Source organism: Passer domesticus, chromosome 6 (genome assembly GCF_036417665.1).
Source record: "Passer domesticus isolate bPasDom1 chromosome 6, bPasDom1.hap1, whole genome shotgun sequence".
NCBI lineage: Eukaryota > Metazoa > Chordata > Aves > Passeriformes > Passeridae > Passer > Passer domesticus.
Window position 1 is genome coordinate 13,719,097 of NC_087479.1, and position 63,121 is coordinate 13,782,217.

Here is a 63,121-nt window from a genome sequence, read left to right on the forward strand (position 1 = left end):
TTTCTACCTCATCTTTTTTCACTTTAAAACATACATTTGTTTACTTTGAATTTCAACATAATATGTGCAGTTGTATATAACTTTCTTGTTACTATACTTAATTTACTTTAATTACAGTTAATATTGGCATATATTTTGACATTTAAATTAATAATTCTATTAATAATATTATTAATAATAACAATACACTTGATTTCTCTTCATTTTAAAACATGATCCAAAAGTTACAAAACATAGATGCATAAGGTTAGATAATTAACCCAAACTCATGTTCTGGAGCAGTGAAATCCAAGCTGCTTTTTATGAATTTCATCTAGGGATTTAAGGTTTAAATACTAGGAATCCATGTTTGGAAATCCTGGCTTTAATATATGAATGTGGGGATTTTAATATTGGTGGGAATGAGAGAGAAGAAATGGTTGGCCTTTCTCCATCTCTCTTCGTGCCTTTAACACAAGGGGCGGGTAGGCATCCCCAGGGTGGAGAAAGCTACTTACTTCCTGAGCAGGAGCTCAGGCTGCTCATGCCAGAGGACTGGAATGGGGGTTTAATACTTTAAGGCCTGACGTGACCTATCTTGCTGCAGGTGTTCAAATTACCATCTCTTTATACACCCCCAGTTAACAGTCAGTGGAGAGAAACAGGCACCTGTGGGGATGACTCAGCCCACCTAAATTCTGAGTCACCCTGTGGAGGCACCTTTCTCCCTCTCCCCTTCAATTAGAGTGGGTGCCACCACTCAGCAGTCAGGTATTTCCCTTCAACACCCATGCTGAAATGTGGGGGATGTAGTCCTGGATGCATTTAGTTTCTTACATCTCATCTTGAGCCCTCAGAAAGATGAGACCAACGTTTACACAAAGAAATAAAAAACAGCAATGCCAGAGGTGGTTAATCTTTGTGCTATTTATCCAGCTACCTATGTATTTGCAATACTTATGGGTACTGTCTGGCTTTGATGTGCAGGGATTTACAGATGAGGTTCCATTAACATTAGTGGGAATTGGGTGCATAGATCCAGTACATCAAGATGAGAATATTTGGTAATAAATCTTTTAATATGCATGTAGCATTGACTGAGTAATTTGAAACATTTTTAAAATCCAAATAAAAATTGAGTTTTCTCCTACAAGAGAAGCTACCCCTAGAGAGAGATAAGTGGAATCTATCTGCACATAGTCAGACACTGTGATTTCATATTGTACATAGAATGATCTTTTTTTATCTTTATTGATTACTAGAAGAGTAATACAATTAAAGGTAGGAAAATGCTTTAAGGTTTTTGTTCTCTGGCAAAGAATCAAGAGTTCAAAGTAGGGCTTCTTTCTTATTATTAGAGAACACCCTAAGAGACAATCATTTCAAGCAATTCTCCCTTTCTCCTCCCCTTCTTTTCATTTCCCATTTTGTGATTTTAGGGATACAGAAGAAAACCTGTGTGTGTGTGTTAGTACTAGTCAGTGATGCACAAATACAAGAATAAAAACTCTGCTTTCTTTTCACAACCACATGTATAAAAGAAGTACCTATCATTATATCATTAATGATCTGTAGCAGTATTTTCTTGCCTTCTTGGTCACATGTGTTCATGTACGTATGACAACACACACACAGTCTCATGCTTGAGTTTTCTGATGTAACACCCCTTGACAAGCACTGTTTATGTCAGGATTATGAATACAAGAAAATAGAAAAGACATTTAGAAACCATAGGAAAACAACTCTTTTGGTGTTTGAACTGCAGTGTTATTCAGATGTATATAACTACTGCTGGGTGGGGAAACTGCAGGAAATATGCCAAGGAAGAGAGACAAGGGGAGGCCATCAACAAGACAGAGAGAAAAAGACAGAAAATGCTTTTGTTTGCAGACTTGGCTGGTTGACTTGACTTGAAAATAATAATAGGCCCCCATTCTTTCTCACCAACCCCCTCCCCTGATTCATCAGATATAACATAATTGATTCTCACTGGAGATGGATTTGGAATACGTGTCTTGTTTGTTGCTATTGTTTATGTTTACACAGTACATTTACTGCTAGAGGAGTTTTGTTCCCTGTTTACTCACTGCCCTGTTGCAAACCCCTACTGCTTTTCCAGCTGGCACCAGTGCTCTTCTCACCTCACACATGGAGGTGAAGAAAGAGGGAACTGCACTGTCTTGAGGACCATGAGAGGCTGGGAGTTATGCAGGTTATGAAATTCTGCATGATGCAGAAAACTGACTCCTCACTTTTGTCTGAAAATTCCTTGCAGAGAGTGTGGTTTGTGTTCCTTCCTTGTCGTTTCTGCCTCCATAGTGTGCTGAAACTCAAAGGCAGTAGGACACATTTTCACACCTGGCACAGGACTCCCAATAGAATGTCATAAATGTTGCTGACTAGCCATTTAAATGGGGCATCTTTGGACAAAATGGTGGTCACTGGTGAGGGCAAATAATTTCTTCAGGTCTGAGCACTACAAGGGAGGACACTGCATCACAGATCACCCAGCTGGGCTGATTATGGATTGCCAGACCCCGGGTGCTAACAAAGACTCATGGGGGACATCTGGCAGGCATCAGGAAGCAGCTTTAAGAAGAGTGACAGCCTATCTGTTTTCTTCACAATCACACACAGTCATGAGGTAGGAACAGATAGCTATGGGAAAAGAAGGAATGGGAAAGAGAAGAAAAAAGTGTATAGAAAGAATAGAGAGAGGAGTCTATTTGGGGTCTAAGGAAGAAAGATCAACAAAGACTAAAGCAGTGTGGCTAAGATGATATGTTTTAACAGAGGAGCATGATTTTTAAAGTACTCCTGAAGTTTTTATGGCTCTGGGCCCCTATTTCATCTTAATTCATCCTTGGGGATAAAGACTCAGCTGGATGGATCTCAATCACTCCCTTCCCTTTCTCACCCCTTGTCATCATGTTCTCTTCCTTCAGTACATTTTCACCATGGTTAGAAATTCTGACTCTCACTCCCCTTCCCAAGCGACTACCGTGGCGCCCTTTGGAAGGTGCGCAGTGCCCTGACTCCCACGGAGTCGAGTTCCATTGGAACTGCTGGTAGTGCATTCATCAGCCATCTGTCATTGCAGCTGCTTGTTGAAGAAATCAACTTCTTTCCACCCCCCCCCTTTTTTTTTTTTTTTATAGTTTGACTAGGAGGGGGGGGAAACCCTCAACCACCAAAAATTAAACAACAACAATAATGGCCCGACTGTTTCCTTGACAATCCAAACACAATCTGCTGCCCACAGCCTCAGAAAGTATCATTGAGGCAAAGCAAAATTCTCACGGTGTGTTGGATTTGAGTGTGTTTACAGGCTTTGTTTTGTGCTCCTTTTCTGTAGTAATTTTGATACCCTCTTCCAATGAGAGAATAACTTCTGTGGAGTCTCTCTGACTCAAAAAGACTGGAGCTATGGCTTGTCAAAATTTATCAGCCAGTTGTCAATGCAACTTTTAGCTGAGAGTCTCAAAAAAAGGGAATGCTTTTTAAGACCCCAACATGCGTTTTTTATTTTATTGTATTTTCCATGATTGAACAAAAACATTGCAGAGAGGTGATAAAAACCATGCAAACATAGGGTAATATTTAATAGTGTCAGGAATCTAGGCTACAGGCCTCCCAGCTTTCCAGTCTTCCTGCAATATAATTTCTTTTTGGTAACTGTCTTATAGTGAAGATAAATCTATCTTCACTTTATTTTTGTCCAGAGATCTTTATACATTCACATTTCTGGGTCCCAGGTTGTCCTGTCTAGCCTTGTTCATGGCCATTTCAGTGGTGACACCCATAAAATGATAGACCACTGCAACTGTCAAACCAGAGCCAGGCAGCCTAAGCAAAACTATTTTGTACAAGTGTGAACAACATTTGAAACAGAGTTCAGAGATCCTGGCAAAGCTGAGTGGTGTCCATACTATGGCACATCAATTTTTTTTCTTTTCTTTTTTTTTTTTTTTTGCATTTGAACAGAGGGAAAAGGAAAGGTTATCTCTCCAAGTCTCCACTGTAGGCAGCTAGGAGAGAAGCAGGATATAATGAGAAAGCTAAGTGACTAGTAAAATTAAAATACACAAACCATTAAAAAGTTTAAAAGGTAGGAAAAAGAGTGCTCATGGCATCTGTTTTAGGTCAGCACCTAAGGAGTTTCTTACAGGCAATATGGGAACTCTTAAGAAACATAAATGTTGTTACACACAATACTATCTTTATCAAAAACTAAAAGCTCACAGAGGGAGGCCATGGCACTTGCAGTGTGGGAACATGAGTCTATCAAATGAAAAATCTGTGAGAGCAGAGGAAAGCCCTGACATGGCCTCTTGGGCTGGTGGCACAGACTGGTATGTTTGGGCTCCTGGACAGTGCATCTGGCACTCCTGGCAATAAAACCCAAACTGACAGGTTTATGTCTCCATCTATACAATATCACTGCAAACCAATATGTAACATCACACATATTTTATATTTGTGTGTACCTCTATGAAATTGTCTCTGGAGCCACAGAGATACAAAGAGCTTTTCTTTCCTTAATTTTAAATTTTTTTGTTAATGAAAGAGAACAGTTTTCTTCCAGTCTTTCTGAACAATTCCTGGCAAAGATGGGGAGACAGACAGACTTCAAACACAGCACAACAGCTGACTTTTTACATTTTATCAATTTCTTTTTCAGTTTCCCATATAGAAATTCTCAGCCTTTTGATTCAACACAAGTAGTATCGGGGTCTTTGAATGAAATGGAAAGTAAACAGACCCCATTAATCTCACAAGGCTTCAGATCTTTATATAAAGCTATCTTATTAAAATAGATAGGTATTTCCAGGTAGGAATTCTTCAATGTTTTCTTTATTAGGTGACGTTTCATTAAAATCACCTGCCAATAACTGAGTTGAGCTTAAACACCTGCTGGAATCCCATGTATGTAGAAGAACATAAAGCTTCCTCCAGGAAGAAATTGGCTTGTAAACAGGAGAAAACATTTCACGTTGTGATTTTTCTGATTGTTGTTTTGGAATAACTAAATGTGCATTCTTTGGAGGCCTCTGTCATGCAAAAATCCAGAAGCTCCATTCAGGTTGACTAATAGTCATTTCTCCTGATTGTGACAAAGGATTTATATCATTCCATCTCTACAAATCAAAACCAGTCTTCCCACCTGTGCTTATGGAGATCCTGCTGAGAAACAGAAGGGATGCATTTGTTGAATGCAAGTGACAAACTTAAGCAGAAGTTTTAACTTTTGAACATGAAAGACCTTTTTTTAACCCAAAACCTTTGCTAACTTGCATGTTTATCACATTTCCCTGGAAAGCATTTCTATTTGCCCATGGAAGTCAAAACCTTTCCTTCTAAATTTCGGAATTATGAATTTTTGCTTTTTTTTTATTTTTAGATTTCAGGTGGGAGGTGGGGGTTTGCCAAATTTTATTTTAAGGTCTTCTAAATTAACAGTACAACCCATGCATCAACTTTCAATCCTTTTGTTCAAGGACAGTCCATGTGCTAGGCCGAGTTTCAGACAATGTTTATCTTTCTGAATTTATAGGTAAATGCATCTTAGATCACTATTTATTCAATCCTATCCTGTTATTTGTCAACTAAAGGTTTATACAACTTGCAATTTCTTCTGTACAGAATTTATCACCATCTATATGTGTCAGGATATATGTTCTTATACAGATATATGGACTAAAAGACAGTGTAGAAGAGTAGCTCAGAACTGAACTACCCAGAGAGCACAACCTCCAAACCAGAACAAATAAAGAACCTAGTCCAAGCTGGAAATGGCCCTCTCCTTGCCCGTGAAGTGGGTAAACTTCCAAGTGGTTATAATTCCAGGTACTGGGTGTGAATGATTTCCACAGGAAAATAATTTTTTTTCCCTAACTTTTGTACATTCCTCTTTAGGGATAAGAGAGAGTTCATACTCAAGAGAAACTTTATATATGAGAAGACATAATCCAAAGAGCTGTCTGTCTAAAGAGGAACTTCTAAGTGCAGGAATGACAGTCTGGGACCTCAAAATTTCTGTTAGCAGAAAAGGGAATGTACTACAAAAACAGTCTAACCCCAGAAAGAAATGAACTCTAATGAAAGTAAAGATATGCAGGATTTCAGCCAGAATTCTTGTCCATCTCCTTCCGTGATCTACCTTTGTTTCCATATTGCTAATATTCTTCAGCATGCCAGTCAAAGTCAGTTGGGAAGGAAACATTTGAGTCAGCCAAAGCCATTAGTGCAGATTATCAGCCTTTTGTCAAAGAAATGAGCAAAGTCACTACATGCTGATGAAGAGCTTTATAACTGCAGCCTAAAAGCCACATGGAGGAAAAGATGTTTAATTGCTGAAGCGGCCCCAGCTTTTAGAAGAGCTAAAGTAAAAAAGAATCTCAACCCAAGCTGTGACTATTACTCATGTTTTATTTGAATAATCTAAGCAAATAAGACCAAGGATTCTGTGTCCACAACTTCACAGCTACAGAGCTATTAAATTAAAGACCAAAGAAATAGTCTATCCTAGTACTTACACCATAATTCTTTGTCTTGCAATATGAAGTACTGGAGTCTGCACTTAATGCGCAGGTATAACATCAATGAATGCTGGAGAAGCAAAGTACCTGGTTTTTTATTTTTACATTAAAGAATCGTATGCATAAAGTAATGACTTGGCCTTTTGGTCTCCCACAATAATTTATAGAAGTCTGTTCTGTTGATTTAACATAGCTTCAGTTTCTGGAGCACTACTCAGCATATATCCATGATCAGGAATAGATTGCAAAGTAGTGCTTAACAATGTTAATCAGCTCACATTGTGGCAGCCTTAGAGCCACTCTTACTACCAGGATTCTACTAGTGAGAGTGGAAACAGCTACATAAACTTCTTATCAAGCCAATGCACTTAGCAGGGAGGATCAAGAGGGACTGGTGTAATGAGGGATGTAGAGTGGTGCCCATCTATTGCTAACTGCCTTCTCCGTTGAGGACAAGCTCTTCTTTAACCCCCTCTTTACTACAAACTTGGTGCTACAGGAGGTTAGTGCTGGTTTAAAATCACCTGAATGACCACATATTGTTTGACTTAACATGAATGAACTTTGTTGTTTTGGCCTGGGAGGCTGTTTTGTCATTGGCATTAGGGTTTCATGTCATCATAAAGTTCAACTCAGAGTGCACTCAAAATGCAAATTTTCAATTGAATTTCCTACATTCATGACAATATAAGCTGGTAAAATTTTCAATTTTTTTTCTTGTGCACCAATATGAAAACTTCATAGCACTGAAATTAGGAGCTAAAGACCTTTTCCAAGTGTTCACAATTATTTTATCCATATTTTTAATATTCATAAAAGTGGCAAGAACAAAGTGAGTCAAATTTGCATTTCATATCGCACTAAAGCTACTCCACATATACACGATAACACATCCTGAGAACAATGAGATATCCTGTCACATGTATGCATTTTCTAAAACTGCACAAAAGGAGGATTTCAGTGATGCATAAATTAACTTCCTACCTTTAAATTATTAACCCAGGCTGTTCCCTGAATATGAACCAAAATCAAAGGACAGCTCTCCCCCACTCTTTTGCTCCCCACATGAAGAGCACACATATTGCCAGTCTTTCCTCACTTGAAATTGATGACTTAAGAAACTGAGTTTCTTGGATAAGAAAAAATTGTTTTAAGAGGTTTTTTTACAGTTCTTCTATTCATGGCATTTTTTGAGTGGGAGGCTACATATTGTGGCTATTGGTAAGAAGCCACTTCAGCTGCCCTAACATCTTTCTTGTTGGAAGTGAGGAAATGAGCACTTCATGCTTTGATATGTGGGGAGAAACAAAGTTTAAATCAAGGGGTTCTTGAAGATATGCAGGAACTTTTTTGTCCAGAATCCTGTCAGTGTCCAGGATGTTCCAAAAGCACTTCCTCACAGGTTATGCAGAAATAGATGGACCTGTAAACTTATTCCCCTGAACTGCCCTTGATAAACCTAGCCCACCCTAGAGCTGAAGTAGCCAGTTGTTATGGATGGGCACATTTGAGACATCTATTGAAATTGCTTTCCAAATGTCAGAAATAGGCAAAATAATCTGCTAAACCATTTCCTCTGTTTTTTACAAAACCTGCAATCTGACTGCAGACTTTTTGAGGAGACAAAAAAAAGGTTAAATTTGAAGACAAATTACTATGAAGTATTAACTCCCTTCCAGTAACAGGTGAAATTATAAATACTATCTTAATCAATACCTTTAGGGTCACATCTATAAATTAGAACTACATGTGCAAAACTTTCTGTGGGAGAACAAATTGGATTGATTAAAGTAGCAACCAAAGAAGAAACACTCACAACTGCAGCCACACTGGACAGTCAGTGTATGAACAATTTTTATTTGGTCAGCTAGTACCTTTACAGATACTCTAGCTCTTAATTTTTAAGCCTTGTTTACAGGTTGCCCTGAAGTGATCTACAATTGTTTTTACAGTTGAAAAATTAGTGCTATGAACAAGTTAGTAGTACTATTGCTATATAATCTTGTGAAAAATCTAGGAAGCCAATAGCTATCATAAAGCACAAATGTGTGTGTTTTCCATAATTACACAGAAATCATGGTTTAATAGCCCTAACTTTCTACTTTAATGACTTGAAACCATCACACTTAACATGATCTAGCAAGATGCTGTATAACAATGCAAGAATTGCTATTTTCCCATCTAATACAGACAAAGATCAGCAATAAACACATTCCAGACATTGTTCAGGGTTTCATACTTATCATCATACAAAAAAGTAATTGCCTTTTATTGACCTGAACTGACATGCATTTAAATCAAGTGAATTCTGCCAGTGATATGGCACCAGCTCTTAAATCCTTTATGCTAAATTTGCACTGCAGCCACCAGTTCTGTAGTCTATATTTTAAGTGATTTCTAAGAAAATATTTTTTGCTGTGTTCAATACTGCTTAGCTATGTCATTTTCATTAGCTTTGCATGTTCTATAGTCTCCTGTTCAGAAATTGAAGTCTTGCACTCTTCTCATATGAAATTGTTATAAATAATCTTGCCATGTCACCATCTCTCTTTGCTGGTTTGTAGGTCCGAGGATTGAAATAATGCATATAAAGACCCAAAGTCAAGGATGATTATTTGAAATAAAGTGAATCCAGATAAATTCAGTTAAAATTATCTACAATACTCAGATAGTTTGGGGCAGCATAATTAAATGCAGGGAAAAAAGGTATTTTTTTAGCATAGCTATAAGGTATTAACACGTAAACTGTACAGTTTGGGTGTGCTGATTACCCAAAGATATTTTCAGGGTAGCCTGAGACTCAACATAACAAAATGCAAAACCACATCTGTTTGCTCAGTTTAAATTGCTGCATGATGTTCACTCAGCCTCTGTACTCTGGCATGTGCCAAACCCATGGCTGAATAAAAAGAATGCCTGCCAAATATATCCACTTTCTAAAACTATGCAAATTGAGGACTTTGGGGATGCATAACTCAACCTCTCTTCTCAAAGTTTCACTAACAATATTCCTCTTTGTCACTGCAGCAATGTAAACAACTGCAGTTAAAAAAAAATAAAGAAAGGCAAATCCCTACCTACGTCATGATGCTTTCTCAGAGAATTTTGGTAAATTAGTTGTAGTCATAAAAAGGGGGCCTTTCTAAATTGCTTGCTGTGTCTACGTTACAGTAGAACGTGATATGGAGAGCTTGGCTCTGCCAAAACAGACTGAGCTGGTCTGAGCAAAGGCTGTGTTGTGGTTAAGAAACTGAACCAGGACTAAAGACCTCAGCTCAGCCATTAACCCTTCTGCAGACTTTCTGTATGATCTTGGGCTGCTCAGCATCAGTAGCCTTCAGATTCTGGGCTATAAAAAGGTAGTTGTTTTACTTCTTCTCTCCTATCCTTGGACAGTCTGATGTGCACGGACTGTCTTTTTCTTTTTTACCAAACCATACATAACATTATCATGAGCTCACACAACGCTCCTAAAATTTCAGTATCAATAAATAAATAAAGTTATCTATGGTAATTGTTCATTATGTTTTACCAGAAGGCTCCTCACACATAGACAACATAGGATTTCTCTAAATGTTTGCGTAAGCTCTGAAGTCAGAATTAATCATCGTGCACAAGGCTCCTGAGAATTCACAGACATCAGACCAGTAAATAAACAACACAGAAAATGAAGAAAGGACATGAGATGAAGGCTTGCAGTGTCTTTGCATGTAAGACTCTCAACACTCAAGAGCTGAATTTCAGGGATCCCCTTCCCAGCTTCCAAATCTCCACCACTTTCTGTGAATCTGATCTGAGAATGATGGTGCTCTCCCAAGCCCAGACTGGATGGACTTTGATCAGCCTGGTCTGGTGGAAGCTGTCCCTGCCCACGGCAGGAGTGTTGGAACTAGATGACCTGTAAGGTTCCTTGCAACCCAAACTTTCTAGTAATTCTATGATTCTATGGCTTATCATTTGCTATTATGCCACAATAACTAAATTACCATTCAGAAGTAGTTTAACATGGCCTTATACTTAATGGACTTATACTTAAAAGAACTGATTTTCAGAAGGATTCTGGCACAATGTGGTAAGGAATAGACATCTGGATAACTGGATTTTCAAAGCCAGTCTCATAGCACACACAAAACTATGCCTCATATGCCACATCATCACGCAGTAATCCGTAATCCTTCTTCCAGGTACCTCAGATGCTTGATGATCTATGACAGTATTAGGATATTTAATAGGAAACCTACAGTGTAGTGTCCAGGAGAGGTGAGGAAGATCCCTGAAATAGTACGTGGTAGAAATTATCTGCAACTCAAAGTGGGCCATAGCTCAACCCAAGCCTCTGTATAGTCCCTAATTTTGGTGTTGGACTTCCCCAGAGTAGTCATTGTTTATTATCTACATCTGAATTTGAAAATGGATCAGGTTCAGACTCAACTGCCACTGATTGTACAAGAGGGACTTGGCAGAGTTAGCAAGATAGCACAGGTCTTTTTGAAGCGTATTGAAATAATTCCATCATTAATTTCTCTTTTAATGCCACCTGAATGGAGAAAATCTGGCATTTTAAAAGTACTTATTGGTCTTACTAGAAAGAACAACTCTTTAGGAAAAATCTGAAGAATAAAGAGAAAGTGAACTGCCTAGCACTGAGGCTGTTCATGAGTTTTCCAGAAAGAAATCTCTAGCCTTTCCAGCAGAACAGAGCAGAGTAATCCCCTTGACATGCTAAGCTCTTCCATTCTCCTGAAAGCAGAGAGAGCTCAGCATCATTCGTAGCTCCTCTCAAGATGCTCACCATGTTGATGGATGAATCCATCAGGAAACAACCTCCAAGAGCAGGTTCACAGAAATAGACCTATTCTTTTCCCCTAAGGCAAGCCTTCATCCAGTAGTTAATTTATACTGAATTCAACTTTCAGTTAGGATAGTGATCAAGCACAATCCTTTTTGGAAACAAACAAGTTAATTACAAAAAAGGAACTCTATTCATGAAACACTGTGATTGCAGCAAATGCCCCAAATGTTAGCCCTGAATAACAATAGCATGGCTATGATGCACGCAAAGAATATTTTTCACTCCCCTATCTTCCTTATAAAAAAATAAAATAAAACCTAAGAGAAATAATGATCATGTAGAGGAAATTTTGCCCCAGAAAACGAGACAGTCACAGTAGAGTCAGCATCACTGCAGGAGCTCTTGGGCTCATATTGCCAGTCATGTTTCTGTGTGAGACCTGACATGCACGAGGTAGCAGGGAGATGGTTATTTTTTAACATTCATTTTGAATCAAGCTGCTCTAACTTTATACCCAGTTCTCAATTTCAGTATGCACTGATATCAGACAAATCTCTACTAACTGCAGAGTAATTAAGCAGCAAAACAAGTGGTTTTACATGTATGTTCAAATGCACAAAGCCTCCGTGTGTGTGGTGTGTGTCCATGTGCATATGTGCAAGGTCTGCTCTGCATACATATTTTTATTTTTTCCCCTCAGTGGGCCATAGTGGGTACATAATAACACCCTCCTTCCCCACCCCCCATGCTCACAGACACACACCAAATCACATCCAAGGGACCTTGCAGGAGTCAAGGCCGAGGCTTTAATGCCTTGCTACCATTTTTGACAAGACAGCCTCCTTCTCTGAAAAGGACGAGCTGGAGCCATCTTTCAGGAGTTTTCTTTCCCTGACAGAAATCAGCAGGGTTAGAATAAACTGCATAAGTTATCAGCTCCTCAGGAAAGAACATGAAAAAAGCCCTTCTATCACTTAATGAAAAATAGCTTCTTTTTTGGACAGAACTTCATAGGCTTGCAATCAAGCCGTGGCTCCCCCCTCCCTTCCTTCCTTGACGTGCCATAGAGGCAAATCAAGTCGGCATCTATTAATAATATTTTCCCCTGCTCCTTTCATTTCTCTGCATGTCCTACCACTGTCAGGCCCCGTGATGGAGCAGCGCCTTTATCTCGTCCGAGTCTGGTCTGTCAGGGTGATAAACAATTCTAACAAGAATCAGAATAAAGATCTTCCCAGTAGACTCGGCGGAGAGATAGAGGCTTTTCTCATTTTCTCGATGGAAAAAAAAAAAATTTAATCTAGCAGCTCCGGCTTTTTTCAAGCGTCACATTCAAAGAGATGCAAATTTGTCAGAGCTGAGACCCCGGCTGACTCTCAGCACTGCGTGAATGTCAAAGGGGGGACTCGAAGCCTTTGACATCCCTGCCTTTTTTGGGGGCTATCTGCTGAAATAAAAAAAAAAAAAAAAAGGAGAGGAAAAAAAAAGCAAATGCTTTGTAGTATGTGTTTCAACAATTTTCATAAGTTTTCTTCTGAAATAAAATAGTGCCGTTGGGAAGGTAAAGTGAGAGAGAGGGAGAGGCAGAGTGAGGGAGTGAGAAAGAGGAAGAAAGGGGCAGAAGGGAACATAAACTTGTCCATTTAGATTTAAACATGTCGTGTTAATAGCAAGATTTTTACTATTCGGAAAGAGTTTCTTTATGATTGAGGGTATTGTTGTACCTCACACACACACGCACGCACATGATTTGCATAACCCTGAGATGGGTGCTATGAGGAAAGCATTACATGTGCATGTGTCTATCCTCATTTGTTTACATGTGTGATTTTAAATGTGTGAGCAACCATGTATGCCTTCAGATTTGTAGTGATTTGAGTAGTGCACATGGTGTGTATATCTGCACCCATCAATAAATTGTGCATTATGTGTTCTTTTGCTATATGATGGCCATGTACCCTCAGCTGAATGAATCAGAAATTAAGCCAGTACTCTGAAGATCATGCCATCTGAAGGACAAATGCAGAAAATATATAACATGGTTAAGAGCTCAAGTATGACGAGGATCTGGGGGATTTTTGTTGTTGTTGTTGTTGTTGTTTAATTGGATTACAAATTTATTACTTTATTAATTATTTACTTAGAGTTTTTATTATTCTTTTTGACCTGTGCTGTAGGGATTATAGAAGAAATTAATCTTTAAAAGAGACTTGGATAAGGAAAGACAGCTGTATAACTGTCAGAGGGTAGATGAAATGTGTCCTAAATGTGTGTGTCCCTTTAGAATATATTCTTGTGGGAAAAAGGAGCATTTCCTAAATGTTGAAGTCCTGGAATCATGTGAATTTTCAATTGTCTCTGGTTTCTTTAAAATAAATAAAGCTGCCTAGTGCTTTAAGCATGAAAATATGCCAAGTAAATCCATAGGCTTTAGAATTTAACCTATCACTTCAAAGAAAAGTGCATTGAAGAGCAGTTTCCAAGCCAGACTTCTCCACCCTGGACATCTATATATGTTCAGTGTTATTGGTTTAACACCAAGCCTGACCACTTCTGACCACAGCTTTGTGCTAGGATGGACAAAAAGTTGGCCTTTCCCAGGCACATCTGTCTATTTGCTCCAGACTCTGGCTATCAGAGACACTTCTTCAACCTCTTAGTATGACTTATGACCACTCACTGTAATTCCTAGGGGGCTTTTGTTTGGAATTTGGAGTTTGCTTTCCTCTTTAAAATGTTCTACTGGTGATAAGCAGCATATAAGGGTTGAAAACTACTTTGTCAACCCAGACCAAAAGGTTACATTTAATCCACATGCATTTAAAAATACTTGTGGTGTGTGGGCATTGGCAATGTGTTATGGGAACGTCCTGGTTTTTATTGCCTTTGTCTTCAGGCTTGTTCCGAATTCAGTTAACACCTCCTCAGTCATACCTATTCAGGCACATTGCACACTCTCCTCAAGACTGTTGCTGAAAACTCTGTTCATTAATTGCTTGACTTTTAGTTACAATCAATGCAAGTGCTAATACTCTCCAGTCTCCACTCAGCCTGAATTGGTTAAATAATAAACTGGCTTTTACTGCTGTAATGATCCATTTATAAGTGAGTTGTCCTAGAAACTCCAATACGTCGCATAAGGGTGTACTCAAATTAGGTATTGAAGAGCTTTCCTCAGAGACTCACAGATCACTCACTTCCTTCTTTCTCTGCAAAAAGGCATCTAAGTCATTATCCTAGCTGGAAAGTAGACTTGCTGGGAGTTAGGGGCCTAATTCAGAACAAAAATATCTAGGCTGTGCTCAATCTGCTAGGGTGTATTAAGTCACCATCCCACAACAGCTGGCTTTGGGCTTGGGCAAGGAGTCTGCTGCACCCCGAACCATGCCTGCTCTGTGGAGCTGTGCACCTGAGTGGGCTGATACACTTTTCTCCCTTCAGCAAGGATGCATTTGGATCCACTGCTACTCATATACTGCAGTCCTGGAGGTGATTGCAGTCTCCAGACAGGAAAAAAGTGTCGCATATAAGGGAGGTCTTTGAAAGTAGGGAGTTGCATGAATGAATCGGCAGGTTCAATGTGCAGAGCAACAGAGGGAGCATGGGAAGGAGCTGGTCTGAGACTGCTGAGAGAACAGCTGGGTTTGGAGGGGAACACACAACTAGCAAAAGTAACAGACACTGAAAGGTGTGAGAATGTTTGAGTGTGCAAATGAATGTTATATAAAAGCTTCAAATCATTTAGTTACTGGAAAGGATTGCTTTCTCTGAAAAGACAATACTTCTGTGTCTAAATACTAAAATGCCACAGTGACATCTGAAGAAAACAGACCTGAATGAGAGCTTGAAATGACAGTGAGATTCTGAGGTTAACATCCTCAGGATCAGTTTACAGCAGCTGGACTTTCAAGTCCAGTTAAAGTAATTTTAAAAATGCTCTGTATATCTCACCATTCAGATCAATACCAAAAGAAGCTTTGTTGGGTTCCCAAATATTTCCTTTATTTCCCAGAAAGTTTTATTTTTTCTTCAGATGCTTAGATATGTTTAATAACTGAATTGTTTAGTACTGCATTCTCCAACGCTGTTATTCCTCTGCTAAGTATATCATCAATCTGCTCTCCTGAGTTATTTCAAGAGACACATGTTGAGCTAAACTGGAACCCAAGTGACTGAATTAAAGCTGCAGGATGCATTGCTAAGTCCTAACTACAGATCACATTTCATTCTAATGTAATGTGATCTGCCAGAAAATTATAACAACTCAGCAAGGAAATAAAAATAAAAAGGGAAAACTAGCTATATGTGATTTTTCATAGCTTTTGCTGTGCACAGAACTTGCAAACAATTTTTGTGTAGAGGGGAAAAAAAACCCTTCATGCACAATATCTCCTACTGGCTCTGAGCACGATACTATTATATACACATTTCACATACACTGAGGAAACAAAGACAGAGTAAAGTAAAGCTTTGAGGGAGTGTCTCTTGGCTTACAAAAAAATGTTTATTTTTCTTTAGAAATTCCAAAAATAATGAGTATCCTGTAGTAGCAAATGTAGATAAAACGAAGGTGTATTAAATTTTTTTTGTAAAATCTGGTATGATTTCAAGCCCTACACTTATTTAATAATGTAAGGATAGCAGCAGCGTACTTGGGATTTCACCAATGAATATTAAAACACTGTTTACATTTAACATCTGTGAAAAGTTTTTTGCTGACATGGTTATAAATTCAGGAGTTGCCATAAATGTTTAGCAAATAAATAGAGTCCATGTTATAAGCTTCTATAAACCTTGAAACATTTGCCTTGCATACACCTTTTTATTTGTCATTAGCTGAAACAGTTATACACTTAAATGAGTGTCAAACTTGCCCTCACCCTCCCCACAGCAGGTCCACAGGAGTCTGTGGTGTCATTGCTATCTTAAATGCAGGATAAGTCAGTCTGAAGCACAGCAGCAGCTCATCAGATAATTCATACTTTAGTGGATTTTATTTAATGGGTGATCAGTTTAATATTTTTAGGGGTTCCCTATAATCATTATTCTGCCTGTTGTCCTCTGTCATAAGGTTTCAGCTACATAGTGGGGCTCTCTCCTGCAAACCTGCAGCCCTTCTGCATACAAATGGCACTGGGAGGGTTTGTAGGATTTAGCCTATGGTTTATAAATGGTGTAAATTATTTTAGAAGTCATGTCAGGTATAGTTTATTCCAAGGTTTGCTTGCAAATTTTAATCAGAAAACACAGAAGGGGTATGCAGTATAGATTGAAATATTCTTTCACCTTGTGCTCTGCCCAGGTTGACTTACTGTGGGCTGATATAACTGGCAGAAGTTACAGCATGCATGATAGAGGAAGGCTGGACACAAACTAGAGAAAACACATAAAGAAACATTTATTTAAAAAAAGTAAATCAACCATAAAGATCCTCCCAGTAGACCTGGGAGATGGAAGCCTTTCTCATTTTCTCCATGGCAAAATTTAATCTAGCGGCTTGGCTTTTCAAGCGTCATATTCAAAGAGATGCAAATTTGTCAGAGCAGAGACCCCAGCTGACTTTTAGCACTTCGTGAATGTCAAAGGGGCTTAAAGGTTGAAGTGTCTTTACCTCCCTCCATCCTTAGGAATTCAAAATCAGACTGAAAATACAAAGCACCCACCCCTACCTGTTTGTTCAGGTCTCTCTATTTCATGTGTACCTGCCAGCTATAAAAGTGTTTGTTTCAGGTGTTTTTATCAGTTTTAACTAAAAGAACATATAGAAATGAGCATGCAATTGAAAAATGTTACACAAGAGAATCCATCAACAGAAGAAAAACCCTCCCCTTTGGTAAGCTACCCTGTCCCCCACCACATATATTCACATTTTAGAGGTTCTTGCAACATAGCCTATTTCCAATTGACTGATTTCAGAACTGCTATTAACTGAGTAGTAATCTCACCCAGTGACATGGTTCACTTCATACAGTCTCAAGAGGTAATATATCTAATAAAAATAAAGGTAATAAAAATAAAAACATCCCTAATGAATACTCCATACCATGTAAGGTATACACTATATCACGTAGCAAGGGCCACCTGAAAGCAATGCCAATGGATTTTTGCTTTTCCTGCCTCCTCTATGATGTAAATATCAATCTACAAATGGAGTTCCCATTGATGAAGGATAAGGCAAAGAAAAAAAAAAAAAAAAAAGAAAAAATGGCATTGAACAGATTGAGGCAGACTAATCTTGTTTGTCTAAAAATGGAAAAAAAAAGTATAAGTAAGCAAAAGCAAGAGGATTTAAACTCAGTTCCATGTGTAAGATGTTTATTAAATTAAATTACATTAACATATACACAATCAGTGTGAAGGGAAGCCCCCAACAGCCTTTACTGAATGACAGATTCAGTGAGTGAACCTGAGCTCTGAGGCTGGACCTAGAGTAACAGTTTCCAAGATGTGTTTCTTCTCATTTAACAATTTATCTGTCCTCTTGATGATGAATTTACTGGAAAAGAATGACTGTCTCTTTAAAAAAGTAGTTTGGGCAGTGCTTTTTGGTTTTAAAGTCTGGAGACAGTGGCATTAGATTGATTAGGTGTGTACATGCTGGCTGAGAAAGCTGTAGAAAGGGGAATGGAAGTGTTTGACAAGATGAAAGACTATTCAACATGTTAGACAGCTGGTTGAGTGAAAAGATCTATAACAGCACAGTAAAATATACTCAACAGTAAATGATACCTTCACTGCAAAAGCTACTACAAGTTAGGTCACACAATTTTAGCCTAGGATGACAAGTTCAACCAAACAAAGTTTTAAAACACACAATTAATGTGTGTGTGCCTTGTTAGTGACAGATAGCACTTGGGAAATTGAGACAGACAGGGGTTCCCTTTTCCAAGTTTAATAGTGAGTATGCAAAGTTCCTGAGCCAGACTCTGATCTCTGTTGCTTATTCAGTGCTACTGCACTGATCTCAGAGGAGCTGCTCCTAATTTACACCAAGGTTAGGGAGATGAGGATCTGTGCATCATTCAGTCCATTACCTTGCTATAGGAAAGGAATGCCTTTGAGAAATAATGTTGCAAGGGGAATTGTAAGCGTTCTTCCTGAGATCCTGCAGTTACTGATGAGTGTGGTAAATGGCTATGTGCAACTGTGTGCATCATGTTTTCTGATTTGCACATGAAGGCTTTGTAATCACCATGTGATTTTCATAATTAACGAAGCACAAAATGCACCAGGATGACAGGGATAGGGAACACTCATTCATGCCACAGACAGCCAGCAGATAAAGAAAAACAGATAAAGAACTTTTAATATTTTAAGGGAAAAAAAAAAAGAAAAACAAAAAGAAGGAATTTAGGTGGTTTTCTGGTGATAGGCTATCAGGCATTATGGTGGTGGACTATAAAGTAGTCTAAAACCAAAGGATGCTTTTTCTGTAGACAATAAGAGGACAATTGGACCTGGACACAGTTGGCTAATCTCATTTGATTATTCATGATGCAGTGATCATTCCAGTTAGCAGAGGTTGCAACAAAAAGTCTTTTATTCAGATGTAAATATAGTGTATGAAACTAAAAACACTATTACTTCACCAAGAACTCATATCACTTCATTTTTCCTATTGAGTTAAATTAACAGCAAATATAGAAAGCAACACTGAAGAGAAATATATTTTTTTCAGACTCTAAATCTCCATAGATGATCAAAGATGAGTACATTAACATATATCCACACCTCCAGGTGCTTTTGCGTTACCAGAAAAGTGCAGAGGTCATGGTGCAGATGTCAATTAGGCCTGACATGATTGTACTTTCAAAATGAATTTTGAAAAAGACTTTTTAAAGCATGGGTTCTTATTCAACCCTGCTTGTTGAGTGATGATCAGTATATGTTCCAAAGTCTTTTTAACATTGCATTTAGAAGAGTTAAAAGAAATAATCTTTTTTATGTGAGATCAGCCCTTTTATTCCACATCTCATATGAGCTGTTTCCCTCACTAGTTTTCAGGGACAGTAAGGCAAGCATTTGTTAACTTGATTCCAGTGAATATTTGACAAAAAAGTTTTGATACCAATGTTAACACATATTTCCTTAATTATAAAGCCCTAAAGGTACGTCAAACTAAGTAAACCATTAGATTGCCAAAACATTAATAATCTATTAGCATACATAGATTTTTTCATTCAGCATGGTGGGCCAGAGGGATTGGTTTCAGGATTCTTAGTCAACACACTAGAGTATCCATTTCTAGCTCCACCAGGAACATTACAGAGTGACCCTGCAAACGCCGCCTAGTTGTTATCTGCCTCAGTTTGCCCACTTGCAAAAATCTGGAGATGCTTTGAGGTTTTTGGATGAAAGGCACTATTAAATGTACGAAGTATTTATTAATTAATATTATGCTGAGAAAATGACATTTCTTCTTCTAAAATGTAAATAATGTATTAACCCACTGCCACCCCTCTATAATACCAGAAGTGTTTCTTCATAAGTAGATATTTATAAATTAGATGGTATACTGTGAAATTATTTAAGTAATCCAAATGATTAAAGACAAGACATGGCTTCTGTGGGAGTGCCTCAAGCATACAAAACATTTCACCTACTCAGCTGTATCCACTGTTTTGGGGTTTTTTTTTCCTTTTTCAGGGATAGGAGAATGCAGGTTGTGGGTATGTCTTTATAGGAATCTCAGTGACCAAACAGAGTTTTATTCTGGGAATTTAGAAGCAAAATTTCAGTACTAACATTTTAATGTACTTATCAATATAGTCAACTCCTTCTACATTCATTATTTTCAGGAAATTCCTTTCGCATACACAGTTATGACTTTAATTGCTTTGAAGCTTTGACTTGGCTGAAATTCTAGGATGTCTCAAGTCATGGTTTCCTCTGGCAGTTCAGCAATTATATGTATAGATACTGTATAGCTGAAATGAAAGGTACAATGCAAAGCATAAGAACTTCAAAGACAGAAATTGTTGAGCAGAGATAGAAAATCTTGTATTTCTAAGGAAAACCATTCTAGGCCATAAGCACTTTGGGGGAAAAAAAAAAAAAAAAAAGGAAAAGACAGGCTGAACTTAACCATTCAGTTCATTACTGCAATAATAAAGGTTATCTCTATGACATGTCCCAAGTGTGAATGGGGTGACATCAGGCTGGCAGCAGGTCACTAGTGGGGTTCTGCAAGGCTCCATTTTAGGACCAATTCTCTTCAAGTTCTTAATCAACAACTCGGACACAGGACTCAAAGGTACACTAGGTGAGTTTGTCAATGATACAAAACTGGGAGGAGCTGTGGACTCCCTTGAAGGGAGAGCAGCCCTGCAGAGAGACCTCAACAAATTAGAGGAGTGGGCAGTCATGAATTGTATGAAGTTTAACAGAGACAAGTGCCAGATTCTGCACCTGGGATGGAGTAATCCTGGACATACAGACAGACTGAGGTTCGTTCAGCACTTCCCACAGGCAGGCAGGAGTTCAGCCATTGCTGGGAAGCCTGAGCTCCATTATGCATGGCTGTGGCTTGGGAAAACACACACCATCCTTACAATGGTCCCCTCCTTCCTTCTTCTCTCCCCAACTTTATATGCTGAGTACCATGTCATGTGGCAGAGTCCCTGTGGCACAGAGTCCCTTTGGCACAGGTTGGGGTTATCTCTCCCAGCTGTGTCCTATTCTAATCCTTTGTGCCATACCACTGGTGGAGTGGCATGTGGAGCAGAAAAGGCATTGATGTTGTGCAGGCAGTGCTCAGCAATAACACAAACATTTTGGTGTTACAAACCCTGTTTTCAGTACAAATCTAAAATAAAGCCCCATTAAAATAAAGCCTCATGTTAGCTGCTGTGAAAAAAATTAACTCTGTCCCAGCAAACACAGCACACTAGGCCAATGTGCAGAATGCCAAGGAGAACTACAGGTAATGTTTGAGTAGCAGAAATAAAAATAAGTACTAACAGAAAATTGATAAAAAAATAGACTTTGAATTTATAGTTTATATATAGATGGTATATAGATATTACCTACATAGTTTAGAGGGACACACAAGGGGCTTCAGCATTTATTGGCTGTTCACATTCAAATAAACATTTGTGGGTTTTTTACTAAATAGTACATTTAATTATATTTTATGAGATTCTACTTTATGAGATGAAGTATCAGATTTCAATTAGATTTTGTTAACCTTATTGTACGTCTCAATTAAAGTCTACCAATTTATCACTTCATGGAGGTAAAATCATCCATCATAAAGTTTCCTGGTTACAGATCACTAATTAATTGGTAGCTGGGATAGAATTTAATCGTTGTTAAAGACCCAGAATTTCTCACATCACTGTTGCAGAACTGCATAGTCAATGAAGCAAAAAGAACCTGCCTATTTTACTTGGTTTATTATACTAATGCCTTGGAATGTTTGCATGAAATACATAAATTCTCTTGTATCATAGTTAATTAGATCTAAAATCATGGTCTGTAAAAGTCACCTTTCTGACCTCTGGAGAATGAGTGTGAATGAATGCCAAAAGACCACACCAAGACAGCAACTACTTAAACTAACAAAGTGATTTATGTCCTTCAAAGAGCAGAAACAGAGAGAATGCAATATTTTTTTAGTTCCTTTAAGTTTTATTATGACTTTATGATACCATTCTTGATGGCAGAGAAAAGGTTGGTGTCAGGGGACTGGTGCTGCTTCCAAGTGTAACTGCCTCAACCAAGTCAGACAAGAATGACAAAAAATACTTCTTTTTGTCATTCTTTGTGAAAATGAAAGAAACTTGTCATTCCAACTTCACAAAACAGCACTAGAGATGAAATGCTCAACTCCACTGGGACAACCATTTTTTTTTGCTGTTATTACAGAAGAAAATTATAACCATAAAAATGTCCAATTTAGAAAAAAGGTGCCACTTTAGCATCATTTGCATAAAAGCTGTTACATACAAATTGTTATAAAGACAAATGTGTAGTACTCTTGTTGAAAATTGCTTATATCTTAGGTGCTTTGCCTGAAACGACATAAAGGCCTCTTCAAACTGAAATTCATTCTCAGGTAAATAAAGCTGAAAAAGAATTTTCACCTATTTGTATGTACGTGAGCAGTTTTTCATATTGTCTTAAACAGATTTTTAACACACATTTCTCACAAACTTTTAAATTCCTTCCCTCCTTAGCCTGTTGGTGGCTTCCATCATAATAACTTGGTTCTACAGATATAGGCAGATGAAAAGCTTGTCCTGAGTGCAAGCTAATGATCAGCTTGAAAAGATAACTTTCTGCAAATAAGGGCAGCTTTTACTTTCTTCTCATCTTTACTTCCTCCTGCAATGAGATGATCACTGTCTGGATGCCACTGTTGTCTCTGTCACCAGCATTGTTACCCATTGACACAAGGAAATTTATTTATCCTCTCTCAGAAAATCAGCCGGATGTGCTGTGCCTGCTGAAGGTGGGATATTTTGCAGCAATTAAGTAATAAACTTTGGTACCTAATAATTGTTCTACAAAACAGTCTGATTAACTTTATTTTTTATCTCTGGCAAAAAAGAAATCAGAGGAATTTATTAATATTTTGTGTTAAACACTGGCCAATGTGAATTAACAAGAAATCGAAATTAAGTTTTGCAGTAAAGTGAATCATCAGACATATATTACTCTAATTGAGAACGGTACACTAATATAAATGAGAATGCTAGTAGGGGATTTTCAAGTGGTCTGGTAATCTTTTTATGTAATTGCAGAATCATTATGTTAATGTAACTTGTTTGTAAACAGGAGAAACAGCTATCTGTAGAATGCTAAGTTAAGATGCCTGTAAACAGTTCGTTGTGTCTGAGACGAAGTATCAAAGAGAATAATATTATGGTATAGAATCTGTAAGTTTGCTACTCTGACTGTGAGACTATGAGACCTATAAGCATATGGATATGTTGAGACATTGTGCACTGCAGCTCGAGTAACACTCTACATTGTATAGAAACATATTCAGTGAAATTGAAAATAAAATGTTCTCTAGAGCTTTAGACAGTAGAGGACCAACAATAACAATATACTTTATATATACTTTATCCACTTTTCCAACAGATCAGTTGCTTTCTCAAGCAAAATAAAGTAATAAAATCAAGAGTATATTCTTGCTGATATGAAATCAGCAGTGTTTAATTGTTTAAATATACTGCAAGCACTAAACTGAAAAAGCTCTGTTTTGCCATGTCAAAAAGCACCCACAGTTCCAGGTGAGGACAGAAGCTTCTATATGTACTTCAACTATCTGACCAGAAACTGTGAATGTATAACTTTAAAAGTTGAAAGCAAAGAAGAAAAATCTGACTAGTTCTCCTCCTCTTTTTTTTGTTTTAGCATGAAAAAATACTAACTCCCTACTTAGTCTTTCTCAGACCAAGATCTTGATGCTTCTGGATGGAGGGCTCTGCACAGCTGTGTGGCCATGACCAGTTCATGTGAACTGGAATGTCACCTTAGCTGGCACCTTTCCCTACCATCTGCACATCTTTCTGCACTATAACACAAAGATCTTTACTGCCTATCAAGGAAGTTACATGTTTTTCAAACAAAACCTGAAAAACACAGTTAAATAAGAAGTATGTTCAGCTCTTATTTATAATCTCATTAATTTTTTAGAAAGAAACAGTACTTGGCACAAATGGTGTCCTCCCAGGATAGTCAGTCTATGATGAATATTTATTTTTGTTTCTTCCTGAGATGACCAAGTTACATGTACTTGTAACTGTTTTGAAAATTTCTAGCAGAAAAAACCACCATTTCTGGCTTCAGAAAGACATAATCTAGTCAGCAAAGATTTGATGTCAATCCACTTTCAATACTTAGACACATTAAATTTTGCTACACAAAATGAAAAAAAATTAAATATTTTTGCACTAGTCTCTTAACAAGAATTAGACCCTTAACAGATTCAGCCTTGTCTCAGATCTTGGTCCAAAATGGGGCATTTCTACCTGGAGTTACCCAAAAATCTTATCCTGAAAACTAGTCCATAAGAGAGAACACCTCCTTTATATAATTAGCCCCATTACAATCCACTAAAGTAATCATGAAACTCAAGCAATTTGCATGAACGAAGTTACAAGAATTTTTTATGTGTTTTTTATGTACTGTTGGACTGGTAAATGGAAGAAAATGGAGAATGATTTATTCATTTTTCAAGTTTTAAATGTGGGAAATAACTGCAAACAAAATCTGTATATTAAAAGCTCTGATGGAGAAATGACCAGTGGAAAACCAACCACAGAAGCTCTGTGATGCTCCTTTGTTCATAGTGCACAATAACAGCTACCATGATGATTATTCTTTGCCCTTCTGAGGTACAAAGAAAAAGCAGAATTATTCTTCATTCTGTTATCAGAAATGCAGTAAATTTCAAGACACGATGTAATTTAAGCTCCTTGATGCCTCACACAAAAATCTTCTAAATGACAGAACTGGTCAGAGGGCATGACATGAATGTGTTTCTCAGAGGAGAAACCATGTGGAGGAAGGTATCAAGATGTGTTCCCTTAAAATCTTCTTAACCAGTTTTCTTGATGCATTGATCCACGATTGGTGTTGATGATGTGGACCACCTCATAGAATTTTATGGTTCAGATTACTTGATTATTTTTAATTTACTTATTTAAAATCTTCACGGGCTCTGGGAAAAAAGAGGGTAAGATTTACTACTGTGTCCCACTATTTTGTCCTGAGTCTTTGTCCTTGGACTGGAATCACAATGATTGCTATATGCAGCACAAACAAAAAACTTCTGGAAAACATCTGTTTTCAGCTACTTAATTTACTTGTTTTCTCTTTGTCTTCCAAATTTCTAGTCTGCTCCTAAAATCTGACTGTAAACGAGATGAATCCATAGGAAACCCATGGTTAGCTTTTCCTCAACCATCCTCTCCATTTCAGATATCTTTTTTTGCACTATTTCTTCAATGTTTAAGTCATTGCATTAGCAATACACAACAGCGTTTTGTGCAGATTTCCTTCCAGTTACAGATGTTATTGCCCAGTTTGTGGCATTCAGATAGAGAGGAGAAAGTTACACTTAAACTCAGCTATTTTGTGTTTCTCCAAATAAAATACAGAAAGAAAGGGAGAACAAAAATATGCTGATATTAATGAAGACTTCTTGAAAATCTAGGATGACAATGAACTGAAAGGGGGAATATACAAATGTAACTGTAAATTTGAACTGAAAGCTGGATGAAAATTTTTGAAGACAACCAATAAAACTTTTCTACTAATGCTATTATGAAGCTCATTGCAATAACTCTTTGATCTGAAACCACTTCACCGTTAAAATGAAATTTAAAAAATTGTACTGCCCTTTGTTGTGGTCTTTCCCCAAACTGCAGATATCAGAAATGCATGCAACTTTTCTCAAATATGATAAAAATGTTTAAATTGGAAATTAACTTTTTTTCCCTCAAGATCCTCAGTGGAATTGTAAAATATTAGCTATCATTCCCACTGTTTAGTAGAATTCACCCTTTGCACAATATCTGCAGGCAAGCATTGATAATTGGAGGTGTTCTTGATTGTTTAAGCACAGCTAAATCTTGTATTTTTGTCACTGTATCTCTCTTTCCCTGTCTCCAAGATCCTACTTGTTTGCTTCTTTTATTTGTTGTGTCACATGCTATATTTTCTGACAAAGATAAATTCAATAGAATATAACCTGTAGCAGCCTAAACACAAAATGAATGCAAGAGATAGGAAATTTTGGAGAATAGCTTGCTAAACACTTTTTTTTTTCCTAATGCTTCAGAAGCAGCAATCCTTCCAGGGAGTCAACCAGGCCTGCAGGTGTAGAGAAGAACACTCCAGGTGTAAGAAGAACATTCCTTTGTCAGAAATGTTGAATGGATTCTTTGCATCAGTGTTTGCTGCAGAGGAGCGTTGAGAGATTTCTACACTGGAACTATTCTTTATGGAGGGACAAATCTGAGGAACAGCCTTAATATGATGTGTCACTAAAAGAGGTTTAAGAACAAGTCTATACAATGAATAGTGACAAATCATCAGGACCAGATCATGCAAGAGCTCTAAAGAAACTCAAATAGGAAATTACCAAACTACTCACTGTTGTGTAACCTAGTGCTTAAACTGACCTCAGTACTGAAAGAGTGGAGGTGGGAAATACAATAGAAATTATTTAAAGCATTTTGTAGTGGGGAGGGAGACCCAGGAAAGCATAAATCAATGTCTAATTTTTCTACCGGGTAAATTGGTTGGAAATATCATAAAAAGAAGCACAGAATTAGAAGGCTTATAGAGGAATGAATTAAAGGAGATATTATAAAACACTGAGGGAAGCAACAGTGTTTCCAGCCAGTGACTGATTCTGCTTCTCTTAGATGCCTATCATAGGGCAGAATGAGTTCAGACTAGGTATCTGATTTTAGAGCGTTAAGTTTAGATGAGAACACAATGTTGAGTAGCTGAATGATGAAAGGACAAGTGACATAAAATGCAAATCTACACAAAGGAAAACCCCTGAAATTAAGATAACTAATCATAAGTCATACTAGGTACTATAATTAAAAAAACCTCAAAAATTAATTTGGATTAACTGTCCAAAGTGAAATATCAAATATCAGATTTAGAACAAACTAAAGGAAGTATCTTTAGATATAACAGCGGAGGTCCTTGGAGAATATGTTTTGGGTGCTACTAACTTAAATAGATTCAGAGAACAGCCGGAAATAATGAAAGAAAAATTTGTCTCTCAACATCAGCTGCCCCATTCAGCTAAGAATCCCCTTACACATCACATTACCATAAACTGGAATACTATACTAGGAAAGAGTCTGTATTTGACTTTTTCTGAAATTTTTTCTTTAAATATCCATTACAAACTATTTCTAAAAGACAGTATACTAGATGGACCTACAATTTTCCCTGGTAATCTACTGCTGCATTAGATTTTATGTAATTTGTTGTGATACAATCAAGGGAAATTTTCAAATAAAATCCACATTGTACATGGTTTCCCTGGATCAAATATTTGCTCCATTTAACCTGTGCTGTGGTAAGCACTTCTGTTAAAGCAGAGAGTTTTTCCATAAGTTGAGGTACTTATTAGCAATCTTGCTAAATGTAGCTAGAACAGCCAGTGAGTCTCTTAGCAGTTCTGATTCAAGCCACCCTTGCTGCTCACCTCCTTGCAGTGGGCTTTCACCCAATTTTAGCCATGTTAATCACCTACAAGTTCATCTCTGCGTGCTTTGAAATAATGAAAAGAAAGGAGCCTTTCTCAGGACTACCAATAATTCATCATCCCCAGAGAGAAATTGTAAAGTATGTAACCACAGACTGTATTTTCTCCTAAAGGATAATTCTTTAATGATTATCAATTTCTCTAATGTGTAGCTGTAAATACTGTTGAAAAAAAATGTCTTCCTATTAGGATCACTTAGCTCTGAGTATCCCACAGGTCCAGTTATCCATGTCTTTCTAGGTAGCTTACTGATTTCTCAAGCTAGATGGCCTAGCACACATCCATCTGTCCTCTCAAAACTTATAACTACTCATCCCATTTGGAAGGGTGGATGAATATTTTTGCAATTACATTAGAGGTTTTATTTTAATTGTTTGATATTCCCATTAATAATGTCTCCTTAAGTCATCTGTTGAAATTTTGTAATTTTAAATTTTCTCTGAAACTTAGAACAAATGCAAATTAAAAAAAAAAAAGTCTATCTACCTCTCACCTGGTTTATGATGAAATGTGTCTGTATGTTAATGGTTTGGTTATTAAAATGTATAAGGGCAATGAAAAAAGCCTGGAACAGACAGCATCAGTGACTGCCTTGAGAGTATCCTTCCATAGAGGAGCAGCACTTTGGATCTCTGCAACAGCAGTGACTGATATTTGTGGCTCAGATGGCCCAGGTCACTCTAAGCCCAGAAGAGAACAAAGACAATATGGTGTACCTGTACAGAAAGTAAAGGGCAATGAAATATGTACCCAAAGCAAGACAGAGAAAATGGCAAATTGGCCACTGTGAAGCTGACACAGTACACAAGCAGAAGGGGGCAGCTGCTGAAGACAGGAGGTGGTTTGTTCCCAATGCACTTCCATAAGTTTCCCCAGAGAAATGTAAAACTTAAGCAAAATTAGTTTCACAAAACAGAGAAGGAGCAAAGGAGAAACAAGTTGTGGTTCCTGCCTCTGAAAATAAGAAGCTGACAAATGAGGAGTCCAAGCAACCTTCACCAATTTAGGTAGGAGCTGAAAACTGAATCTAAGATTCCTGTTTCCCAGATTGCTAAATGCCTCAACATAGAGAGAAGTTTGCTGATGTTTGCATCATCAAAAGGAAGATTTTTTTTTTGTCTGTGTTTTTTAGTAATGCCATCAAATGTCATCACAACCATAAATGGGAAAAATCTGTTGGGTGATGGAAATGTGAAAAGCCATGCATGTCAGGGTTCCAAGTTTTTGAGAATTCTTGTTGGATCTCTTGGCAGATAAGGTCCAGACAAATACATATGACAATATAAATTTGCTGTTTCTATAGGTTTTGATAGTCTGTTTTCAAGGCCACACATTTTTGGTTTTAGGTACCTTTGGAAAGATGTAGAGATATCTGAAGAAATGAGGGCAAAGCAGACCTAAAATTCAGAAAGGTTTAAGGAGGATTCAGAGAAACAGAAAAAAAATAGAGAGCAAAGTCAGATGGAATAGGAAGGAGAGCAGACAAACAAAGTAAAGATTGCAACTAAGTGCCTGTGAATAAATAGAAGTTTATATATGTAAATGCTTAGGTGTGTGCCAGTGTGTGTATGTAAATATATATATATATATGTTTATATACATATAAAAAGGATGTATCAAACTCACTTCTATTATTAAATAACTCAAAACTTATATTGAAGCCTTTTTCATGGAGATATGCACCAATGATACAGACAGACTTGATACTATCAAGAGGGAATTCCTAATTTGGAGGCTCAGAGTCTGAGGCCACACCAAAGCCCCTCTCACAAAGCAAGATCCTGCAAGAGCAGGATTAGACCCTGGAAGATTGGACCCTTGCTGTGCTCACAGAACTGACTCTTTAATTTTTTTTTTCTAAAATAAGAAATTAAACCAGCTGAGGAAAATTCATCTCAATGAAGTGAAGTATCTTGCCCAAATGTGAAAACCAACCCAACAAACCAAGAGGAAGAGAGTGTCCTGGAGGTTCACTGTTTTGATTTTTTTGGAATTTTTTGGGGAGTTTGGGGTTTTTTGTGTTTTTGTTTTTTGGGGGGGTTTTTTTGTTGTTTTTTTTTGGTTTTTTTTTTTTTGTTGTTGTTGTTTTTGGGGGGTTTTTTTGTTTTTTGAGAAATATTCACTCCTTATGTTCAGAATAACTGAGAGCTGAAAGCCTAGAATATTGCTGTGCTGCCACTTTAAACACAGTACCCTTTCCCCTTTTTTTCATTTAGTTATCTCCTTCTCTGCTCTGTGGCTCAATCTGCATATGTTATTGGCCTCGATTCCCAGGGCTGCCACCTTAATCTGTAGTAGCTAATAGTACAACCTCACACATGGCCTGGGACCAGGCTCAGGTTAACAAGAAATCCAAAAGCAAATGGCTGGGGGAGGTTGCTATAAAATAACCACTTGAAAATTCAGGCTGTGATTTTTTTTCACATTTGCATGGAGGAAGCAAAGCTCTTAGTCTCAGAGGTTCAGTCAAATGCATTAAAAAGATGAACATTTTAGTTAATGTTCTAAGAAGATTTCTAAAAGCAGTTTTGATTGTGTACTATTAGCATTAATTAATTTTTATACTGAGACCAGCCGTTATATTAGTAGAATGCATATTTTAATCAATTTCCTCTTGCTGTTTTGTGCAAGTTAAAGGTAGCTTTGTGGTTTGTGCCTAGTTTATATAGTACATTTAACTCAATGTGCCTTAGGTAATGCTCATCTGAGGTTCAATGTATACTCTAATCAGAGCATGATACAAGAATTATGAATGAAACCCCGACAAGTAATGGGGTTGTTTTAATTTTGGACCATAGTGGAATATACCTTCTCTAAACAGGTGCTTGAATACATTATTAAATAACACAATACTCAACTGCACTATCATCAAACGCAGGCATAAACAGTTAGGATTTTATCTCTGTTCAGTAGCTGCTTACCTGCATCTGAAAGCAGCTGTTTTATATACATTTGCAATCATTCTGTCACTGGTAAATTTAAAAGGATCCTGTCAAGGGATTTTTTTAAAACAGTGTTGAGGTTATTATTTTAGAAATATTTCATCATTTGTATGAGCAATTAAAAGATAGTCAAAGTTAATTAATTTCCCAATTTGGTTTTTTTTATACTTTTTTGACAAACAGTAAGACTTTCTGCTCAGGATTGATAAAACGAGTTTGAAATTGGGACTGTATTGAAGTTTATTTCTTTAGTCATAAACACTACTGATTATTCAGGTAGATGCTTAGGCTGGGAAGTGCTCAGAGGAACAACTACCCTACACTGTCCAGCTCCAACAATCTCTCTTCTCCCTTACCCCTCAGCACTTCTCTCCCAGTCTTTCTTCACAATCTGAAAGAAAACTGATTTTGTGTCTCCACAGCAGTGAAAGAGGAGGCAAGCAGGACATCAGATTTGTTTAGATCAGGAGCTAAAACCTTTATAAAAAGTTTTTTTTGCTTTCACAAAAATTTCCTCAGGACTCTCTGATCCTAAACAGAGCAGCCTTTCTAAACTATTGATTCAAGGAAATCGTTAAGAGAAAGAGAGCGTGAGTGAAGACAACAGTGGCTGAAAAGACATAACAAGAGAAAGTGTAGTGGGACTAAGAAATATTTGGAGATACTTTGATACAGGTAAACAGCTGAAAACCAATCTCTCAAAACATATTTATTTCACTGTATATCAGTTCTGCCTTGTCATCACAGCTCTCCACTCATTCCTGCAGTGCCCAGGGCCTGCCATCCCATGCCACCAAACAAGAGCTTGGTTCATCCCAATTAAGTACAGCGACACCAGAAGGAATTGTCCCCACCCTGTCCTTCTCAATGGACTTGCCATTGAGGTCATTCTCCTCACTCAACAGGAAGGTGCTGTGCCTCTCTCCCCACACTGCCCTCAAGGTTTTTCTCCTCTTGTTGCCGTGTCAGGACTTTTTGCTGTTGAGCAATTCTTTGGGGTCCAAAGGAAGGTCCAGTTCACTGTGTCAGAAGCTGTGTGTACACACTGTAAGGACAAATGTCTGCCCCAAGATGCTTCCAGGATAAACAGACTAGAAAAACAAATGTTGGAGGGGAAAAAGAAGGCACAACTTCACAAAGTGACAGCCCTACTACAGGATGATCTCTTGCCTTCCAGATCAGAGGTGCTTAGTCAGAGGAATCATTGTGCCAAAAGCCTGCCCTAAAAATTAACCCTCCCACTGCCCCCACCCCCATGAATGCCAGAGTGCAGGGGCTTCTCTTCTGGAGGCACAGACATAACAAATGGGTGAAGGAAAGAAGGGCTGCAAGCATATGCCACAGGTGGACTGGAACAAAGTTTCAGATCAAATGAGTGTATAAGCAATATCAACACAGTTCCCTGGTAGGTCACCTTGAAGCCCATCTGACCAACAAATAATAGGCTTCTCCTGCCACATTGTCTCCAGCAGCACTGTCCTGGCAGGAGCATAGTCAGTGTGCTGCAGTTTACATCAGCACAGTCATGATTCAGGCTTCAAAGCACTAACCTATTTAAAAGTTTCTGATAAGAAGAAGAGATTACTTCAGTTTTCCCTATTGCTGAACAGGGCTTTCAGTCCCTGTCATTCTGTTGGTCAGTAGATCTCAAAAACTAGGCATCTCTAATTATGCTTTTCTTATATTAATAACTCATAATACTGATTACTGATAAAATAAGCATACATATGCTGAGGTATTTGGCATAAACAAGCACCAGTGGACTGCACATTGGCAAGCCTCCAGTGATGTTAAGTATTTAGAAGACACGAGGGGAAAGAAATCACTGTAAGTGATGCCAGAAAAAGTTGCCACTTCAAAGGACTCTGAGATTTAAAACTCAGGAAAAATTCATTGACTATATGAGAAACTTACCCATTACCATTCCAGAAAATTCAGACTCCACAGATATGGCATGTCTGTCCTTGCTAACATCTGCCCATTCACTCCTGGAGGCCTGGCTGAGGGTATGACCTGGCTTTGATAGCAGAGCCACTGCTCTACACAGACTTGCAGGAACGACTTTCTTGCCTTTCCTGGATGCAATTGTAATTAATCACCTAGAAATGAAGACTTCACTAGCTCATTACTAGTTCCCTGAGCCATTCAGCCTCCCCAAATGCTTCATAAAACTTCCAGTTTTCTAATATTTAAATTAAATATTTCAATTACCTAATACTTAGCAATGTTGCTGATGTTTTTCTTGATTTTTCTTTCCTCACATGGACCTGGCTGGAAAAACTTCCATATCAAATGTATATCTTAATTAAATATAAGCTGTTTTAAGTGCAGGAAAATTAAAAAATTTCAAAGTTATCATTTTTCTCTCTGTTTCAAAGATGCAAATACCAGAAAGAGAGCAGTTAGACTTTAAAAGAAAAATTTATGAGTATTTCCCTCTTGGTACTCCTTCCAGTGCTTCCTAATTAAGGACAAGCCAATACAGTATCATGTACCAATCTGGTATTTATTAACAAAGCTAGTCATGATTTTTAACTGATTATTGCTCAGAGGATCCTCCCCTCATTAATATAAATGAATTAGGAGGAATAGTGCCAAATGTTGCAAATGGGAATTAACATGAGACTGCAAGGTATAATTAGTTGAAGATGCTAAATACATCAAAGTATTAATTTCTGTATGCATATATATATGCCTATATATGTATCACATTTATATATTATCTAAAAATACTATGTATATGTACACAGAGTGCACATATCAGCTTAAGAGCAACTTACAGATGGATGCGTACCATTTTTACTATATTATACCCTGCAGCTACAGAAAACAATGTATCCAACTGAAAGAGGATTGCAAAATCTAGTGAACAAAAAAAAAAAAAAGAGATATCCACACAGGATAACATTGATGGTAAAAGTCATTTAAGGCAAAGAGTCTCTGAATCAGACACCACTGTATGTAAAATATCACAACTGCATTATTTGGTCTCTGTTATTCTCATAATTATGTAATTTCCCTCCTTTCCCCCCACCATTTCTGTGCCTGTGTGTCTGTCTGTGTGTGTCTGTGTCCATGTGCATCTGCCAGTGTGGAAGTGCAAAAACAGCAAGGCTGAATCACCACAGCCCAGACAAAAATTATACCCTGCATTTTGATTATTTAGATGAATATCAAACAGGATAGCAGCAAATCAGGACTCATAACAGAAATATACTCACCTTTGTTTCTCTGCTGTACTCTCCACTCAGCTGGAAAAACAGCCTCTCTTTTCATCACCTTCTGAAACAAGAATGAGCTAGTTGGTAACATACAATAAATACAGTCCAAAAAAGCCACAAGATGATCTACTACCAATCTTGGACCTGTTGGACCTGTTAATTCTACACAAAGGTATAAGATTGGTCTTATACAGATTGTAGCCAAATGTTGCTTCAAGGAAATGCTTTGTCCAGTTTCCTGGATTAATTGCCATGTTTCAGAAGGAAGTCACGTTCACTCTGAACCAGAGATGGTATGTGTGGATATAGAAAAAATTTAAACGGGACTGTTTGCTGTGCCTCATAGTTCCAATGAAGGGTTAGCACTTCTATTCTCAGACCACTCCTCTAAAATGTCTCTAAAATGCATCCAGAGTGCACAAAAGGGCAAAACTTTATTACAATTATTCACATGTTAGCAACAATACTGGAGATCAGCATCTTGTGTTTATCTTGTATTTAAGAGCTACTAAACTGGACCAAACAAAAGGCCTATGTATCCTGCCTTTGACTATTGATGTTTAGGATTAAATTTAATAGAATGTTTAGGGATGAAATGTAATAGTATGGTTGTTCCCTGAATTTCTTTCCCTGCATCCATTTGGCAGCTTACAGATTCTTTTTAGGCCATTACACAGGTCAGCTTCTCTGATAATCCTAAAAAAGAGGACACAGTAACTTCATCTCAACTTAGACTTTGTCTAATCTTTTTTGAAGCTATTTTTCCTATTGGTGCCCACAATATTCTCTAGCACTCAGTGAAAATTTTTTGAGGAAGGACAAGCTGTCCTCTCTCTATTTTTAAAATTCTCCCCACTCCTTTCATTGACTGGCCCCTGGTTCCTCTTGGAATGTTTCTTCCACCTTTACCTTCCCTAAGCCATTTAGGACACAGTAGGCTTCCTCACCTTGGACGTGGTCTCTTGCTCAGTTAGGAAGCCTAGGGAACTTTGAAGTTTGCATTATATGGAAACTTCCACTAAAATAAACAATTTTAAATAAAACTTTTCAGATCGTGCCCACATTCAATCTATGCTACATCTTTGACAGTATTTATCTGCTTCCTTAAAATGCGCCTTGCAACTTGTTTTTAAACTGAAAGGTTAAGAGATTGCAAGCACTTTAAGGTAGAGATTATATTTTTGTGTGTGCAGTAACAAGTATGATGGTGGGGCCTTTAAATATGACTGCTAGAAAAGATAATAAAAAAATATTGAATAGTAGTACACGTAAACAGCATTTAGTAGTCTAACCTGTTCTACTAGGAAAGAAACATGGGGTTCATAATTTTTGCTTTCATCACTGAAGAAAACCCTTTATGGGCTTACTTATGTAAAACACACTTGTGGTCATAACTGCTTTACTGGTATTTTAATCTTCAGGATTTTTAGTCCTCTAAATATCTAATTAGTACTGCTTTTTTAATGGTTTTATAAAAGCATCTTGGCATGTATGCATGGAGTGGCCTAGTGCCAAGGTACCATAACGTGCAGGAACAGTAACAACTCTGTTTCTGCACTGACTCTCTGCAATAAAATATGATCAGGAAAAAATCAAATTCAAAGCTGACAGGACAGCTCATATTTCTGTTAGATCTCATAAATCATACTCAAAAATTCCAAATCTTTAACTGGCCTTTGGTCCTTTTTTTTTCTTTTTTTGCCTTTTACCTCTTCATGTTATACTTGACCTACATATATTGGTCATATATATTGGGCAAATCCTGTCACTCCTGTAAGAAAGCTAAAGGGGAGGAGGACCAGCACATAAAGGAGCTTGTGAAAAGGACACTGTAGATACTCAGAAGAGATTTTCTATAGCAAATCATCTGAGAAGTTTGACTTTGCTCTGGAGCTGCAGCTTATGGATTTCATAGGATGTTCTGGAGATGGACTACCTGCTACACTCTGGTAGTACCAGAAGTTGAAGCACTAATATGTATTCAAAGAGAGCTTCTTTTCCATTCATTTCTTCCTGCAAAGAGTCCTTAGTTTCTAAGCACCTGAATATTTGAATATTTAAGTTAATGCAGAAATCCCAATTAAGAGCTTAAGTTTTCACCTAACGTTTCCTCCCACATGTCCAAATTAGTCCTTAGCCCTTTCTCGAAACCAAAGTATGATGCTCTCCACTTGTACTCCCTAGCAGACAAAATACAGACTTTGGCAAGTATATGTGACACACCAGTATGGCCCAGCCAACAGAAGGGCCCTTTAGTCCCTCTATCAGTCCACAAAATTTACAGTCACCCTCAGACTGCTCTAACTCATGGCAAGTGACAAAGCTGGCTAATGATCAGTCAGTGCAAGGTGTCATCTTTGCTCACACCTCCCTCCCAATTAGCACTCCTTGCTCCTTGCCTGCAGCAGAAAATCTGGGCCTTTATATTATTTTCCCACAACAGCAGTCTCCATCATTAATTAGTGTATGGAAGCTGTGGAGATCCACTGGGAACAGGAAAAAAACATCCTCTTGTGATAGTGCTACTCATTCTAAGAGCTCCAATTCCCATCAAGCTGTTAGTGACACACCCTTGAGCTTCTGGTGACCCTGCACAAGACCTTCCTTTGGACTCAGAAAGGAAACAGTGTGATATACAACTCACGAAGCTTATGGCTTCCTGACTCATGATTGTATTATCTACATCTAATGGAGTTCAAGTTGTCTGAAGCCTTTACTGTAGCTGGGACATTGGTAATATCTGATTCCATGTGTACTCTCAGCTGACTAATAATATACTTTAGCTTAGAGAAGTGTATGTTTCTCAGCAGAGAACTGATGTGGGCAACCTCTCTCTAATTTCTACTTATTTTCCTAAAACTTACGGCAATGAAATCTCAAAATCACCATCAGCTGGCTTAGAATAAGAAGCCAGAAAGACAAATGTCACCTTGGAGAAAAAAGCCAAAACCCAAACCAAACCAAAGCTAAAAACAAACCCAAACCAAAAAAAAAGCAAACCATATTAAAGGGAATCTGACAAAGGTCTGTACTTGTGTGCTGATTCTAGTTAAAATCTGGCTAGACTGAAGATTTCTCAACAAAATTGGAAATTATAATCACCTTTTAAGTATTTTTAAATAACTATGGATAGGAAGAAAATTTCTGATTTCTGTGATTCGTTAGTCACTAATATTTTTACATTTACTTTTTGTATGACACCAGGTACAAGAAGAGAATATTCACATGGCATATGTTCCATATCAATCAAAACAACTATTAAAAATACATTAAGAAACAAGTAAGTAGTTTTCCACAATTCGTTTTCCAAATGCTTGTAGCTTTTGCACAATTGTAGATATTAGTGTAGATTTGCAAACACCTTGCTCAGCAAAGAACAGCTTGAGAATATAGGATTTCTTTTGTCTATGGTTTGATTGCAGAAGGTGAACTCAACATCTGTCCAGTTCAGATCATGGCTGTACTACCAGACAATGCACCTTGTACTGATTAGTCTCTCAAAGTCCTAGTTTGACATCCAGTTGGTACAGTTTAAATCTGAAAATGGTCTGAGGTCAGGCCTTTGGCTGTTGTAAGGTGCCCATCAGCATCTGAAGGGGATATCCCCAGGATATTAAATCTATTGACCTATTGACACAAAATCTCTAATGGTTGAAAAGAGCTGTCAGTCACAAGCAGTGGAGTTTCTGCTAAGCAGGATATGAAGTAAAACAAGCACGTTTTTGGATTATTCCCTAACAGTATCCCTGTTCATATTTTTTCCTTGACCTTGAGCATGAGTAGATTCCTATGACAAGGGTCTGTGAGTAAAAGGCAGAGTCATCAGATCACAAGGGAAAATTAAGTTTAAACGCTAATTCCATTCTTCAAAAGTTAAATAATGCTTCTGGCATCAACAAGTTCCAAGCAAGATTCTGCTTTTTCTATTCACATTCTTTCCCATTGTTAATGAAGAGTACGTACCTAATGTGTCTGCTCTGGTGTTATCACAGAGAATATGTCACCTTCAATCCTCCTTTGTCTGTTATCTAAGCATATATAGCACTGGGCAGAACAATTCCTATACTACTCCCCTCTCCCCCTGCCCCTTCCATATTTGTTCAGGATTGACAAAGAAAGTTCTGTATATTACATAAACACCCACTGAGAAGGCTGCCAGCAAAACAATGAAGAGGGTATGAGGACCAGGTCAAAAGAAAACGTAGAGAAGGAAAAATATTTCATCTGCATTCTAAAATACAGAAAGTTAACTCAGATAAAATTGATTCCAGAACAGTATGCATTCTATTCCAGCAATATCTATTGCCATATGGGACTTTTAAATACTGGGTTTGGAAAGGAAAGAAAAGAACACAAGGTAGCCTAGTTAAAAACGCACCAGAAGTATGAAGACAGCAGCCCAGTCTGTTACTTGATATTCAAACCTTCTCAAAACTTTTCTGGGATTTTTTTCCTTTTCTTCTTGAGGATTCTATACTGCTATGATCAAACACTTGACAGCCATTTTCAAGTAATTTTGCATGATTTCCATACTGAAGAAGTATTAAACATAAGATTCCAAGAAACTAGTCAGATTCTCTGCATTTTGCTATTTTCTCCAGCATAAATACCCTAAGCAGTGCCCCTAGCAGAGTACAATAATGTACTATTTTTCCATATTTTCTTTTCCTCATAGAAAATTCAAAGCTTTTATATGTTTTCATGTTTGTTATACATTTTGATCAAATGTCTCTTAAATATGTAGAAGGAAACAATGAACAACAATATTTTGGACTGTAGCTGGCAAAGAGTGTTCAGGTACATCTACCTATCCTGTGATGTATTTAAATTCTCTTCTTGAAAGCCTTAGAATAAATAAGATTTTAGCACTATGTCTGAAGTTAAAAAATATACAAATAAAGTAAATGTATGTTAAAAAGTAGAGTGCAACTGTGAAATAACAAAATGCATTTAAAAAGGAGGAAGCAATATAGTGTAACTGCAAATGATTTGTCTTAATGGCATAACAAGAAGAAAAAACATACATGAATTTGGCATTACTGTCAGCCTTACAATTGTTCTGGTAAGGAAGGGGAGGGAGAAAAAGACTGACTTTAGATGGCTAAGAGCTGCCTATTAGCAGGGAAGCAAGTACTCTGCTTTGTAAAAGTTACCTTTTTCTAACATTTTGGGGGTTTTCAGATGATAAATGAAAATATTAATCCCTGTCTTGAAAACTACTACACTAAATTTCTGTTTCACTTACAGCCCAGAGTGAGGCACTTATACAGAAAAAATTGCACTCTTTTCATTAATTTTGAAGCCATTCTGCAGTGATTAACATGCGAAGTCTGCCACAGCATTTTCAAGGTTGTTTTTGCAGTTTTCTGTGTCTGCAGTTCAGATCACTGGAAAGTGCTGAAGCTCCAAACATACCTAAACATCTTTATCATTCTTTAAACCCATAGCAAAAATATTTTTAAAGTATAAGCATGTCTTATAAAAAGAATAGAAAAATCTATGTGTCTCTTCAATTCAGGGGATGAATTACTATCTCAGAAGCTTTTTAAAAGTGACCAACAAATAATACCAGGAGTTAGTTTTACAGAGCATATACTTCATGATGAATTAAGGAAGAATGCTAAAATGTTTATTTTTTTCTTGCTACTTGAGTGAGGTTTAGGGGATTTTTTTTTGAGATATTTTTAAATTTCAGTTTGGTTTTCCTGTATTTTAATCACTGAACTGATTAGTGATATTAAAAATACATAGCATGGTTGAAGATGGGGAAAGAAGAAATATTTTAAACTTCTCCAAAAGGTCATATTACTATACTGCAGTACTGCTCAGTAGTGTTAACAAAAGAAAAATACAAAATGTACCATGAATTACCACTAAAACTCGTTTACTTTCCTTGATTCATTCCTCCCTTTATCTTCTTGACTGTTATGATATCATAATTTCACCAGCAATTCAGGCATAGATCATAGTAAATGGAGTTAAATATATAACAGGAAAGAGAAGGAACAAAAAGGGGGGGAAAACCCCAACCCACAACTATTAAGACTTCTTACGTTTCAAAAAATATCAAAAACATTACCTATACTCGCATTCACTTTTTCTTTGTTTATGTTTAAATCACTCTTTAAATGTCCCTGCCCACAAACTCTCCTAATATATGGAGATATGATCTCAAGAAGTTAGGTTTTAAGGATTTTTTTAACCAATAACCTGTCCAATTATAAATGTACTGAATAATCATAGCATGATTTGCGATAGCAAAAGATGTGACAATTCATACTCAATTCTGTTTAACTGAGCATGTTATGTATGACATGCAAGAGAGTCACCTTGCTCCTTTACATCAACACCTGGAACAGGTATGGAGGCAGCAAGCTTAAACACTGGCAAGGAAGGAGAATCTTGCCTTATTTTATGAGGCCTCTATCTGTCCATCTTGGAAGCAACAGCATGGAATGTTTGGCATGGACTCCAGTTCAAGGACTGCAACGAGGATGTCCTATGCAGCCAGCCAAGAGTGGCTTTTTGTGTACTTTCCCCATGTCTGGCCTGAATATCTAGTAGCCACTTTTTAGGAAGATGCACTTCTAAAAGACAATAATGATGACATAGGGAGGCAAGGTAAATACTAACCAGAGATATCATGAGCCTTATAGAAATGCACTAGGAGACTAGTGTCATTCTTGTTGCTTAACTGTTGTAGAAAATCTTTTTGCAATATATATAAAACTAAGTTAATCATGTTTTTAAGGCTTTGCAGATAAAAGTCCACAGCTCTGAAAAACACTGCAGCTCTGGATGAAGATGCATGGGCAAAGCTGTGTGAAGCTGTTTTGCATAAACTCACACCCATAACAGTAGAGCTCAGAGCTGGTGCTACCTGATGTGTAAGTGCTGTGGATCCCTTCTGCTTACCTCCCTTAGTGCTTTGAACAAATCAGAATGCAAGCATAAGTTTCTTGACTGTTTTAGTTTTATGCTATTGCTTTATCCCCAAGTACCACCTAAAATCTTCTCTAGCTGAAAACTATCGGCATCAAAAGATTAGAAAGAACTGCCTCCTCCATGATACTAATCTCTTTGGAGACAGAAGAGGTCGATATTAATTTCTTGGATTATTTTCATCATCTTTAATATTAAGAAAGGGAAATAGGAAGAGGGAGAGAAGAAAGGCAGCTCAGTCCTCTGACCACCTCCCAAGTACCCCAGTTTGTAAGGATCTGTCACAGTCTCCAGTGGAAAGCCTATGGATTTACACCTCAATAGAAGGGAACTGACTTCCTCTAGTCATGAAGATAGATATTTTTAATGGCAGCCTTTTTGGGTTCTAAGACTTTCAGCTTCTATAAAGAAAGGTTTACCCCACAAAGAGTAAGGGGGAGGAGGACAGCACTGCATTGCCCACATTTCTATCAGCTACTGACCTTCACCTCTCACACATGCTCCTGAAGAGGGACACAGCCACAGTGCTGGTTCATTTGCTCTGGGCTTTACTCTGCTCCTTCTCCACCCTACCAGGCTGTTGGGGTTGCTCACTGGAGCCATCTTGAGTGTATTTGCCACCAGCTGCCTCCCACAACCTCACTGCTCCCCTGCCCACTTCCAGAGTGTTGCACCACGCTGCAGGAGCCTGCAGTGCCATTTGCCAACACCATCTGCCAGACCTCCTGAGCCAAGATTACCTCCTCCCAAACCCACACCATTTCTATCAGGGTTTCAAAGCCTTCAAACAAGGGGTCACAATCTGAAAAGAAGGGCTCAAAAAATTTGAAGCTCCTGTTCTTATTCCCAGCATCTTTTCTTTCTCCTTCCAGCACACAAACATCATCCTTATCTTGCAGTAATTGTTCTTGGCAAAAAAGAAAATTCCAGTACAACTTTTGACTGCTGTTTTAATCACATGAGCATGTGCATCAAAACTGTGAGGAGATAATCCTAATCATGTCTTCTCTATCTGCAGACTGCCCCAGTCTAAAGAACAGAAACTAAAGAGCCAGATGGTGCTCATGTATACTTACCCTTGAACTCTAGTTTCAATCTCTCTCAGTAAGTCTTTTAATAATAGAATTCAGAAGTTGCCATATCTCATACTTGTGAGGTACTTACCACACCCTATACACCTTTAACTTCCTGAAATTTCTTATTTACATATTCTTTCCTTTCTAAAGTATCTGAATTGGATTGACCCATCCCAGCAGTACTGAAGAATGTTAGTCTCTCTCTATTGCTACTCCCTCTGATGAAAAACCTCTGCATGCAGCCTCACGCTTCACCACTTCTTTGTTCCTTTGGGTCCCCCCATACACTTGGCAAGGACTGTGGTACTTCCACAGCTGCACTGGGCACAAGGGCAGATTGCTGACTCCACTTATGAGGAGAAAGCCTATGAAAACTAGGCTCTACTATGAAAAAAGTCAGGTTATTATATTGAAACCATGGAGTATTTCTTTCACATTCAGTTCAAACAGAGCTAAATATGCAAAGAGTAATTTTTCCTTTGTAAACCATTTCCAGGGGTTTTGGTCTGCTTCAGGAGAAAAAGAAGAGGAGAGCAGAATCCCTGAGTTCTACTTCTGCTTTTGACTCTCAGTTAGCTGTATGGTTTTCTGTTTCCTCAGTCAAGGCATTCCTCAGTTTACCAATTTGCAAAATGGATACAACAGTGATACATCTGCAAGAATTCAGAGAATAAAAGCAGCTGTTTGTAAAAGACTTCAACATGGACCAAAAAAAAAAAAAAAAAAAGCAGATAACTTAGTCTTTCAAATTAAAAATGGGATAGATTATTCACGTATCTATACATAAACTCAAGCCATGAATCTGCTTGTAAGTGAACCACTCCTACGTGAACCCTGCACTCTGTTTATAAGGCACATTGTTTCCTTTATAAAGCCTACAAAAATCAGACTTTGATTTGAATATAATAAAATTGCAGAAACAGCAGAAGCTGGCCATGTAACTCCTTTTTTAATGAATACCTAAAGTAACAGTCCTCTAAGCCATTGTGTCATCTTTCAACTCCTGTCCCTCCCTCCCCCTTTCTGCACCAAACTCGAGGAAAAGAAAAACTGATTGGCAGGTACTATAGCTGGCGTGAATAACCACGACTATATATCTTGTCAAAAATCAGCATGTACTTTAAAAAAGAAGAAAGTAAAATATGAAGATAAGAGGAATAATCTGAGGCTCTCCCATATTCTCATTCAAATTTTTCTATTTAGATTTCACTATATTTCCTTTTTTAACCTTCTCCTGCAGGTCTTTATATATAGGACAAAAAAATCCACTTCTGTCATTTAAAGCATGATGAAAGTACCAAAGAAAAATCTATTTTCAGCTGTTTCTCGTTAGAGCACTTTTTTGCCACTGTGATGAAAGTCGATGCAAAGAAAGAAAGACGAGTCACTGATGAAGATGAAGAAGCATTTCTGATCAGCCATCTGTTCAGCCAATTAAAACCCTCGCAAATAAAGTTGTGTATACTTATATAGCTAACCCATAAAGATATACATATCTGTGTGTACACTGGCATGCGAATACATACATATAAATACCATGTAAAGTCTACTTTGCATACACTGAACTCTGCTTACATGCTGAGCATAGCTAATTAAATACACACATAGAGAAACACTGAAAATGCGAAATAGACTTTGGCCCTGCTGGGGAACAAAGCCTTCTCTATTAACATCTCTTTCTCTTAATGGTCCTTATGCAGTAAAAATAAAGTCCAAACACTATAATTTCACTCCCAGAAAAGTTACAAATACTGTAGGTATCTTTAGAAACAGCTGCAAAAGTGGATTCACTTCTGACAAGATTGGTGTTAATTACCAGTAAGGACTTCAGTATAATACTATTTAAATCATTTTAAATTATCCCTCTCAAAAATTAATTTTTCATCAAAGATTACACAAAAAAATCATGATATCATCTCTGCAGCTGCGATTTAGTAATAATTTCATCTATTATTACCAATGTCACTTAGATAAAAGAAAAATGGCATCCTACTGTGCTGATTCCAGCATAGGCCATATATAGAAATTTTTAACTATCACTTATAATCGCCTTGATGAGCTTAAACCTCCTCTCAATTAACACCCTAAATGACACTGAGACATCTTAATGGAGGATGTAAGTAAAGGAAAAAGACTTTAATCAAAGAATAAAAAGAGAAGTGCCAAGCAAAAGGAGGAAGTCTGGTGCACCTCTCAGTGTCCAATCTCACTGGGGTCCTTTATCTTGTCTTGAACTTCTTGTCATCTTTATATTGCAACTGTAACTTCACAGCAGCCCTAAGAAGAAGAAAAAAAAAAAAAATGTGCATATTCTTATCTGTAGTTCCCATCCTTGTCTTAGAAAGACAGTAAGGTTTTACACCGAACAGGCAAACACAGATTAAATGAAACTGAAGAGACTGTGAAAAATAAAACAATTTCATCTTACAATGAGGCTTACTCCATTTTGGTTATTACTTCAATAGTGGTTCAGGGCAAATCTTAAAGACTGGAATACAGTCATTCACACACTATTCAATAAACCTTGAATGAGTGTGTTTTCATCCTAACATCCCAACCTCTATAAAAGTTCTGCTTTCACAGCCAGCAGGTAATTATACTTTTAAAGATCTCATCTGCCAGACAACCACGTAAATATTTGCTTAAATGGCACCTACAGTCGATATTATTAAGGGCATTTTTGTCTCCTTAGCATATCTATAAGACTCACAATACAAGCATTTAAATGCATACACTTACTGGGTGGTTGTGATAGCACTCTTCAAATATCAGGAAGGCTGAGAAATAAGTCTCTATCTCGTGTTTCCCAAACTTGTGAACTCAACTTTCTAGGCTTCAGAGTAACCACACAGACGTAGTAAGCTGATATCTTCAGCTACTCTCTGCAGACTTCTTGCTATACCCTTGTGCAAAAATCCTGGGAACTTCTGTTTTGGGATGCACATGGCTAAAGGTATAGGCAGAGGGTGGTTTTACCCTGGTAGATGAATCAGTGACAATTTGCCAGCTCTGATAGAGAAAAAAGGGCTTTGGGAAGTGTGATCATAAATTATCTCTGAGGGACTTTGGGAGGTGCTCTAAGTGCCTGGGAACCATAAATCTCTGATGTACCAGCTAATGGGGCCATTAGGTTTGAAAGTATCTAAACAACACATAGAAGTTCATATATATATATATATATACATATATATATATATACACACACGCATATATATATGTGTATATATATATATAGTTTCACTGCCTAATATTTTTTCAGCTAATTCACTCATAATGAGAACCAAATTAATATTTCTGTGTGCATTAATAGTAAAAAAAAAAAAAAAAGAAAAATCCAATTAAAATCAGCTATGGTATTTCATTCCTTTCAAGTGTTTTTTGCCCATTACAGCTTCACAAACTGTTAGCTACAAATTACACCAGTTAAGGATTCAGGTTATTTTGATTAACAAATAATTTGCAAATGGATTTTGTTTTTAATTTTCATAGGTATTTGTTGAATAGTTCATCCAACCATTTCAGCTTGTGGGTTGTTTGCTTAAGCTTTTCACTAGTCACTCCTATTCTCATGGTATTTATGACGTGCAAAGTACTGTTAAAGGAGCCCCTCAGGTAAGGGTAAGAAATATCCCAACCTCTGCTCCATGACAGGCACAGTATTCACTAAATTTAATCACTGCTGTTACAGAGAAATTGATCAAACTCTCCTGTGCTGGATGATTTTAGATGCATGAATACTACCTAGCAACTAATAATGAGCAATGGACTGTTATTGTTAGGGAGAAATTTGCTGATGTGCAGTGAATCATGGAATCACAGAATCACAGAACACCCTGAGCTTAAAAATACCCACAAGGATCATTGATTCCAGCTCCTGGCCCTGCAGAGCACCATCCCCAAGAGTGTGCCCAAGAACATTGTCCAAACAATTCTTGAGCTCTGTCAGGCTTGGTGCTGTGACCACTGCCCTGGGGAACCTGTTCCAGTGACCAACCACCCCCTGGGTGAAGAACCTTTTCCTGATATCCAACCTGAACCTCTCCTGACACAACTTCAGGCCATTCCCATGGCTACTGTCACTGGGCACCACAGCAGTGCCTGCACCTCACGAAAAATCTGACTGCTGAGGTCTTCCCTCAGTCTCCTTTTCTGTCCTTTTGTCCACTCTGTCCAGACCAAGTGACCTCAGCCTCTCCTCCTATGGCTTTGTATTAATATCTGTGCAATTTTCAGCACTCACAAATATTACCCTGCCATGGGACATCACTCTGAATATTTCTTACTAAAGACTTTCTTGTGACTCACAAAAGAAACAACCTTCCAGTATTCATTCTCCAAACTGTTTCTTGTTCAGGTTTCTTTTACCCTTATTTGGAATTCTAGCCAAACATTTTTTTTTTCATAAATTAAAATTTAAGGAGGTTTGATTTTGCATACATAACATACAAGGTAGCAGTGAAGTAATGCATGCAATTAAAAAAAATCCCAAAGTATTCAGTGATCTGAAGGTTGACAGTCTATCACATTACAAAAAAAAAAAAAAAGCTCATAGCTTTTCAAAAAGAAAATAACTTGCATCAGTTTCTGCAAGTAACCAGTCAGCTGCTAAATGCTAAGCACCCCATCTAAAAGACAACTCCTTGTATGATCAAGGAAATGCTTATTTTCTTATCTAGCAGAACTCCAAGTACACTGCTTTTAACTTGGTCTCCATTTCACTGTTTTACCAGTATGATAAGCATTTCTGTTGATTACAAGCCCGAGAAAAAAAAAAAAAAGCCTTTTCTGATCAAAATGGCTCTGGCAACAAGGAGCCTAAGGCAGACTTGGTAATGCTGATATCAAAAGGAAGGCCTTTTCCTGGAATTGGGTTTGAGCTGCCTCAGCAAGTGACTCTCATAAACTGCATCTCTTCAGAGGAATGGGAGAGTGCCAGTCAAGCCACACTGTGAAATACTTTCAAGTGCAGACAAGCCTTAAAGCTCTGATATTCAGATTCATCTAAACAAATGCATACTTCAGTGTGGATGGACATTCTCAAGCTGGTTAATCATTTTGTGACCTCGCCAGCATTATGAAGTTTGGCAAGACAGTTAAATCAGTCTAATACTAAGAAAAAAAATAGAATTTTTCCAATAATTTCCTCTGCTCCCAGCTATACACTGCTGCTTCTTGCTCTGCAGAGACACTGAGTGTTCACCTGATCTCTAAGCTAACCAATTTATTTCACTAAACTGGCAGAAAACGCTGCATCGGTATTTGCTGCATTCATTTTCTGTCTGTTTAGTAAGCTGAAGCAGCTTGCTGGGGCATCAAACAAGTTCCAGAGCCAGCGTGAGAAGGAGGGAGGAAGGAAGGTTGTTTCTTCTCTGTATCATCAGGATTTTAGGATTGTCCTCTGGGGAAATCAAGCCTTTAAACACTGTTATGTCACGGTATTGGAGTTATCACTTTGACCATGCCAGAGCTATTGTTCTGACCGAAGTACAGGGATCTCTAGTAAGAATAAACAACAAGACTTCCACAAATATAGTTGGAGTTTTTTTCAGGGTGGAATAAATTACACAAAGGCATGCACCAGCCTGGCAGTTGATTAAGATTGTGAAGAAGACAAAGAGCAAGCAAACCACACTTTCCTCTCCTAACCAGCCCTGCTATGGCTGCAACTCCCCTGATGTATATGCCATTTTATCTACAAAAGAGCGTTTCTGCTCTATACTTATCTTGTTCAGAAAGTTGTATCAGTTTATCAGCTTTTTGTACCAGTGTAAACTTAGCTTCCAATGGAAGTGTCTGACAGTCCAGCTATATCACAAGCCCTTTCTAGCTAGGATATGGTCATAACAGAAACCTTTTGGCTTTTGATTACAAAGAAAGCCTATATTTCAGTGGATGTCCTGCCATGAAGCTGCACAGCTGTTATTTTTGCTTCTTCAGTCACCACCTTTCCAAACAAAAAAGAAATTCTCTGTGTGCTGTGAATAACAATAAAAAAAATCTATACAAAATTACTCGGCTGCATTTGTGTCCTTTTATTTCTTTGCCAAGAATATGGGAGTTCACTCTAAAATTCCCAACATTCTGCAGTTGCTTGAGAGCCAGGACAGCTCTCAAGCCAGGTCTAAATTATAAAGTGTTGTTGACAAAGCCGTTTCAGTCACAAGCATGAAAAAAATCACACCCTTAATTGATATAGATATGTGAGCAACACCCTCTGTATACATGCAAGAATCCCCTTGCTGGCATGGCTTATGCCACTCAAAAAGGTAGTTGAAGAAAAACGGCTCCTTTTGCCAATGTATGTTTTTCTTCAACTCAGCCAACAAAGCCTGTGTGTCATGGACCAGTGATTCCCAAATTCAACAATCCTTGCTTGACAAAATTGGCCATGTGTAACACCTCTCTGCAAGCAGGTTACTTCCCCCAAACTGAGCTTTAGATCCACCGTGTGTCCTTCTTCCTATCTCTGAGACACTTTGTCTCTGCCCCCACCGTTTCCCTCCCGCTTCATATGTTCCCTTCTCTTTATGGAACCATTTCTGACCAGAGTAACAGACCCTGTCTGAAAAAAGCAATATGAAAAGCAATATGAAAGCAACTAAAGACTTTCCATTTTACCCTTTAGTTTCATCATTCTCACTACTGAAAGTCACCAAAATCTCAGAATAGTTGAGTTTGATGAGGACCTCTGGGGATTAACCAGTCCAACTCCATGGACAAAGCAGAGCCAAGTGGAGCAGGTTGCTTAGGACCTTGTCCAGTCAAGTTTGGAGTATTTTCAAAAATGGAGACAAAGAGGAAACCCATGCTGGAACCTGAATCATTTAAACTGTTCCCCTGTGGAAAACATCTCAAAGTCCGCACAGACTCCATCAGGTTTTTCTCCTTTAGTTCCAATACACTGTAACTGGCAGAGAGGCAGTTAAAGATAGAGCAGACATTTAAAACTCAGGCATCATTTGGGGAGGTAAAGTAGATTAATTTTCTATAGTTTCTCTATCTTTCTATCTATTTTTGAGAAATTGGAAGACAGTGTCCTCTTCTTATTTTATTGAAGTTACTATCTGACCCCTAATAATTTTGAATCTACTGATACTTCAGGGCACATGAATGTGTCTTGTTTTGCATTTGACATATAGTCATGTATTTCTACAGAACAAACAAGTTATTCCTATTTAAAATATTAGATTTAAAATTTTATATAAATGTATATATTAGATTTAAATTTATATATTAGACTAAAAATATACCTATGACTTAAAAGTACAAGGAAATCAGTACGAAGTACACAGAGTTGTCTCTACATTGTAGACATTCTCATCTGCTCCTCCCTCCCTTCTCTTCAACTTATTCTCAATGAGATATCTTGCAATACACACCCTAAAACACTTTAGTCCATTTAACTGAAGATTTAATCTAGCAGAATGGAATCCTCCCACACTATATGGCATGCTTGGATGGATCTATGGCTAACTGGACAGGTGCAAGAATGAATTATAATACAGCATTATGTTAGCAAATGCTGCCTCCATGTATAACTTTCAGACAGAAACTCTGGCCTACAAAGCTGCTTCATTTACTTTGGAATTATACACAGTACTTCACTGATGTCCATTGAGGTACATCACTAAAAAAAAAAAATTGAAGCCAAATTTAAAGAAAATAAAGTTCTGCAGAGCTAACCATATGGGAAATATATTGTGGGGTTTTTTTCTGAATCTATGTCTTCAATCTTAGAATAAGACGGATAGTAAAGATAATTTAATAATAATATTGTCTTCATAATTATATGACTAATAAACTGAGTTACTATAACCCAAACCGTAACATAAGAAGCATTATTTGGGAAAGAAAAATGTGCTTGATTTTTTTATTTAAAATTAATTTAATTATGTGAAATCATTGTTCTATCTCTCTCTTATCAATGCCAAAATATTGTAGTAAATAAGTGAGAGCATATCTTTAATAAATATGAGATTTTTTACAAAGAACACAAAGGTCTGTGCAGATGATGAAATTTCTATTCTTGAAAATCAGCTCCATCAGAGTTGAAACAGAGCAAGCACTTCACACATAAAAAAGGATAGCTCTAAGTAAAGAAAAAGATTGCATCCAATTGAAATTTCAGGGAATGTAAGTATGAAGAATGCAATCTCCCAGTCAGAAATTGATTAAGATACCACTCTTTAAGCTGGGAGATCTTTAGTTTTTGTAAGTGGACAGGACCAAGTTAGTATTTCATTCAAGTGCTATATTGACAACAGTGCAGCCTTCCCAACAAGGAGGGACAGCCATAGAGAGGAAATATGCAGCTGAAATCGTGATACCACACCAGGTCAAGTTCTGTATTCTCAATCTATCTTTCATCTGCAGCTCTTTCTTTCCATGAAACATTAAATTTAGAAAAAAATCTTGTAAGACAACAATAGAAAATATCTACTACAGAGCAAATCATGTCTACAAGATTCCTGACATGAGTCAGGAAGCATGAGTTTCCTATGCAGACTTCATTAGTAGTTATTAAATGGCAACAGCATCTTTATGTTAAAAATATTTTTCTTTGCCTGTCAATTACTCATACTCTGATAGTCTATTTTTTAAATTGAAATTCTCAGTAGCAATTGAAAACTGAAAAATTCATCTGAAGAAAACGGCAAAATAAATTAAAAATTACTTGGGACATATTCTGGAGTCTAAGTCTCAAGTCTAGTTTGCCATTAGGGTCACACCATAGCAATCCCAAAAGGTCCTTAATTATACCACAAGCTTTGGCCTCCAAGGCTATGTATACATAGTGGTCTCCACCTCCATTTAAAACCATAAGACAAAAAAAAGCCATGGTGTTGGCTTTAGTGTATAAGTAACATCCTTGCTAATGCATCACCAAACTACTCCCTGCAAGCATAAAGGCACTGCAAAACCAGCCTCAGGGCAGCTGTTCCCCCAGGAGCACCTGTGACCACAGAGGTCACAGTGCAGGGCATGCTGGTGCATCCTCTGTGCCCTCTTAATACCTTTTGTGAAAGATGGGCACTCAATTAGCAAAAAGACCTGCCAGCAGCAGACCAATGTAAACTGTGCCACCTTCCAATGATTTTAATACTCGATCATGACTGAATAAGACATTAGGTGGACTGCAAAGTATATAGCACTGTCCTACAGTTAAGCTTTAATTAGTTAAGGCAGCATAGAGCCTCCCTGGAACAATATGCTTGTATTTCTTACAAATGCATAAGTGCTTTTATAGAAATATGAACTAAAAATAACTACTATGCAAGGTAAAGGTGGGAGGAATTAGGGCATGAAATCCTCAACGGACAGCTCATGAGCTTTCTCTTTGGGGTGGTGTTCGAAATATAACTACTCCCTGAAGAGTCTAGATACAGTAGTAAAAGTACCAGGAAGGGCTGTACGCTATATGACACATGTGGAGTGTGTGCAACAGGAAGGAAGAAAAGGTTTAAAATTGCTCATGTCTTTTTCCTACCCCCTGGTGATGCTCTGTGAGATCTTTAGTGATGCACTTCACTCCCTACCCAAACTGCAAATAGGCGTGCCATAAAGATACTGTGTGTTTTAACTACCTGCAAAAACATTTTGATCTTCAGATTAAAAAGCCATTAAAGAAATTAATCTCAAGGCTGAATTAAGGAAAAAGCCTGGGATGAGAAAATACAAAATGTAAAGACTGTCTTGCCGATTTATGGGTTTGTCTCCTGCAGCCAACTGGCTGTGGTGACATGGCCCTGCTTCAGACAAGGAGCAGTGCATAAAAATGTTGACTAATAATGTTATCACATTAAGTGGTAACACAGTCTTACAAGAAAATATTGTATTAAGTTTCTACATTGGAATTTGAAGTCTATGGATATGCAGAATAGAACAATTTCAAATGAACAGCAGTTTGTCCTAAGTATAGTCACTTCAGTTAAAAAAATGAATGGGTTTGAAGGCATGTGGTGGAGAATAGTTAAAAATTACTGGAGTACTCTTCAGATTATTGAAGCAATCTAGGAAATCTAAATTGGTCTGCAGTGCTCATGCCCAAAGCACCCTATTCACTTCCAAAATGAAGTGCTCTTAATAAAAAAAAAAAAATTAAAAAAAAGTGAAACATTGCATTTGGAAAGGATGGAGCGCTCCAGTTTCTTTTTTTTCCTTTTTTTTTTTTTTAGCAAATATTTCTTTTTGGAAGCAAATCGAAAACCATTTTATCACTGTAGGCAAACTCACAAATTATTTAAAAACTAAGCCCTATTTAAAACAAAAGGAGAATAATTAAAATAACACTAACATCCTCCTGCCTTGAAACACATTAAAAGTGAAAGGGAAATAGAGAAAAAAGTAGGTGAGATAAGAAAAAATCCATACCTTCAAGGGAGCAAAAAGAATCGTAGGGACATCTCTGACCTGGTCTGTGTGCTTTGCAGAGATCCACAAATCAATACACTGCTGAAGCAATAGGGTGGTCTTGGGAATTGACCATGGTGACCCTATCTCCTCACCTTTGGCTGCACGAACTTTCTTCACATCACAGAAAAATGCCTCTCCTCCTTCCTGCTTGTATCTCAGTGACTGCTCCCTTAACAGCTGCACTTGCTCAGGACTCCTTAACAACTCTTTCTGAATGGATTTTTCTTTCTTTGGTGAGAGACATCTTGCATGGGCTGATTCTAAAGATGTTGTTGCAATTTAGTCAGGGTTAAAGCTCCAGATCGTCAGTGTGTAGGACTAGGGGGAATTTCAGCTTTCATTTAACATGAGAGTGTTTTCTAGCCCCTATAGTTGGTGATAAAAACTTGGAAATGTGTCCCCAGAAAACTATAGATTCCAAATCCCAGCAGGCAAATAGAAAGATCTCCCCTTTCTCACCACTCCACATGCAAGCCAAATTATTTTTAAAGTTCAGTATTTAGAAACCATCTTTGCAAGTGTGGAACATTTGGGTCTGGCAATCTCCCTTTGCTCTGCCTCCCTCCTGGTATGGAACCTTTCCTCACCAGCTAAGATTAAACCAAGAACCAGAACAGGGGCTCTGGGTAGACTGAAGCCCGATCAGAGAGAGTGAGATGAGCCTGGAGCAGGGAGTTTGGGCTCCCTGAGCATCGAGGCAGAGGCGTTGCCCCTCCTGGAGCGAGTGCCGGGGGTGAGGTTGCAGGCTGGCAGCCTGCCGTCACTCTGGGAGAAATCCAGGGAGGGTTTATGTCTGTGGGACCGAGGAATGCAGCGGGCCCTGCTCTGAGGAAAGAAGGAGAGTCAGCTTCACTGCCAACAGAATTAGGGCTCTCTTCCAGCATTCAGAAACGTACATACTTTTATATATTTGCCACATGGCTTTGCTGCGCAGCAGCACATGTGTTGTGGCTGCACAGCGCTGAGTGAAAAGAGCACCCAAATCAAAGAGTGTTGTGGGTGGGGAGGTGGCACGGGGTAGTACTGGGCAGACGGATGGTGGTACCTGAAGTTGGGGAAGAAAGCAAAAAACACTCATCTTCTGACAGCCAAAGAAAAGGGTTGCACTTGACTGACTTCATGCAAGAGTGGGAGACCCATTACCAGCACTGATCAAAGATGTGAGGGAAGATCTATTCCATCCCTTATTTTCTTTCCCTGATTTTGTTATTGTCAATGTGTGCCCTGGTGGTGTTGTCTGTAGTACAAAAGTCTTCATGGAGATCAGACCCCACTGAACCACGCAACAAAACCAGAAGAAATAATCATAAAGACTTTACATGAAAATCTGACAAGAGGGGCAAAGGGTAGAAGGAATGAAACATTTTAATTCCAGTCTCAGGTTCCCAAAGTCCCACTCCAGTGGCTTAACTATAAAAGACATCCCTCCTCCTATGGTTTAAGTTAACAGGGGGACAAAAGTTGAAAAATCAGGCCCTGTCTGACTACTGCTCTTCTGAAAAAATTTCCAGCATACATTTGTGCTTAAGAGGAAAAATTCTATAAAAGTGGGTATTCTTGACATACATGCCTATGGTTCATGAATAGTCTTGGAAAACAAGGAGACAATTTAGGGAGAGTCAGTTCCGAAAGCAAAAAAAGGTTTTCCTTGCCATGACCACAGCCAGTATTTGCTCAGCAGAGAAGCAGGTGACACAAGACAATCTGCATGCAGCTGAAGGCTGATGGAAAGCTTGTTTGTGCTCAGCACACTAGAGAAGTTGTTCGGGAACAGTTACGTAAAGATTAGCCCTGTAACGCTGCCAAATACTTTGTGTTATTATGTGCTGTGTTTGTGCCAGGCAGCCCCACATGTCAGAGCTGCCTCACAGGGCAGTTTTAACATGCACACCCACATTTTCAGAGTGCTCGGAAGAATAAAAAAGCCACGGAGGAACCAACTCTGACCTCATTCGCATGGCTGCCACCGCCGATTCCCGTCAGCTTGCCTGAGTGCAACCAGTGCAGAGCCGGAAAGGCACATCTACCGCATTTTGGAGATGGCTGTCCTCGCCTCCCCTCCTCCTCCTGACCCATCATGTTTCCTCAGAGAATCCCAGCTGCATGGATAAAAAAAAGTAGCAACTCAACCATGTGGGAGCATACAAATTTAATGCCGGCTAAAGATGAAGGCTGTCTAAATAACACAATGGTTGGAGTTATACAGGTCATAAGTCTAGGGAGTAAGGAGCTCACGGTGTTTCTTTTCTTTTCTCCCTTGCTCAGTTTTCTTCACAAAAGTTCATTAAACAATGATTCTCTCTCCTTTAAAAATTTATGAATGAATGATGTGTTCATGAAAATGAGAAAGCAAAAAGCCCTGGCCATAGCCAGGCTCAGCACAGTCTAGCACTCTGCAACTTTCCCCACACACCTTCCTCTCCCAGTGCACTTCCAGCCTGACCTAAAACACTACTCCTCATGACATCTACAACCTCACAGATGCAGAGGCTTATCAATGATGCGTACAGATCTTGTATGTATGAGATATACTTGTCCTGGAAGGGAGGGGACATAGAGCCAAAGACCTAGAGGAAAACATTGTTGCATTAGCCCAGCAAAAAAGTCCAGATTTGATCTGCATTATGCAGGTCTCAGTTACAAGGATACCATAGCCATAAAAAAAAATCAGAATCTGTCTGAAAATAAAGAGGTCTATTATTTCAACTAGTACCAAAAGTGGCACCATTCTCTTCCAAGTCCTCGATATAGGACTACACATCAGTGTAGCTTGTCTGATAAGAAAGGAGCAATAAATAACCAACAATAACAAGTTTTTATACAGCCCTTTTTATGAGCAGTATTTTACAAATTAGAAAACTTATCTTAATTTCTCTATCATATTCTGTATCTCCATAGAATCACTTTTTCTTTTTAATTATTTTTGTTTTAATTTTAAATATATTTGCTACATTTATTTCTTTACTGGGCTTTCTTTTTATTTTAATACTTTTTCTTTTCTCTCCTCTTTATTCTCACTTAGGTTCAGTTTTGGACTTTTTGTTGTTTAAATATCTCTCCAGTTCTTCTAATAGTCCACACCTTTTCATTACTTTGTATTTCTGTGCCCACTCCTTTCTATTCTTCCTATTATTTGCCTTTTCCTCTTTATCTCATCCTCTTTATCCACTGTCTTCTCTCTTAATCCCCTGTGATGGTGATTCATTTCCTTCCCAGCTCAGTCCGCAGTCTTCTTCTGACACCCTGCTCCTTACTCTGATCATTTCACATGCCTCTCTCCCTTTGTCTTCCTCTGTTGTTGTTATTCTTGTTTGTAGAATTTACTGCAGTAGTGCCCAGAGATCTAATCTTGACTGTGTTTTCACCATCAACCTTCTCAGGGTTCTGTTTAAACAGTCAAGGGCATTCCCAGTCTCAAATATCTCTTTCCCAGCACTTGTTTTTATATCTGTGGATAGGGCCTGCATGGCACTAGAAATGTTAGGATTAGCTTGTCCTTTCAGTATGTTGGGACAATAGCTTTTGGCTCCATGGCAGTCTGTCCTGGAGTCTGCAAGGTAAGGCCACACCATGACATGGTCTCCAGGAAAAACATCCAATTCATTTATTGCAAAATACCTGCCAGGAGTTCCAAAAGACACAGACTCCTTCCAAAGCTCCAACTCTTCCATGGTCAGTTTGTCAGGTAACTGTAGACAGAGAACAAGCAGAGTCCAGACTGTCCTCACAGCAAGTGCAGATGTGTGAGCACACCGGGCACAGCAGACTCCTCCTCAATATAGAGACACAATGACTGAGAGCACCTCACAGATGGAAAGTGATACATTTTCCTGGTGCTTTTGAAGGGGTAGTCTCATAGTAATTAGGTTTAAAGAAAGAAAACAAAAACCAAACAAACAAAACCCCAAAACAAAACAAAAAGTAAACAAACAAAACCCCCAACCAAACAAAACAAAAAACAAAAAAAAAAAAAAAAAAAGAAAAAAACAAAACCACAGAAAACCTCAAACACCACACTGTGGAGCTTTCTGGGTTACAGCAGGAGTACTTCAAGCTGCTTCTTCCCTGTGGCAAGGTACAGTTTCATGGAAGCCCTCAACTCACTGAATAGGGTTTTTAGGAGGCAAATTTATTTTTATAGGTTTCTATGTCTTTGAGAAACTGAGCCCCAGACTTTTGCTTCTTTTCTAGAAGGATAAAATGTAGATGATGTACCACCATCAAAGGGACTGGGACAGGTCGAAATTCCTTTACGTTGACATACTTCATTTAGTGACAAAATGAAAAGAGGTCTTCAATCCAGAGGACTGTGAAAGTCAGAGCAACAAAATCAAAAAAAGGAAGACGTTTGCTGTGACAAGAAAAAATGTGGCTGCTGGAACACTGAAACTAGGCAGGGAGTAAGAGGAAGGAGAGATTCAGATAGCAGAAGGAAATTGAAAGAAGTACAGTTGTTTAAAAAATGTTACTTATGGAAAAAAATCTGAAAGCTGGTCTTGTAGTTAATGGTTTTTTCCTCTAATTTTAATTTCCCATTTTTTCATCTTTCCTTTTTGAAGGCAAATGGAACATAACACATCAGTGTAAGCTTATCAGGTCTCTGTCCCTGCATGGTTATGACCTGAGCTCTTTGGCCAGAAGAGTGTTACTAGCTCTTCTTCATGTATTTAACCCCACTTTTTTGTTTTCAGTCACCAGTATCTTCCACAGGCTTGTTCCATCTTCAGATGCACTTCATATTAACTTGGCTGCTTCCACATGCTTCAGTCTTTTTTGTATCAAATGGTGGCTGTTTATAGACTTCCCACACATAATATGGGAGGATAAATGAGAGGCTTCAGCCAAAGCTACACTCTCTGGCCAGCAGCAAAGAATTTTTTTTTTCATATCATAATTCTCTTTCCTGTTCTGTGTAATGAGTGTGACTTTTACCCAGGAATTTTGAAGGTCACAAAACATCCTGGGGAGGAGATCTGCAGCCGTTCTATGGATCCAAACAATGGGAAGAGTGCCTTGTTTTTCTGGGGGGTCTTTTGGAGGGAAAAAGTTTTAAACTAATAAAACAATGTTTGATGACACTAGCAGGGAAACTTATTCATGCTGTGCATCCTTAGATGTAAAAAAATAGATCAAGTGGGTTTTTTTCTTTACTATTTTGGATAGAGAAAGAATGAAGAAGAATGAAACATGATTGAAATGTTTGTATATTTTTAAACATAAAACCCCAACAAGTTGATATCCCTATCAACCTCTATCTAAAATTATGAAGTTAGCATAGAACATTAAAAGAAGTACAGTTATTACTGCACCCAGGAAATAGTGATGGATGGGGGAAGAGGAGAGAAATTAAAGGAGAAATACTATTATTTACATGTACTCTACTTCTGACATAAAAAATGGGAATTTTTTCTGTTAAATGTTGATGCACACAAAATCATAGCCAGGTCTAAACACCTTAGTCATGGCAGGGGGTTAAAAAAAGAGAATATTTGAGAATAATCTGAATTAAAAAGGCAAGTTAGTTTAAATTTCTGTTTGGTAGGGCCTGAGGCCTACAACTCCAATGGGAATACACTGTAGCCGGAGGGCTGATGAATGCCCCTAATGAAGTTGGACAACCTGGAATACATGCATAAAATGATTTTAAATATTGATATGATGTCATTGTGTGACTGAAGATATTGAAATGTTAATTTTCAGAGCTAGACAGGTTGCATCTAATTTATTACAGGGTGGAAGAATGATTATTTATACTTTTTAATGTAGCAATAAAACAATTACGAGATTTAAGGACAGAGAAAATATTCATGTTTCTTGGAGAGCAAAAATGCATGTTGCAATGGAAATTACTTAGAGAAGCTTATACCACCAGATGTTAAGAAATATGCTTTTCCTTTTTTTTATCCCTGATAATTGAGGTAATACATTCAGAAACTATGTAAAGTAAAAGGACCCTTTGACCAACGTTAATTATATTTAACCTGCTCTAGGTATAGTAGAAAGAACAGCTTAAATATATCACTGGGGACAACTAACTCACCCATATATTCTGGATGTGTCTATTATAACATTTCTATGACATTGCCTGGATTTCAGAAAAATTCTTGCCGTGAAGAAGAGGAGCCGTGGTGTTATAATGGTGCGTTCAGCTCCATTGTGATATGAAAGTTTTTACGGAGATTGCCTGAGGGCATCTGTCTGCCTCGTGTGTTCAGTATTACGGCTGTATAACACACAGAGGTGGAAGTGTATTAAAGGCGAGCCATTGCAGTCTGCTGGAGGTTGCTGGTGCTAAGGCCCAATCCTGATGATCCTCAGACCAACTCAAAGAAAAAAATTCTTTGCAAAAACTACCTAGGCTGTATCCTTCACTTGTTCCTTTGTTCTCAGCTGATATTTCTACTTGCAAAGAAAAAGAACTTAAGTTTCATTTAAACTTTAGAGCAAACCAGAGCAGCTCCCTTATACATAGAGTCATTTGGGGAGTGATTCTCAGCTTCTCTAAAGCATAAGTTTGGCATGATCTGCACTTATGATATGCTCCAGCAAGCAGGAATGAAAACTCTCTCTTCTCTCTGATCCCACACCTGCCTTTTACATCAGTGGTTTAAGTACATGTCTAACTAAAAGCATCTCATGGAGGCTGTATGTCTTCACAAAGATGGGCAACTTCATGCTGAATCATGACCCGCGTGATTACAGACAGTGTAGCATCAAATAGGTCCTTTGAAGGAGATGCACACGATGCTCTTGTGTTCCACTAACCAGTCACAGGCACTAGAAATACAGCCTGTGACATGGGCAGTTTTTTTCTGTGTCCAGCCTTGAGGTAAGCCCCAGAAAGGGCAAAATGATTTGGGGAATGCAATGGCAAGAGAAGCCCTCTTTCCCTGAACGTCCTTCCTCTTCCTGCAGTGTATATACCAACAATGACTGGATGGGTAAATGATGAAGAGGGAGGAAAACCTTGAAGCCTGAACCCAGTCATTAAATACAAAAAGAGCTAGAAAAGGTAGAGGGAATGAAGGTATGGATGAGAACAAAGGGCATGTGACAAATTTACATTTTTTTAGGGAACAACATAGGTGATTGAGGGGGGTTTGACAGAGATGTTTAAGGTCACAAACTGCCCAGCACATGCATTGATTACTCCTCTTCCCATATCATCAGAAGGAAACAGCACCCAATGAGTGAGCAAGAACCACACTGACAACAGACAAAGCCATATTCCCCAGAGCACAAAATTGGCTAAAGTTTCAGCTGCAATATGATTATAGGAGACCAAAAAACGTCATAGATTTGAAAAGATTAGATAAATTTGTAGAGCATAGCTTCCTAAGTCTAGATATAACCTCTGATTCAGGAAATTGTAAACCATTGATTTTCAGTAAAAAAAAATCACTTTATATGTCTCCTGTTTCCTCTTGTTTTCCCCTAACCATCCATTCCTGTTAATGCCAGACAGTAAACAGAGCTAGAGAGGCTGTCCAGCCTCTTACAAAGGTGTACAAGGCACATACAACCTTCCAACATGTATCAATGTATCTCTATCAGCTGGTCGCTAAAAAGTGAGCTGAGTCTTGGCATTCCCAACACATTTCATCCAAATAGGAGCAACAGTCAATAGAGAGTGAGTGCCAATAGAGAGAGAGAGACTAAGAGCACAGAGACAGTGAAATGTCTCTGCAGGCTCACTCCTGGTGCACAGGCTTGTGAACCTCCACGCGCACATTCACAGCCTGGTGTAATCTCTGGTCCTTGTTCATGCATCCTCACCTTCCCTGAATAGCCATAATCACACATCTCAGCAACTATTTGCTTCTTGGTTTTAGACCACATCTGATACAGTTATTTTAAACTAATTTCTATTAAGCAATGGATCAGATTTCATGGTAATTCTATTCTCTTTTCTGAAGTGACTGCCCTGGAAGAAGCACTGGTTGGATCTCAATTTAGTAAGCAAATAGCCAAACTCTATGATTAGACTGCATCAAATTAGTTGCCTTCACTAGCTGACACCCTCAACTAATGCTTCCTGCCACTAATTGGCTTTATTTCCACTCCCTTTAATGTGTCTACCTGTTTTCAAGTTGTTAACTGGATTTACATGCCTTTCAGCTTCGAGCTTTCTGATAAATAACTTGCATCCCTCCTGTTCTTCCCCCATCCCTACAAGCATCAGTCCCCTCTTCTGCCATCCCTTTCTTCTCTTCTGTCTTCCTCTGCTTCTATTCTTAAGCTTCATCACTCAAATAAACATACAGCATTGTTTCAGCCACAATACAATGAAAGATTAAGTGAAAATTAGACATGAAAAAGTAGGTGAGTTCTACCTTTCAGTAGAAAGGTATCCTCAAGACAAAAAACAAACAAACAAAAAAAAAAAAAGTCTGGAGTCGGGGCTGAATGGACAGAACTCACCCTTTGACTGCAGAGAGCTTCCTAAACTTCACCCACTCAGGCCTGAGGGTGGAGCCTGGAGAGCAACAGGGAACAAGGGCTGAGTTCTGCGCATCCTAACATCCTAAATTCCGGCCAGTTTAACACGGCTGCTCAGAAATACTGCCTGTGGTGTGCCTGCCCCTTGCACTTCTGCCCAGCTGCCTGGAGCAGAGGTAAGAAAACCCAGAGAAGGAAACTCTGCTGGGACAGAGCAGTCCCGCCCACAGCGTGCCAGGGACCTTTTCTTTCTAAAAATGTCTAAAGTGCTGCAGCTTTGCCCAGGAACCACAGAACACGCTCCAGGTTTTCTGTCACAAGCCAGAGCAACCCCCAGGCAGCCCGAAATGGCGCAAGCAGACCTGAGAGTGCTCCACTCTTCTCCAAGTTGTGCTGAGTGACAAAACAGCCCTGCCCTTTCTGCTTCTGAGTGACAGATTGGCTACGCACACCGTCTGCATCAGGCTGTCCCCTGAATGTGGCTTGAGACATTTTTGGTTAATGAGTATTGCTCACCATTCAGAGAAAGTTTGACTAGAAAATACACATTGTTATGACAAACAACTGGACATTAGCAATTTTCACTGCTAATATGGGATACAAAGAAATTTAAAGAGCACTGCAGAAACAATAACTTTTCCTGGGAAGAACATAAGCATGGAGAGAAAACTTTTTTTTTAATAGAACTTTGAATTCCTTCTAAATATCAACATTATTTTTAAATGTTGTAGGATTTCTAAAACAGAAATATTATCTTAGCTGTCTAAAATGGCATTAATGAAGCAGAAAAGTAGCATTCTTTTAACACTCTTAAAACTAAAGGAATAAACTTCAATTCATTTGTTCAGATAAAAAAATAGTTTGAATGCAATATAATTTAGAGTAAGTAGAAATGTGTTTTTCAATTCACATGTAATTCTTTAACACTTGTTTTAACATATACAATTCCAAAATTATGTAATGTATTTGTTTCCCCTTTTACAAAACAAGAGAAAAGCTTTCTACAGTATAGGTCAATGCAAAATTCTCATTCCTAAGCTTCCTAAAGAATTGTGTTCACTTAGTTGATCTTTTTTATGTGTATAAATGTCACTTCTTTATTTGTTTTCTGCTAATCAATAGTCCTCATCAGGAATGATGGACAATAGGATTTGACTAAAGAGCTGCAAAATTTTTAGAATACATTTGCAAGGCTGATTTAAAAATCACATAATATTATATACATTACAGTATATTGTCTAGGCCGCCTCAGAAGAAATCATTGATACAACTGAGTAAACCAGCATTGGCCTTGATGGAATAGCATTGGCACAAAAGAAATAATGCAGTAATGCACTCCCAAGAATTGAGAGCTAATAGAGAGCAACATAATGGATATTACCCAGGATGTAATATCTTTGTTCTCATACATATCACTTCATTTCATGTCAGGATACAGACAAGCTCAGAAGAGAACTTGTGGGAGGAAAGGGGGAGGATGAGGGCCGAGGGTTTGTCCATGATCAGCTGAATCTGATTCACCCACAAAGCCTAAGTGCAAGGCACAGATTCAGCGACACAAGGTAAGAATTTTAAGAAAGACTCTAAAGCTGATGAGTTTTCCAGCACTCCAGTTCAGCTTTTGGGTTCCTCCTCTACAGCTCCCTTCTCATCTTGAGCAGGAAAAGCCCATGATGGTAAATGGCTGAGGGCAGTAACCCTAGAAACAGATTTGAACTGGTTCAAACAGCCATTGTTCACTCCTGAGAAAATCGTCTGGATTTAGATAATTTAGCAAAAGAACGTCTGGGGGGACTTCCAGTCCTACTCATTATATTCACATGTGTTGCTGTTGTGCAGCGGTCCCACTATGCTATAACTTCCCAGGAGACCAACAACCCCTATTCCAGAGCTTTCAGCAAGCGCTCGTGGTCAAGAAATGCAAAATTACACTGAAAGAGGGAAGGGTAGGATTCTTGATCTCTGTACATTCCTATAATTTGCTTAGTGCTTGCTTGCCAACATCTGTCCTGTAAAAAACCTCAGATTTCTGACTTAGCAACTTCAAAAACTTAATTTTAAATTGTCACTCATTTACCACGCCTTCACTGAAATATTTTCTCTGTGTGTGTGTGTGTGTGCATGTGAGTGACAATTCCTGTGTACTTGCCATGATCTAAATCTTTTTCTTGTTGTAGGATCAATGTCTGCATCTCTATTGTCCTGCACCTTCAGGCAAGCATTTGGATCACTGAGATGCAGATGCTAAACAGCACTATTGCTATCAGGCACTGTCTCACACCCACGCTGAACTGACATAAATGACTGCAGAAGATGCACAGCAAAGGACAATCAGCCCCCAGGTTTCTGGGCAAAGTACATGCCTCTCGATTCTGCCATTGATTTGTCAGGAGATGTATACTCAAGTAGATGGCTCAGAAGAGGATCCTTTAGGAAGAGTGTGGTCAGATTGACCTCACTTTCACAACGCTGACAGCCTTGTGAAGAAAGTTAAACTGAATATCAAAATCATCAGCAAAAACCTCCTCTTTC

General features: G+C 38.1%; 1 long non-coding RNA gene across 1 annotated transcript; it reads right to left on the bottom strand.

The window, feature by feature from the left end:
* Positions 1-32,512: 32,512 nt before the first annotated feature.
* Positions 32,513-60,598, bottom strand: LOC135302069 (uncharacterized). The gene is made up of 4 exons (XR_010363761.1): positions 60,572-60,598; positions 43,928-44,014; positions 33,720-33,780; positions 32,513-32,597 (listed from the first exon to the last, which is right to left on the bottom strand). It is a non-coding gene; the product is annotated as an uncharacterized LOC135302069 (long non-coding RNA).
* Positions 60,599-63,121: the final 2,523 nt, after the last annotated feature.